Source organism: Elaeis guineensis, chromosome 2, assembly GCF_000442705.2.
Source record: "Elaeis guineensis isolate ETL-2024a chromosome 2, EG11, whole genome shotgun sequence".
NCBI lineage: Eukaryota > Viridiplantae > Streptophyta > Magnoliopsida > Arecales > Arecaceae > Elaeis > Elaeis guineensis.
Window position 1 is genome coordinate 103,268,129 of NC_025994.2, and position 72,089 is coordinate 103,340,217.

Here is a 72,089-nt window from a genome sequence, read left to right on the forward strand (position 1 = left end):
GACGTCGCGTCCACCAGCTGGTCAATCTTTGGAAGTGAAAAGCTATCCTTTGGGCAGGCTCAGTTTAGGTCGGTATAGTCGATACAAATCCTCCACTTCCCGTTGGCTTTTTTGACCATGACAACATTGGCGAGCCAATCGGGATACGTGGATTCTCGGATGAAGCTCGCTTCGAGTAGCTTGTCCACCTCTTCGTCGATGGCCCTCTGCCTCTCTGGAGCGAAAGACCTTTTCTTCTGCCTCACCGGCCTCATCGTCGGGTCGATGTTGAGTCAGTGGGTTATTGTTTCTGGGGGGATGCCCGACATATCTGCTGCCGACCAAGCAAATATGTCGGCATTGGCCGTCAACAGCTCCGTCAGTCGTCGTCGTTCGGGGTCGGGCAGTTGGGACCCGACCCAAACCTTCCGATCCAAATTTTCCGCTATCGGGACCGCCACGAGCTGCTCGGCCGACAAACCTCGTTCTTCCTCCTCCCACTGGTCCAGTTTGTCGATTGTCAGGGAGCCCCTCGACTCGTCGCTTTGAGCGGAGATCTGGAAGCACCGTCGGGCAAGCTGTTGATCCCTGCGCATCTCCCTGATTCTATTTTTGGTCGAGAACCGAACGAGAAGATGGTACATCGAGACGATCGCTTTGAGGGCGTTCAGTCCGGGTCGTCCAAGGATGGCGTTGTAGGCCGAAGGAACTTGGACGACCGCGAAAGTTAAGTGGACCGTGCTTTGTCGTGGTTCGGTGCCGGCCGTCATGGGCAGGATAATTTCTCCCTCTGTCGTGACGGCGTCTCTGGCAAAGCCGATCAAGGGCATGGAGACCCTCTTAAGTCGGTCGGCTGACAGTTGCATCCGGGAGAAGGTCGAGTAAAACAAAACATTTGTCGAACTTCCATTATCAACAAAAATTCATTTTACATCATAATTTGTTGTTGTTGCCGACACAACAACGGCATCATCGTGGGGAGTTTGAATGCCCCGAACGTCTTCCTCCGTAAAAATGATTGCGTCGTCCGGGCGCGGCTTTTTCGTCGGCTCCCCTCCCGCAGACGTCCCCGGGCCCAGCCGTTTGAAGATCATGTTGATGACTCCGGCCGTCGGCTGATTAGTCACCGCTTCTTCAGTCGGCTGGGGTCGTCGATTGGCAATGGGTTGGGTCGGCGGACCCTTCTGAAATTTGCCGAGATACCCCCGACGGATGAGAGCTTCGATCTCATCCTTCAGCTGGATGCACTGCTCGGTGTTGTGGCCGTGGCCTCGGTGAAATCGACAGTACTTCTGACGGTCGAGGCCCTTTGCCTTCAGAGGCGGAGGCCGTCGCAGGTATTCTTCCCCCTCGATCTCCATTAGAATCTGTGCATGAGGAGCGGAGAGAGGAGTGTAGGAGTCATACCTGGGGCGTGCCGGCCTCGGAGTCTGCTGCCGGGGTGATTTTTGGATTCATCGGGGTGGCGAGACCCGACTGTCGGTCGGGGGCCTGCTGGGTTCGGCGGGTTCCCAACCTTTCCTCCGCTTCTCCTTCGGGCCTCTGGGCTCGGCCAAGCGTCGGTCGGAGGCCCCTTCATCCGCGCGCATATACTTGTATGCGCGCTCCAGTAGCTCGGCGTATGTCCGGGGGAGGGTCTTGTCCAGAGAGTAGGTGAATCGGGACGCCCTCAGCCCCCGCTTCATGGCTGAGATAGTCATGTCTTCGTTGAGGTCCCGGACCTCAAGCGTGGCCGTGTTGAATCGCGCCACGAAGTGTCGGAGCGTCTCATTCTCCCCCTGTTTGAGGGAGAAAAGGCTGTCCGACGTTCGCGACGGCTTCCGACTGGTGCTGAAGTGGGCCACGAACGAGTGCTCGAGCTGCCCGAAGGAATGGATACTTCTCGATCGGAGACCGGAGTACCAGGCCCTGGCAGCCTTGCGGAGCGTGGCGAGGAAGCCGATGCAAAAAAGAGCGTCGGTTGCCCCCTGGATCGTCATGAGAGCTTTGTAGCTCTCGAGGTGGTCGATCGGGTCGGTGGAGCCGTCGTATGGCTGCACATGTGGCATCTTGAACCGACTGGGAATCGGTTCGTCGAGGACTAGTCGGGAGAGAGGTTGGGCGGTTTGGAAGTTGACGTCATTCGAAGACTTCTGGCCGTCCATCTGCAACTGCGCGAGCCGGCGGTCGATTTCCTCGAACCGGCGCTCGTAGTCGTCCGCTCGTCGGTGCTGGGAGACCCCAGGAGTGGAGTCTCCAGAAGATTCCGAGAGGGAGGCCGACGGCGTGCGCGGTCGCTTCTCCTTCCTTGCCCGTTCCAGCAGGGAAGGAGAGGGCTGCTTGGACCGTCGGTCATCGCGCCAAGACCGTCCCTCCTCTTCTTCGTGGGAGCGCTGCTGAGGGCGCTCGCGCGGGGGCGACGGAGATCGACGCGGTCGTCGGCGGCTGCTCCTGGAGGGCATCGGACGGGCCGTCGGTTGTTGCTGGAGGCTCTTGACTGCGTCCGTCAGTACGGTCATCTGCCGTACGAGGGCCGCAATCCGCACCTCCGTGGTCACCGCGGGGTGTGGAGAGCTGGGCTCCGCCGCCGACGGTGGCGGGGAGGCCTCTTCCCGGCGGGAAGAGCGCCTCGTCGACCGATGATCCTCGATCGTTGGGCTCTTGTCTTCGTCATCGCTCCCCTTACCTGGCGCGCCAATCTGTTGCGGCCAATCGCCTCGTCATCCGATCGTCGGAGAACGTGCACCTGCAAAACGAGAAGTCCACACTGACCGGAGGCGGCTTCGGCGGGGACCCTCCGACGGTCAAGTCAGAGAGGTGACTGGGCAACAGTGAAATGAAGACAGAGAGCTCGATCGAGAGAGGAAGGGAGAGGAGCGAGCCTGTGGTTTTGAAGTCGAGAAGTGGGGGGAGAGCGGATCCCTTGCACTGTTGCCTTCCCCGATTTATATAGTTGAGCACGGTATGGCGCCGTCATCAATGGCGCGGACAAATGAGGAATTGTCAACTCACTGTAGACTGTCAGAGTCGCCGTGAAAGTGTCATGTCGCCGTGGGGCTGTCAAATCACTAGGGTTGACAATGCCCTCGGCGGGACAATGTCCCTAGATGGCCGTGCCGCATGCGGCTGTCAGGACTGACAAGCTCTGGCGGCTGTACGACGATCGGAGGAGTCGACCGACCCTAGGTCAGTGGCCAGCTGAGTGGCGTCGGGCCCCTCCGTTGGTCGGCGAGTCTTACGTGAGTCGGCCGTCAGACCTCCGGGTTTAGTCGGTCGGGAAAGGTGCGCCCGACATATCCTCAGTCGGTCGTGAGCCGATAATTGGCTGGTGATGGTGTCAGTCGGTCGGTCGGTCCGACTGTCAGTCGGTCGGTCGGTCCCTCCGGCCGTAAGTCGGTCGGTCGGTCCCTCCGCCCGTAAGTCGGTCGGTCGGTCCCTCCGGCCATCGGTCGGTCGGTCGGTGGGTATTCCCCAACAGGATGGTTTTGACACGGTAGGATCATAGCATAAAATATCAAACTCCATGCAGCATAAAATATCAAACTCCTTGTGACATGTGGTACGAGCAATTCCATTGGGTTTTGCGGTTGGAGGTTGCCCACGAAGCGTGTTACGTGCTCCATCTTCAACAAAATGGGAGGCCATTCAATGAACCGGTGATATTTCGGGTCGGTGGCATGAATCACGGGCATTCAATTCAACCATATTAGATGCCACCAGTGTTGCCTCCCTCGTTGACATTGTGGAGAGTAGATCTGATCATGGGTCAGATTTGGATCTAAAAACTATCAAATTTTACATAGGCTCAGTCCGATGTCCGGTTAAAAATAAATAGAGTTTAGATCCCAGATTTGACCCATGATCAGCTCTATGCAGAAGGCTATAAAAGTAACCGACTTTCCACCATAAAAGGGAAGTTAATGCATTATAACTGGATTGGACCTCAGCCCTAAATTCTATTCATTTATAATTGAGCTTCAGGTTGGTTCTATATAAAATTTGACACCCAAGCCTAGCCCATGACCGGATCTACATGGGATATATGAATGTATATATGTATATACATGTGAGAAAGAAAGAAACATTCTGCATGGTATAAACTTTGAATGCTTCCATACTTGTCAGCGTTCGGTTTTCTCTTTAAACCCATTCTGACTAACAATTCTATCCTTTATGCTGACTGCATGTTATCATTGTTCAAACATGTTTTCCCCAGGACTTGCATGCCCTTAAGATACGACTTATTTTGTCATCGAAGACCAAACATGAATTGTAGCTGCTGCTAGTCGTACGGTAATGTGTTACGTTCTTTTTATCAATCTCAACCGCTTAAACTCATTGCACGATGCTCTTCTTCGCTTTGCAGTTGTTTTCCGTGAGTGGATGCACTATAGCAGCGAGGGACACATATCATCATGTGAGATAAAGCTCTCCACTACGTACACAAGCATCTCTCGAAGGATTACCATGGTAATTGACAATAATACACTTGATCCATTAGATAGAACGAAAACTTGTGTAGATAAGATGGAACTGGAAAGTGGTAATTGTAACACCCCGGCCCATTTGGACCCTGGATCAAGCCCAAAACCCAAAGCCCATACAAAAAAAAAAAAAAAGAAGAAGAAAAAGAAATAGAACGGGAAGAAGACTCCCGATGGGAGTCTTCTTCTCCGATGAATCCCAGATGGAAAGGAAGTCCTAGGACCATCGGAGCCCTAGGGACCTCTATAAATAAGTCTCTCCCTCTCTCAAGACCCTCCACCGGTGATCTTCGAGCCCGATTCCTCTTCTTTTCTCCGTAGAAGCCGTGGCAGCCTCTTCCTATGCTCATCGAAAATTAGAGCCGGTGACGCTGCTGAAGCATGAGGTAAACCCGTCTTCTCTTTCCCCTCTTCTTTTCCCTCCCTTCCACGGTGCGGTGCACCCTCGCCAGCCGTCGAACTCGTCGAAAAATCCATGAAAAACGGAACCTCTGTTTTGCTCTGTTTTGGTCGGATTCTTTCCTTCCCTTTTTCGATCACCGGCACCACCAGTTGCGGCACCTCACCACTAGGATGGGACCCTCACCTCCCAGCCTTCCTTCCCTATGAGTCTTGGCCACCGGCAACGGGCCAATGACCGAAAAACAAAAAGAAAAGGGTGGGGTCCCTGTTTTTCCAAATTTTTCTCCGTCGGTCGAACCTCGCCGCCGACCTTCTCTTGCCCTATCACCGTCAACCAGGTGCCACCGCCCCTCGCTAGAGCTCGAGCTACCAAGCTCCTTCCTCGGGTCCTCCCCTACTCGACCAAAGAAGAGGCAGAAAGATGAAAACAGGAGAAGGAAGAAAGAAAAGAAAAGAAAAGAAGAAGGAAAAGAAAAAAAAAAGAAAAAGAAAAAAAAGAAAAAGAGAAAGAGAAAAAGAAAAGAAAGAAAGAAAGAGAGAATTTTCTCTCTCTCTTCTCTCTCCTTTCTCTTTCTCTTTCCTCTCTCCTCTCTCTACCTTCTCTCTCCAATTTCTCTCTCTAGATTCTCTCTCTAGATCTTTTTCTCTCTCTTTATGGATTTTATCTCTCTAGTGTCTTTCTCTCTTTGATTTCATCACGGATCTTAGGATAAACTTGAGATGAAAATAAGATGATCTAAGATTGCTCCGAAATTCATACAGTAGATTATATTCCAATCTGATCTTTATTCGAAATTGATAACATCAATCATGGTTAATCCATATTGAGTCATCCGGATATGATCTTTGATGATCTCGATCATGATTGCCTCCTCTGAAGGATACAAAAATTTTCTCTCTCTAAAATTTTCTCTCTTCATGGATTTTCTCTCTCTAAAAGTCTTATGGATCAGTGGAGGATCCAGATACTTAGACAAATCTTAATTTTGGTTAATCCTGAGAGAGGTCCTAGATTTGTGTTATTAGAATCGATTATCGGTAATTTTTTTCATATATAATTTTTTATATTTGATTAGGGTTATGAAGAGATGATTGTCTGCATATGATATCGAATGGAATATTTTGTTAAAGACATTCATAAATCAAAGAAGAACATTGATTTCTGCGCTTGGATCAGTCATCGGTAAAGGTAAGAATCCTTGTACATGATCATCATTATATATGCTATTTTACTGTTGATTTTTTCTCATTGATTTTGCATCGTTGGATTTGAGATCGATGAATTTGTTATATCTGAGACACTGTTATTTATTTATGTGATTTTGAGCATGAGTATGTTATATCAATACATATGTATTAGCGATTGATGGTATGATTATATGGGTATGACATATTTATTACACTACAAAATTTGAATTGATTAATGAAGTCAAATATTATAATTTCATGAAAATGAAAAGAAAGAGAAATTTAGTTTAGACTGGTCTTGTCATGTGGAATAGCCTGTCAGGAGCTTATGCTTGGGACAGCCCCCACAGACTTATGTGTGGAAGAATTTGATCCGAGAAAGATCATGAAGAATCTGATCCGAGAAAGATCATGAATGATTTGATCCGAGAAAGATCATGGCCACTTTGATCCGAGAAAGATCATGAATATTTCGATCCGAGGAAGATCACAGAAATCGATCTGAATAAAAGATCGTCGCATGATCCTGGTAGTCCAAAGTCAAAACCAAAAAGAAAAAGATTAAAGATGATGTGATAATAGAAGAAAATAGAAAGATAAGACATGAAACAATCGTTGAATAAAATTGTTTCACTTATTAACATATGATAATGCATCTCTTTTGATAAAACAAATAATCTATAAATATTTGCAGTATTCTGGACGGTGAACATCGACTTTTATGTGTTATTGCTTATCTTTATTTTCAGATTATATTATTATATTGGTGTGATATGGGAATTCTTACTGGGCTGTAAAGCTCACACCCCTTCATCTTTCTTTTCTTCTCAGAGTTACAGGATGCTTATGATTGGCTATGGTTTGGATTTACGGGTGAGCAGAAGGATAAATAGAGTGTCATAGTATCTGATCAGAAAATTGAAGAAATTTAAATTGTAATTATGTAAGGTTTTATGAATTATTATTGAAATTAAATATTATGGTTGATAAGGTTGTAATGATTTAATTTGGCCTTGCATATTCTTTAGGGCTTGCTCTAAGGAGTGTGCGGTCATCACGTATCCGACCTGGGTGTTGGGTTCGGGATGTGATAGTAATTATATGGATGATAGCAGTAACTTAGATTTATAGAGGTATGATCCACTTCTAACGACCCACAAGCTCCTCGTTGTGCTACATTACAGTGGAGTACAGCGAAGAAACTTGAGGGATTAATTTCTGAAGACAGCCAGACACCAAGGCTACCCCCTTTTTTTTGTGAAAAGAAAAGCCACATATTTTCATTGGAAGCAGAAGCACAACAACATGGCATCCCTTCTGCAGCTTGCCAACAAAATAATTGTAGTTAACCAATGAAGTCAGCTCGGACGAAGGCCATGTAAGTTGTTACAGAGATTCGAAACCTGGGTTTGGAAAACAAGTATCATCAAAGTCGGGGATATACTTTTCATCATAAAAGAAAAAAAAGGTCGGGGATATACTGGCTGGGTCACCGCCAATCACATAGCGGCCGTTGCCAGGAAACAGTACGGTGCCTTTGTGATCGAGGCCTTCGGTCTGCCTTTTGCCAGCGAGAGCTGGAACATGGCGTCCGGTGATGATGACTTGGGTGAACGATAGCAGAACCAAGAACCGGAGGACAAGGGAGTAGCAGGACTTTGTGGAGAATGGTATTGGTAGTGGACAATGGTATCATTTTCTGGTGGAATGGTTGGATTTTGGGTTCCTTATAGAAGGGATTGAGCGTTGCATTGCCTTACCCCCCAAAAAAAAAAAAAGCGTTGCATAGGAAGCTGGTAGCGCATTTACAAGTTACTGTTGCACCGAGAAAATAAAAAAACCACTGCGTTAGTGGGTTGGTGACTTTTGCGTATAGCTGAAAGCCTTTTGTGCATCACGTGCAATATAATAAAATGGATACGGAAGGCATCATTTAATTATATTAAAATATATAAAATATTTAATAATAAAATAGATATTTAATATTATTAATTTTTTTTTATTTTTAATGATAAAAATATTTTTTTTGTAGAATAAAAAAAATAATATTATTATTTTTTAATATCTTGTATTCTTGTGAATATATATGACATCTGAAACAGTATATATGATTTTCTGTATCTTTATGACATTCTGAATAATATATTTGACTTCTTGATGTCTTGTATATTTTCTTGTGAATATATATGACATCCCGAATAATATATTTTATTTTTTATGAATATACATAATATCATGAATAATATATATGACTTCCTAATGCCTTATATAACTTTCTGTGAATGTATATAACATTCTGAACAGTATATATGACTTTCTGTGAATATATATGACATCCTAAAGAATATATATAGATTTTTAATATTTTGTATAATTTTTTATGAATATATATGATATTATAAACAATATATATAGCTTTTTGATGCCTTATATGACTTTCTATCAATATATATGACATCCTGAATAATATATATGACTTTCTATTGATTATAAATCATATAAAATATCAAAAAATTATATATATTATTTAAAAAATTATATATATTATTTAGGATGTCATATATATTGATAAAAAGTCATATAAAATATTAGAAAGTCATATATATTATTTATGATGTCATATATATTCACAGAAAGTCATATATATTATTTAAGATGTTATATATTTTTATATAAAATTATATAAGGCATTAAGAAGCCATATATATTATTTAGAATATCATATATATTTATAGAAAGTAATATATATTATTCAAGATATCATATATATTTACAGAAAGTCATACAAGGTATCACAAAGTCATATATATTGTTCAGGATATTACAAAGATATAAAAAATCATATATATTATTCAGGATGCTATATATATTCACAGAAAGTTATATAAGGCATCAAGAAGTAATAATACTGTTCATTCTTTGTTCAATAGAGAAAAAAAGTATTTTTGTTATGAAAAATTTGACAGAAAAATAGCTAAGCGGTATTTAATGTCTGTCTCATTATTAATTATGCTACATTATTTCATATGACTGGATGGTGCATTCCACGTCAATTTTACTACACCGCATACGGTGCACAAAAAATTACTCACTCCATACATAGCTTTTTCTTAATATGACTATGAAGAGCTTGGCTTCCTCCATTTTTATTTTATGTGTATATATTGTCATTGAGAACCACCCAAACTAAGGTGCTGAGCTTACATGGTTGCCAGAGATCTTAGCTCATCTGCCATCTAGATTCAAAAGATTGGATGAAGATTAATACACACCTCTACGGTGATGATTTGGTGGCTATGAGCTCAATTGGCAATGGTTGCTACACCAAGTGACTCCGAGTTGGCATTGGATGGCAAAGGTGCTATTTTCATCAGTGCTTCGACGTTTGTTTTGATCTGAAACAGCAAAGATAAGAAAGTCTATTTGTCGGAGTGTGTCTGACAGGATTCTCCAATGCCTAAGCCAAACACAACCAGGGACGGTTGAAGGGCAAGGCCACCGAAGCCCTTGCCTTAGACCCCCGCCCCCAGGAGGCTCCCCGCTCGCTCGCATCCGGCATCGCAGTCCAGCCTCCGCCTCCCACCTCCGGCGTCTCGGTCCAGGCGTCCAGCCTCCGCCTCTAGCATCTCGGTCCCGCCTCCAGGCCCTCCACGCTCCATCAGTGACCGCATCCCGACGTCCCGATCCCATCTCCGACGTTTCGGTCCCGCCTCCAAGTCTAGTCTTGGTCCAGCCTCCACCTCCACGCCTCCACCTCCGACCGTCCGGTGTCCCACCGTCTCGGTCCCGCCTCCACGCTCCATCAGTGATCGCATCGGTCGATTGGTGCATCCCAGCATCCCGATCCCGCCTCCGCATCCATGTCTCCGCCTCCGGCGTCCCAGTCCCACCCCGCCTCCAAGTCCATGCTCCATGGCTCCACCAGTCCCGATCTCTCCGGCCCGACAAGGCCTCCCCGGCCAGCAAGGCGGCAAGGCAAGACCACCAGGAGCCAGGAGGTGAGGAGGTCCAGCCGTCTAGGACCACCACGGCTCGTTGGTTCCACTCCACAGTCCACACGGACCACACCATCGCTGAGCAGAGCAGTCCACCCCCCTTGGCCTCCACCGGCGGTAAGTTTCTTCATTTTTTTTTATTTTTCGGCACTCCCCCTCCACCCCGCTTGGTGCACTGGGCCAGCGGGCCGCCGGTCTGCCTTCGTTTCTCAAAAGCCGGAGCCTGGAAGAAGGCCCCTCCCTGGCCCCTGCCGGACCCTGCGGCCTGCGCAACCCCCAAGTCCCCCCTTCCCGCTTAGTCCGAGGGTGAGAAGTCGCCTGTCGCAGCTCGCCGACGGCCGATCGACCGGTGACCAGTCACAGCCACAGAGCAGTGGAATGGAAGACGAAAGGGCTGTGCCGTTGTGGCATCGGTTTTTTTTTTTTTCAAAAATCAAAACACGTGGCTGATGGGCAAGTAGCGTGGGATGGTGGGAGAGCATGGAAAAAAGAAAAAAAAAAAAAAAAGGGCGGCAGGCGGCTTGCAGATTAACAGCGGTAATTAATCTGATTCAACCACTTCAACGAAAAAATTTCAACGGTCATTTTTTTTCTTTTATAAAACTAACCTGAATTGCTTCTTTTTTTTTATATTGTTATATTTAGACAATTGATAAAAATATTATGGAATAGTGTTGCAGTGGATGCTCCATATTTTACACAGCATTCAACAATCGGGTGCTATTATTCTCATTTGCAATCAGCATTGAACAATCGGGTACTATTATTCTAATCTTTATCTATTTTTTATTTAATTTAAAATTTATATTATATTATTATATATTATTTTTATTTTATTTAATATTTGATTCATTGAATTAAAAATTTTGATTGTTGATCTTGTATTGGCTATTTAAGAAATATAAAATAATTATAATAGTTATATCTTTTTGATAATTCATAATAAGAATTTAAATATGTCAACTCAAAAATATGAATCTGGTTATTCAAAGCTTCAAAAAAAAAAAATTGAAAGTTTAATACAATCTCAAAAAGGAGCTCTCGATAAATTCTTTACAAGTAATAAAAATAATAAATTAGAAAATATTGATGAATGTTCTTTAAATGAATAAGTTAATAATTTTTTAGAATTAAATGATAATAAAATATTAGAACAAGAAAAAGTCAACGAAGAGATTCAAGATAATCTTCAAAGTCATAGTGAAGAAAATCAATCGGTTAATTTAAATGATTGCATTCCTAAAAATATTTATGATTCAAGTTAATGGATAAATATTGATACAAATTTGAGAGATTTATTAGTAGAAAAAGGTCCAATTAGAATTGATGATATAGATTTTCCTAAAGATAAATTTTTAAGATATTTTTCTACTACATACTATATTCAAAAGTTGACAAACGGAGAGAAGCATGAAAGAAGATGGCTAGTTTATTCAAAAGACTTAGACAGAGTATTTTATTTTTGTTGCAAATTATTTTATTCTGCTTCTAGTATAAGTAAATTAGCTAATGTTGGTAGTAGAGATTGGAGAAATCTTAGTGCTAATCTTAAGAGTCATGAGATGAGTAATGAGCATGTTATTAATATGTATTCATAGATTGATTTAGAAATGAGACTATTGAAAAATAAAATAATTGATAAAAGTATTCAAGAATAAATAAATAAAGATGAAGAATATTGGAAAAAAGTCTTATTAAGAATTTTTGCTGTAGTAAAAATTCTTGGTAAAAATAATTTAGCTTTTCGTGAAAAAAATGAAAAGATCTATCAAACAAATAATGAAAATTTTTTAAGTCTAATTGAAATGATTGCAGAATTTGATCCGGTAATACAAGAACATATTCGACGTATTAAAGATGATAAAATTCATACCCATTATCTTGGACATAATGTACAAAATGAATTGATAAATTTGTTAGCAAATAAAATTAAAAATAAAATTATTAAAAAAAATTTAGAAGTAAAATATTTTTCAATAATACTTGATTGCACTCCAGATACAAGTCATCAAGAGCAAATGTCTTTTATATTACGATGTATAGATATTTCATCAAGTCCAATCAAAATTATGGAATATTTTTTTGAATTCTTAAAAGTAGATGATACAACTGGAAAAGATCTTTTTGATGTCATTATGGATGAAATAAAATATATTGGACTTAATATTAATAATTTAAGAGGACAAGGATATGATAATAGATCTAATATGAAGGGCAAACAGCAAGAAGTACAAAAAAGACTTTTAGATATAAATCCTAGATCCTTTTATACACCATGTGGTTGTCATAGTTTAAATTTAGTACTTTGTGATATGGCTAGTTCTTGTACTAAAGCTATATCATTTTTTGGAGTGGTACAATGTATCTATTCATTATTTTCTTCTTCTACTAAATGATAGAAAATTTTGCAAGATAATATTTCTGGCCTAACTCTTAAATCATTATCACAAACACGTTGGGAAAGTCGTATTGAAAGTATTAAAGCAATAAGATTTCAAGCTCCACAAATAAGAGATGCTTTATTGGAATTAGCAGAAGTTAGTGAAGATCCTAAAACTAAAAGCGAAGCTAATTGCTTAGCAACATATGAGCTTGAAAATTTTAAGTTTTTATTGGGCATAACTATTTGGTATGATATATTATTTGCTGTTAATTCAGTTAGCAAAAGTTTACAATCAACAGATATGCATATTGATGTTGCTATAGAACAATTAAAAGGTCTTCTTTCTTTTTTTGAAAAATATAGAGAAGATGGATTTGCATCCGCTATGATTTCTTCTAAAGAAATTGCATCTGAAATGAAAATAGAACCTAAATTTCATGATAAGCGTATCATTCGCAGAAAGAAATAATTTGATGAGAATGTTGATAATGAAATAACAAAATCTCTTGAAGAATTATTTAGAATTGATTATTTCTTATATATAGTAGATCAAGCAATTTTTTCACTCCAAAATAGATTTGAACTATTTAAGATATATGAAAATATTTTTGATTTTCTATTTAGTGGTAAAAAATTGAAGTCATTAGATAATGATAGTTTGAAAGAATATTGTCTTAATTTTGAGTATTCTTTAAAATATAATAACTACTCTGATATTGATGGTTTAGATTTATTTTCAGAGCTAAAAATTTTAAAAGAAATTATACAAGTGGAAGATAACAGTTCAATGGATATACTCAATCATATAAGACGACTCGACTCTTTTCCAAATGCATATATTGCTTTTAGAATAATGTTAACAATTTCAGTAAGTGTTGCTTCGGCAGAAAGAAGTTTTTCAAAATTAAAATTAATAAAATCTTACTTAAGATCAATAATGTCTCAAGAAAGATTAAATGGATTGGCTATATTATCAATTGAAAAAGAAATATTAGGAGAATTTGATTATAAAAATTTAATTAAAAATTTTGCATCTCAAAAAGTTAAAAAAATAAAATTTTAATAAAAAATTTATATAAATTTTAATTAAATAATTATATTTTAATTTTTAGCTTTAGGCCTTCAAATATGTTGAGCCGCTCTGAACACAACTCATAAAAAATTGGAGGAGGTCCAAGAAGGGCAGAGAGGCAACACAAAAGAGTCAAAAAGAATTTATGTAAAACGCTGCCAGGAACGCAATATACAGACAACAGCTAGAGCCGTTATCGGATGGTTTGGGATTCCATGCTGGTCGATATGGTAACAACCAACGTATCTCGCCAGCAAATCATGCCCCCGCTTCTTGGCCATGGGGATCTGCTCAAATATTGTTTTTGTTAGAAAATAGATTGAGATCATGCCTGAATCCTTACCAACTAAGAGAAGAGTTGGAAATACAAAGGATTCCCCGCAAATATTTTGGATCCTTCATGTAGCAAACTTTGAATGATCAACAAAAGGCTAGGTGCCGAGCTTTCATTGATTTGCCGGTAGATTCCGAGTGTATCGTATCTCATGTTCTAAGGTGTATCGCTGCATGCGCCCATCATAATTCATTACCGTCAATTGACAATCAAGTACTTTCTGTCCCCCGTAAGTAGCCCAGATTTCATTAAAGAACTAGATGTGATGCTTTCACATGCTGTGAATTGGGAACTAAATAGCCTCCATTTTTTTTTTTTTTTTTGGATAGAAAGCCTCCAAATCTTTCAACCCAAATACCTTCCTGATGGAGGCACTCGGCCCGTTTTTGGTCAACGGAAGCTGGAACTTGAAGTCCAGCAACAGTCTCCTGGGTGAAATATAGCATAATAAGAAAGATGAGGGGGAGAGTGGAAAGAAGAGCGCGCCATAGGAAGAATGGAGTGGGGAATAGGATGTTCTGTTGATAAATGTAATGAGGAACATAAGTTTCTCACATGCGAATATTTTTTTCAAAAATTGGGTGAAAAACTGGGTTAATTACGAGATTTTTGAGTCGAGGATCAACTTCTCTTCATATTTTATTAAGTTTGTGTTGGATCACTTTTGGTGGACTCTTTAGAGAGCTAGTTTCCTTACTCCTTGAAGAACAGGCATGAGCTTTCAAATTTACTGGCCTCCATTTCTCTGAGTTCAATTTATTACCCGATGTTCGCCGATTACTATGATCACTCGGTAAGTTCGATACCGGTGAGCCCCGTGTTGCTCACATGAAGCATCCTTGTTAGTTATGTCAAAAAGAAAAATAAAAAGAAAATGCTGATACGTGATAGCCCTGGAGGCTCCAACATATATCACAATGAATTCACATCTTGGTTGATGAAGAAAATCTTGCATTGGCATAAGAACAAGTTCGTGATATGTGACATAATACATACATGACGGTCAAAAAGGATATCATGATATTGATTCAAGTTCACATCAATAATAGAATTCTCAGGATGTATGTTGTGTACTAGATCTTTCTTAGTTTTTTCCAATAAAATTAATTGGTTCCATGCCATGGTTTTCATTGCGCATTGCCTCTTTCTGTCATGCTGAAAGATTGGAAAATGACACGAGGAACTCTCATGACAGCTGAAAGGAACATTACATCGTAAGTTTGGGGGACATTGCACGTAAGTGCGAAACATAAAGCCATGAGCAAGCTGGATTTTCCATTTCAAGAGATAGGTTCAACTCCCAAACACTTTGGTGCCGGCAAATCAAGGCCTCATCTTCATGGTTTCTTGTTTTGTTAATCCTGACAATCACAGAGACCAATTTCTTCACTAATTTTGATTGAAATCCAATGATTTTTACGATCATGTTCATCAAAAAAAAAAAGTGCATTTTGATCAATACATTGAATTCTAATTGGCTTAAAACTGACCTTTGTGTTGGAATTTCCGTCTCTGCAGATCAGCATTTATGTTATTGTGTCATTCGAGTACTAGAATATTCATGAATCTATCTTCCTCCACACTGGTTCCTCCGGAAAATAAACTATGTTGTTATACGAAGCGACTAAAATTAAGCTCTTGCCAGAATGAATCTATCATAAGAAGTGACCAATTTGATGTCTTAATGCAATGTTAGCAAGAATTCTGAAATTAGCAATATAAGCTAATCTTTAATTTGTGTTCAGCTTTATGATTATGTCGACATATCTAATTTCACAGCTATCACCATATGGCTGATTCAGGGGACCCAAAGTGCATCGCTGAGTTATTAAAATTAAGGCCTTTTAATGAAATCGGATCTCTGTTGGTGTTTCAAGTGAAGCGCTTGTGCAAAGACAGCGCTTATGTCTTGAGCCCACCATGCACCACAAAAGCTTCACTGCACGTTTTTAAATCTGGGCTCCATCCAACGGCATTAATGTTTCACTATACTTCTTAGGTTCCGCCAACCCAATCCAGCCTGCGCAAGGACTTCTGTGGACGACACTGTGGCCCGTGGGGAGCAAACAGTAGACTGAGACTAGCATTCCAACCGGCAATTCTGCACCCTATATAAGTTAGGGATGGCAATCAGATAGGATCAAAAATTAAATAGAGACATGATTGAATATAGATTAGATAAAAAAAATTAGATAATTTAAACCCAATCTCTTTATCAAACTAATCAAAAATTTAGATCTAAGTCTAATCTATTTATTAAATAGATAATCTAATCCAATCCATATAACTTGTTTTTTAGATAAGTTAAGTCATATTAAATATATTAAGTAGATTTTTAATGGATAATTTTAAATAGATTAAATAGATTAAGTGGATTAGTTAAACATAATAGAAATATATTAAGTATATTTTTTTAATAATTAAATATATCTTAAATGGGTCAAATAGGTCAAGTTACTATCCGATTCAATTATTAAATGGATCAAAATGGGTTAAACAAGAATTAAAGATTTAAATATGAATCCAATCTATACATCTGTAACATCCTGACTTTCTGAGAGAAATTCGGTGTGGTGTTTATGTGAATTCTGGAGCTGGATTGAGATGAAGAGGTGAATTACAGGGAGGAGAATGTTCAGATTAGAGAGAGAGTTCAGATCTGACGAGGGTTTCAGATCGGAGAAGGAGAAGTTTTGTTTGGAGGGAGTCTGGATACTTTCATTTTATTTCCTATTTTGAATTTATATTACAGCCCTTTTTATATGAAGTTACAGGTAATGTAAAAGAAATACTTTTCGAATGAAAATGAAATTCTAATCAAATATAGATGATATATTTTAGGAATGAAATTCAGATGCGAAATAAAATACAAATGCTTCTAAATGAAATGTAAAATGAAATTCAAGGAGATATTTTTGAGGCTTGTCGGAGCAGGTTGTTGGGTTTGTTGGTTGGATGCAATACCCGAACCTGACTGAATAAAAGGGTTTCGAACCCTCTGGATCCTATCGTTTTACCTATTTCTTTCTATCTTCCTCTCAGAAATCCTAGCCGACTCTTCTCTCTTCTGAAACCCTAGCGCTACCGAGAAGAAGAAGGGTGAGACCACCACGGATCGGGGTTTTTCAAATACAGATCACTTTTTTCTGGTTCTCCGGCTTCTCTTCCAACCATCCTGATGAGGAGGAGTATTTCTAACCCATTCATTCATCATTTTTTTTTACTAATCTTTTCGTCCTCTTTTTTACAGATGTTACATTCCCCTCTTCTTCCGAAGATCCTTGTCCTCAAGAATCAAAATGAGGAAACTGGTTCTTGAGTGACCAGTAATCTTCCCATGTAGCTTCTTCTTCACCGAGGTTACTCCATTTGATCAGCACTTTGGTAACTGCTTTGTTCCCCTTGCGAACCATTTTTCTGTCTAAAATTTTTTTCTGATTGGGTTAACAGTTGTCCTTCTTCTTTTGTGAGGGATACTATTGGTGTTGCTTGCTCGAATTTTTGAATCCCTTTTTTTAGTAAAGATACATGAAATACGGGATGTATTTTAGATCCCTCAGGCAGATTAAGCTCATAAGCCATAGGTCCAATTCTTTTTAGTATCTTGAATGGTCCATAATACTGTGAAGTAAGTTTTGAATTTCTGTGCATGGCTACTGTAGTTTGTCGGTAGGGTTGGAGTTTAAGACATACCATTTCTCCTACTTGATATTCTTTATCTATTCTTCTCTTATCTGCATTTTGTTTCATGCGGTTTTATGCTTCCTTAAGTCTGTCTCTTAAAATCCGTATCATCTTTGTTCTTTCTCTGTTTTAATCTGCCACTGTACTTTGCGGTTGCGTATCCATGTTGACTATCGGGTACATATAAGGTGGATGTCGATACAGGGCTTGGTAAGGTGTCATTCCTAGGGATGAGTGATAGTTGGTATTATACCACCACTCAGCCAGGGATAGCCATTTAAGCCATCTGTGCATATTGTGAAAGTATAAGCATCTTAAATATGTTTCTAAGCATTGGTTTACTCTCTCTGTTTGTCCATCTGTCTGTGGGTGATAAGTAGTACTCAGGTGTAATTTGACCCCCATTAATTTGAATAGATCTTGCCATACCTGACTGGTGAAGATCTTATCTCTGTCTGATATAATACTTTGTGGCATTCCATGTAATTTGTATACTGTATCCAAGAATGATCTTGCTACATGCTATACCGTATAGGGATGAGTCAAGGGAATAAAATATGAATATTTAGTTAAATCAATCCACCACTACTAATATAGTGTCTTTACCTTCTGATTTTAGTAATGACTCAATGAAATCCATACTGATTTCTTGCCAGACTTGTGTGGAAATTTACAGAGATTGTAGTAGACCTACATATGGAGTTTCCTCAATTTTATTTTTAATACAAATTTCACATTCTTTCACTAGTTTCTCCACTTGTTGTTTCATTCCTGGCCAATAAAATAATTGCTTAATTCTCTTATAAGTATGGTTCATTCTTGAGTGCCCTCTTAAAGCTGAAATGTGCATAAGTTCTAGGAGCTTCTGTCTCAACTCCCCTATTTTTTCAATGTAAATTCTTCCTTTATACTTAAGCACTCCTTGTTTATAAGTGCATTCAGTATGGAATTCTGGCTCTATGAGTACTTCTGCTATAAGTTGTTGAGTCTGTTGGTCCCCTTCATAACTGTTAGCTATTTTCACACTCCATATAGGTACCACTACTGTAATTGCTTGCACCCTTTCTTCTTCAATTCTCCATCTGGATAAGGCATCTACAGCCAAATTTTTTTTCTCCTTCTTATAATGTATCATATAATCCAACCCCATAAGTTTCATCATACCTTTTTGCTGTGATGCAGTAGTTACTTTTTATTCTAATAAGCATTTTAAACTTTGATGATCTGTTTTAATGATGAAAGTTTGGGCACTCATGTAGTGCTTCCATTTTTCTACAGCCATCAAAATAGCTAGGAATTCTTTTTCATAAGTAGAAAGTGCTTGGTTCCTTTTACTTAAACCTTTACTGAGGTAAGCTATAGGTCTTCCTTGTTGTGTGAGGACTGCTCCAATTCTATATCTACTAGCATCTACTTCCAAAGTGAAGGGTAAGGAATAATTCGGCATAGCTAAAACTAGTGCTATAGACATTAGTTCATTTAACTTCTCAAATGCCTTTTGTGTGGTTTCATCCCAATGAAAATTATCTATTTTAAGTAGCTCTATTAGAGGTTTGCTAATTGATCTATAGCCTTTTATAAACCTTCTATAGTATCCTATGAGCCCCAAAAATCTCCTCAATTCCTTTAATATAGTTGGTTTATGCCACTTTTGCATGGCTATCATCTTCTCAGGGTCAGTTGCCATACCTTCTTTAGAAATTATATGTCCCAGATATTCCACTTGTTGCTGCCCAAAGAAATATTTAGATCTTTTTGCATACAACTGATTTCTTCTTAATATAGTCAATACTTCAGTGAGATGTTCCACATGCTCCTCTAAGGTTTTGCTGTATACCAAAATATCATCAAAATATACTAGCACAAACTTTCTGAGATAAGGAGAGAACACCTCATTCATGGTAGCTTGAAATATGGCTGGTGCATTAGTTAATCCGAAGGACATCACTAAGAATTCATATTGACCTATGTGAGTTCTAAAAGCTGTCTTATACATCTTCTAGATTCATTTTGATTTAATGGTAACCTGATCTCAAATCTATTTTAGAGAAATATTAAGATCCTTCAAGTTCATCCAAAAGATCATCAATTAAGGGTATAGGATATTTATCTTTCACTGTTGCTTTATTGAGCTGCCTATAGTCCACACAAAATCTCCAACTGTTATCTTTTTTTTTTACCAATAATATAGGTGAAGCGTAAAGACCAGTGCTGGGTTGAATAATGGCAGTTTTAAGCATCTCCTATATTTGTCATTCAATCTTATTTTTTTTATATATATATCTGTATGGTCTGATATTAACTGGATTAGTGCCTGATAATAATAATATTCTATGATCTTGTGGTCTAATAGGTGGCAATCCTTTAGGCTCTTGGAACACATCAATGTACTGTTTTAATATCGTATTGACTGAATCAGGTATCTCTGCTTCTATTTTTTTTCCATCAAAATTTTTCAGTTACCTAACTGCACAACAATCTCCCTTAAGTCCAGACCTATACCACTCTGTAGCAGTGATCATTTGAAGTTTGGCCTTAGTAGTCTTTAATTTGGATCCTTCTGTAATACCTTTCAATGTCATCTATTTTTCTTCCTTCATAAAAGTAACAATATTATCTAAATAATCAAAGGTTACTTTACTATAGATTCTTAACCAATCAATTCTCAAAATTATGCTGGATCCATCTAATCTAATCACTCTTAAATCTGTCTGATATTGTTCTCCCTGCATAGACCATATAAAATTGACACATTTGAGCTTACTCAACACTTTGTGTCCATTGGCCACTGTTACCACTAATGAGTTTGCTGCAGTAATTGTAGCCTTCACTCTTTAGCAACTTGGTAATCAATAAAGCTGTGAGTACTTTCTGTGTCAATTAGAATGACCAGAGTTTTATTACCAGCTTCTCCTAAATCTTAATAGTTTCATTTTGGTTTTGTCCCATTAAGGCATGTACTGCTGTTTCTATGTCTGTATCTTTTTCTTCTTCTGTTATGATCTCTTCCTCTATCTCTTCTTCCTCTTCCTGTAATAGCTATTCATCAAATACTTCATCGGCTTCTATTGTAGTATTTATAGATTGATTCTTCTTTATTGAATACTGATGCCCAGGATGATATTTTTCTCCACATTTGAAATACAGACCAGCTATTCTTCTTTGTTCCCACTGCTATTTATTATCTTTCTGAAATAACTTTTGATTTTTGAAGGTTTGATATTTTTTGTTTTTCTTTTGTACTACTGGTTTATTGTGAAGATATTTTGCTATTTTAATTGTGGGTATTTTGTAAACCATTTTGTTCCTCTTCCACTTCATTAACAAAGCCTGTTCATATAACTTAGCTTGTTCGTACACCTCTTCTAAAGTGGTAGGATGAGATAAATCAATATAGGGTATCAATTCTTCCTTCAACCCACTGATATAGCTTTCTATAAAATACCTTTCGGTTAATGCTGAATTATATTGTATCGTCCTAGCTCTCATATCTTCAAATTTTTTTTGATACTTCTCCACAGTACTTATCTACATCAATTTATTAAATTTTCTGATCAACTATTTCATATTTTCACTGTCAAATCTTTTGTTCACTGCTTCCACTAATTTTTTTCAACTCAAATTTGGTTTATCAATTAGGTACCCTTCCTTCCATCTGTGTGCCTTTCCCATGAAATGCATAGTAGCAATTTTCACCCACTGAACCACTGAAATCTGATATATTTTAAAATATTGTTCACTCTTACTGATCCATTCTTTGGGTTCTTCACCATTAAAGGTAGAAAATTCCAACTTTGGATAAGGCAGGTGAAGTGGGGTCTTGTTTTGAATATCATCTATCTTATCCAAGTTGATAAGGTGTGAGTAATATTCCTTTACCTCTAATTTCAGCTGCTACTGATGATGAACTACAGTCAGGTGGCTCTGAACTGTTTTTTCTTCCATTTCTTGGGGCTGACGGATTATTGTTTGCAGTGAATGAAGGAGTGGATTGAAAAACTGATGGCTGCGGCGTAATTAGCTTCAGCAACTGCTCATGCCTGCGATTTTGTTCCTGCATCATGATTTCATACCTTCTTGCAGCTTCAATTTGTAAAACTTCATATCTCTATCTTTCGTCAATCTGTATTTCATCTAACTGTCTTGCAAACACACCCAACTTCGTATTGTATTCCTCAGATACTTGCTGTAATCGGTTTTCTATATGACTGTGGCAGTTTGTGGTAAATGTTTGCATTCTTTCTTCCAGTACTCGTAGGTTTTCACAGCTATCCTTTAATCTGGTTCCTTCTGTCATTTTTTTTTTACTACACTCCAACAAATTTTTATAAAATCTATTTTAAAACTATTTAACAGATATTAAAAATTTTTACTCCTGGCTACAGCAATCAATTCAGGGTGGCCAATGATGATTTCATGAGGCCAGGTTGCTGTTCCTTGGAACAGTAATCACCCTTGTGGACCCTGATACATTCATTACAATCTATTCTGAAAATAGATCTAAGCAGTTTTGAGGGTGTAACCTATTGTTGAGTGCCTTACTTGATTGACTGTAAATTCTACTGCCGATCTCTAACCTGAACTGTGCAGCACCACAGATGGCCGATTACAGTATCATGTAAGCTTCACTATTGTTTTCTGGTCGTCTTGCCGCAGGTCCAAAGTTCAGATCTGAACTCTGATACCAAATTTTTTGTAATATCCCGACTTCCCGAAAGGAATTCGGTGTGGTGTTTATGTGAATTCTGGAGCTGAATTGGGATGAAGAGGTGAATTACAGGGAGGAGAGTGTTCAAATTAGAGAGGGAGTTCAGATCTGAGGAGGATTTCCGATCGGAGAAGAAGGAGAAGGAGAAGTCTCGTTTGGAGGGAGTCTGAATACTTTCATTTCATTTCCTATTTTGAATTTCTGTTACAATCCTTTTTATATGAAGTTACAGATAATGTAAATGAAATACTTTTCGAATGAAAATGAAATTCTAATCAAATGCAGATGACATTTTTTAGAAATGCAATTCAGATGCAAAATGAAATGCAAATGCTCCTTAATGAAATTCAAGGAGATATTTTTGAGGCCTGTAGGAGCGGGCTGTTGGGTTTGTTGGCTGGATTCAATACCCGAATCCGACTGAATAAAAGGGTTCTGAATCCTCTGGATCCTATCGTTTCATCTGTTTCTTTCTGTCTTCCTCTCAGAAATCCTAGCCGACTCTTCTCTCTTCTGAAACCCCAGCGCTCCCGAGAAGAAGAAGGATGAGGCCGGCGTGGATCGGGGTTTTTCAGATACAGATCACTCTTTTCTGATTCTCCGACTTCTGTTCCAACCATCTCGATGAGGAGTAGTATTTCTAACCCATTCATTCATCATCATTTTCTTTCTTTCTTTCTTTCTTTCTTTTAATTATTATTACAGATGTTACAGCATCATCCGCCAGCAGCCGACTTTGACCGCTGTGGTATTCAAAACTTACTAATTGGAAGGGAAGCAGGACAGCGTATGCATGCAGCATTTAGCTTGCCGGCCGATTTTACTGACTAGACCTATGTCGCCATTCTTTCGTGGAGGAGGACCAATGTGTCGACTTGACTTGGCTCTTAATGTCGCTTTGGTCTCTTGAATATCTCAATCTCATATCGCCTAACTTGACCGTGGCTCTTTTTTGATTTGTCGGGCTGGATTGGGTCGAAATGTGACTCCAGTTTCCACTTATGGCTAGGCAAAGGATTATCCCCGTTCTTAAATTCAATTAACTACGATGTGAACGGATAAGCATGGATAAGTATCGTACCTAACTTGACAGATCTTGCTAATGATGATAGTTTTGTGGGGCCAAAATTTAGATTTGACATTTTACCCGAACGATAATGTTTGGGAGCATTCTTTGTCCTGCTACTTTGTGATCTTTTAAATATGATGTTGTTATTTTTTTTTGGTAATACAAATATGATGTTATTTGCTGTGCAAGACCAAGGAAAAAAATATATTAAATATGTTGGTTTCTATTCCGTTTATTACATCAGGGATCAATCGCGACCACGTAGAACTGTAAATTTTAGCGGTGCAAATCACCGAAATAAAGAATAAACAGATAAATATATGATGAATTATGATATTCTTATGTTCCGTTGGTCAGCATGGATGAAAATTACTTATCAACCCGGACGTCAATATATAGTTCGCCGCCTGGCTGTTTCGGTTTGGTGGGTCCAGTAGGCAGGACCCTTCGTATATGGGTGCATTTGTGGAAATAGACCAACCCAGAATAGTCAAATCAAAAAATTGAACCTAATCTCCATCCGTATTAGACCCATAGAAGGGAGAAAGGTCTACTGCCCTATTAAATTTCGGAAAAAAAACTTAGAAAAGTCGTCGAAATATTGAGCATGCGATGCTATGAATTTTAAATTAACTAAATTATTTTTCTTTGATCTCATCATGGGGAAAAAAAATCTTTGTTAGAATTTTACAAAAATAAAATTTTTCTAATATATCTTCTTTGGTTAGAATTCAACCGATCTAAAGCTCTTCTAATTAGAACGAAGCTTGCTATAGTCGAAAAAAATTCATAGATTGACAACATAAATTAATATATATTATTTTAAAATAAAAATTTCTTTTTAATGAAAGTTTATTATTGTATCATCCTAATTTAAATGTATGAGGTTGGACCTGGCGGTGCAAATCCTTGCGCCAGATGAATCTATTCAGAAGCTTTAAAACTTGGTCCCCATGTTTTTAGGGCATTGCTCTAATCAACCTTAAAGCAATTAAACTTGGCCAACTTATGGGACCTGATTAGCTCTTTTATCCATCCAAAACCTTGTTTAAAAGCATCATCTTAATATGGACGTCGGTACTGCTCCAATCTACATGGGAAGATCCTTATTCGACAGTTTGTGGGACACATATTTTGGTCATTTTGCCTGTAATAGATAATAACTTTTATGTTAAAAACAAAACAAAAAAAAAAAAACGTTTCTTCCGGCTTGTCGATTTGTGCAAGATATATGATGACTCGCATCCGTCTTTTACAAGACTCTTTCGAAAACATTAGAAATGTTCCATTGAAGCTCATCATACCACTTGCATCCGACGCTTCTTATCTTATATCGGTGAAAAATCCTTACAGTTTGAAGAGCGGTTACTGGTCCAGAATTTACCCGCATTTGATGTCATTTGTCGCCCGGCAGGCAGACTTTTTGTGGGGGTTGATAATGGTTTGCCTTTCTAAAAATTCAACAGCAGCTGCACCGTACGGCATGAGGATGAGGTCGAGTTGCAAGAGATATGGTCGGCCATCAAAACTGGTGGTTGGCCCAGCGATGGTGACACACACAATCGATCCAGGTGCGCTGAAGGCCACTCGATAAAGTAGGTGGTTTTGGAGACCATTCGTACCCTGTGACCAGTTTCCTTGACTGGTTCATCTAGTGGTAAGAATCACACGAACGGCAACAAAAGTTTGGGCAGCCTAAACAGGTTTAATGTTTTCCAATGAACTAAGGTGGACAGAGACGTTCAAACAAAACCGCTGAACTGCTAGGTGATTGTACAAAATGTACAACTCACTCCACTTGAGGAACAAACATTGCATGGCAATGGATCAAACAGAACTATGAGATTCTTAACAAGCATCACAGAGTCACCTTCTCATCGGAAAATCTTGGAAGCTGAACGAGCGAGTTGACTCGTGTCACTCCTTCCAGGCCTGACCAACTCTGGTCCTCCACCATGTTATCTGCCCTGTTTTCATCGACCACCGCAGATATTCTTGTGTTTCCAGCTGATCTTACCGTGAAATTTCGATCCAAGGTGGGTTCTTGGTCGTGCGTTTCGCATGCTTCGTTTGTGCACTCTTCATAGCTGCAGTAGGCCACGCTACATGTGCTATTCTCCGCAGATTCGGGGTCAGGATCCATTTTTCCATCCAAGTATAGGCAAACCACCGCACAGTCATCCATCTTCGAAGTAGGGTATTTAAGCTTCCATTCACGAGCAGCAGCTTCAACCAGGAACTTTGCAGCTGATGATCGAGTTGGAGATGAGGATACAATATCCACGACTTCTTGGTTGCTAAGCACATCCCAAACCTGCAATGTCCCACACTTAGAACTGGTCTAGTGGATGATTGTATCTGGGATTTAACAATGCATATTATTGTATCGTACCCTTCATGAGGTTAAAAAAGGAAAATTAACTTGAGCTTGAAAAAAAAATGTATTCATTGATCGAAGTGCTTGAACAACAGTGAAGAACTAATTTTATCACCTGCATGACTATCTTACAGAAATTACATCACACAAGAGGCTTATCTCTTTCACAATCAGGGTTATTATAACTTGTGAACACATCCTAAAAAGTGGAGCAAAGAGCAGTTAAGGCAAAAGCAACAGAGACGTCAATTCATCTGGCTTCCTAATCTTTTCATATCCAAGCCTATATAGATATTACTTCTTTTTAACTGAGATAAATTCAACCATGTCGAACAGAACACTTATTAGATAGAATAGTAGCTGGATATACCACTAAATAATAATAAAAGACTCCATAATGTAGTACATTTCCACTCATCGTGATCGAATCACTAACTCATCTGTCTTAAATTCATATTTAGCTAACAGGGGAGTGATCTACATTTTTCTTCAGTTATTCATCATGGAATAATATAAGATTAATGCATATTCTTTGCTTAAAGAAACTATGACATGAGCCAAATGCCTGTCCAAGAATTTTCTTTGAAAAAAAAGAAAACAAGTATTAGCAGTGCTAAAAGCAATTATGACACTAGAAATTTGCAGATTTGAGTATGTATCGTTTGACATGATCATCACTACAAAAAGTTCTCTCTCAATGATAGGGGGAGAACAAAGTCACTGCTATCTATATACATATTGCATAGGATTCAAGCCAGATTAATCACTCTACTGCAGGTCTTCTCCACTGTCACAGTTCTAAGATGTCATGTCAGCCACTCTGCTTTTTTGATCAGGCAAAAACAATATCCATTCTTTAAATATCCAAATTATAATGGAAAATTACATAGAAAGACAAACAAAAAGGAAACAAGGCGTGATTATTAGAAAACAATGCACAAAGGAGTGGCAGTCAGTGTTAACCAGACAGTCATGCCCAGCTCCAAAGATCCATGTTGGATGTCTGTTCTAGAGACACGTTTGAAACAATACATATGAAGTTTTTCATAGCCACTTCCGAAAATTAGAAGAAAGCTGAACTATCCAACAATGAGTTTGTTCCTCTTATTTGATATTAGAAGTAGTTTTTCTGATATTATGAGTAGTTGTTCTTTTTCAAGATTTGTTGAGGATGCAGGTATTGAAACAACTTTGCAAAATATGGTTTTGTTAATATCCTCAAATTAATTGGAAAGTTTGGACAAGAAGCATGTATATTGAAAGATCTTGACAAACATTATCTTTTAATATTTTCTTTTTAATATTTAAATACATAATTCTTAAAGACATAAATATATAATTTAGTTAAATTTATATATTGCCCTATGTATTCCAGTATCTATCGTTTTCCTTTTACCGAGTCAAACACCTAAATGTTTCCAAATCCGGTTCTCATATCTGTGTCCATGAAACACCATGGAAATATTGTCATGACAAAGGCATAAGACAGTAACAAGGAGAGAGCCATTGGTCCTCTAGAAAACACCTGTTGACTTAGCATCACATTCATGGAAAACCTCAGAAACATGCGTATTATCAACTGGTTCTGTTAACTTGCAGAGCAATAAAATTGGAGTCTAAAATTTCTACATTATATTTTATTTTCTCTTCTGTTAACAGATCTTATTAAAAAAAAAAAAAAAACGGATGTAATTAATTTTTTGGCATATGGTTAACGGAGTTCTTCCAGTTTAGCACTTACATTGTTCTTCAGTAAACGTATCAGAGACTCAGTTTCTTCTCATTTTACTAGCGGAGAACAAAACTACTATATGAGTCTACAGATGACCTCCTCCCACCCTCCCTCTTTTGTCTCTACTTTGTTCTTCAAAATGTACATCTCTGGTCAAGACCCAGCGGATAATCAAGCATCTTTATTCTTGCATAATTTCGGACTCTGACTCACTGTTAGTGCATTTTCTCCAAATACACATTTTCAAGAATGTAAATTTTAGGTCTGGTGAGAGTAAAATAAGCACACCTAGCAATCTCCTGATAATTTTTGCTGTACATAAATAGATACATGAACTAATCCCAAATTGTTAGACTATATCTTTATAACCCCTGACTGCAATAAGCAGCAAATTTAGTTAAAAAAGGTGACTGTAGAAAAAAGGTTCCTTGATGGATTGGAGTACATTGGAATGATGGATAACACAACAAATATTTTAGTATCAGCGATGAAAGTCGCATATTTGCCAATACTTAAAAACTATCATGGCTATTTCTGAAACTAGTAGTTGCACAGAATGTGTATCCTGCAGCCTAGTAAACCCTGTTCTAGACTTCTAGCGCATCCACCAAATAGCAATGCTAATTCTTGCAGTGCATCAAATGATGCAAAGATTAGCTAAGATAGATTAATAGGTACGTTTCTTAGATCCTAGCCACAAGAAAAGCAAACTGGTTAGTTAAACCTTTACATTCGTTCAGAAAATTTAAAATCAATGATCATGTCAGAACAAGAATCCTTTCACTGCTAAACAACATTGAGACAATTTTGCCGAGCTTCCCATTAATGCAATTTGGTGGATAATATTAACAAGTACGCAGAGAGACCTGTGTACATCATTGAACAAAGCAAGGATTTGATTGGTCACAAGACTTTTGACATAACAAGAGAAAAATAGTCCACTGATGTAGGCAAGATTATGGGATCCTTTATGTCATTGATAATTAGATAATAAGAGGGTTGAATGCTTCTTAAATATAAGGCTTCAGCAAAGAGTCTAAACTATTTAGATAAAATCATAAAAGTAAAGCAACTAGAAAAACAGGGAAAAACAACAATGACAACACTGAATGCAGCAATAGCAGAATAATGCTTCTAGCTTTTGATAAATATGAAGTTTTGCATAGGGCTGCTATACCACTATGTTAAAATGATCTAATGAGGCCACCAACTAAGATTTAATGATGTTAAGTGATCAAACCTATGAAACTACCCTATAAACTAGTCTATCAATCAACTATTCACTCAGAACCATGGTTAAGATTGGGGAAGTTCATGTGAGCACCTCCTATTCTCCCTATGTAAGGGCCTCTTCTGCAGATTCTAAGCTTATATTCTAACATAAACAAAAAAAAAAGGAAAGGGAAAGAGAGGGGACAAGACGAAAGTTGATTGCATGCTTGCAGTGGTTGTCCGCTCCCTTGGCCCCTTCGTCCACATGATTTCCTTGATAGTGAACCTACATGACCCCTAACTAGAAAGAGAAAGAGATGGGCTTTCTTTGCTTGGAGTTGGATGTAGTACAGTGTGTTACAAAGGGACTAGTTCATAAGCTGAGAACTATGGCTGGCAGAAGGGTTAGGGTTAAGCATGGCAGTACAGCATTCCTTGAATCAAGTAACCCACCGTCTTTCAACTTTTACATATGGGCATTTTTCTCTCAATTCAATGTCCTGCAAATGAGGATACATTGGCGATAACTTCTTACTGTCACTAGATGCATCCAAAGGAGCACAATCCTTGTTGGGCATCAGTTCAGAAGGTATGTGATATCAAAGCACAATGACAAGGCCCACACATCAACGTCAAAATAGTTTCCATTTCTTATGATATATTGAAATTTAAGCCAATCTCTGAAGAAGTTTCATGAAAAAGAGGGCTCTATGAAATTTATAGAGGCATCTAGCTCCTATTTTTAGATCCTGCCGATTTATTTGAACCAAACAACTAGATTATGTTTATATCTAACACATATACCATAGAACTGGCTATTGCCCTGCCAGGGTCATCCATTCTTCTGTCCCACCAAGTTTCTTTCATAAAACTATTCTTTGAAAGGAAAAATAAGAATGACAAGAAGATGAGGAATATGCAGCTGCATCATCTCGACATGGCTCTAGTCATATCCTATTTGGCGATTGGTTTCAACATAATGCTTCTACATCTAATCAACTGTCAAGAGCAGACCACAGCCAATAATCTTTATATCTCAATGATTTCAATGCACTACTAACCATGGATTGGTTCCATCAGTGGCTGAATGCATTCCATCATGAAATTTCATGCTCAAGTTAGTTAATACATGGTGTGCATGCATGCCAGCAAACTGAACACTGAGAACAATATCTAATGCTATTATTTTTTAGGCACACAAACATGTGAATGACAATTAAGCAATCAAGTTGAAACACAAGGGAATGGCCAAACATTTGTTTCAGGCTATATGTTTCTCCTGCTTGAACTTTAAGTGCTGACAAGATCTTGGCATTCGTAAGCTTGAAGTTTTCAGGAATACTAAATTTACTAGAAGGAAAGTTTCAGAAAGATATGCAAATCAAAGAGAATAATGCTGTGTTACCATCAACAAGCAATGCAATTCTGAGGCTTTTTATGTAGAGTTAGAGCATGTATGCCAGAGCATATGTCAATAATTGAATGATTCCGAACATGAAAGACCGATGCTACAATAAAAGGTTTATATTTTTTTGCAAGAATCAATAGTTTGTCCATGATGTTAGCATTCAATTAAGATGAAACAAGAATGCCAGGATGTGAATGCTGATCTGCAAAGGAGACAGAGGCAACTCACGCCATCAGATGCAAGAACAACGAACTGGTCCCTTTCTGTAAGCATCCAGTGGAAGAACTCTGGCACCGAGATCACTCCATAATCCTTCAAACAGAAGTCCCCAAAAGCTCTAGCCATCGCCAGCCCAGGAGCATCATCAAAGGGCAGCCACACTCTCGGCACCTCGGGCTCATCCTGCAGCGCAAACACCCTGCCCCTGCACCTTTTGATCCGCTCCGCTTCTCCTGCAGCAGAGAGAACAGCAGCAAAAGTTGGCACACAATAGAGTCCAACAAGCTTCAATTCAATCAAGCAGAAGAACTGGATGGAAGAAATGGATATCGTACTTGGAAGATCAGGCTTGAGGTCGACAGTCAATTGAAGGGCGATCATGGAACCGCTAATGTCATCCTTGGACCCCAAGACTGCACGGGAATCGCCAATGTTGCCCATATAAAGCTTCGATCCCTAAACATACAAATCCAAGAACTCGGTGGATCAGAAAAGAGAGAGGGGAGGTGGGTTTGAAGAAGGCTATGATGGGAGGAGGGTAAAGCAGAGCGCACCAGCTTGAATAGGGTTACGGCGGTGCTACCGCTGCAGAAGCAATCAAGGGAGGGGTGGGAAAGGAGCTCCTTGTCCATGGCCTTGTACGACTTCACGAACGCCTCCCTCCAGGCCGAGAGCAACGCCTCCTCCTCGTCTTCCACGTTTTCCTTCCCCTCCTCGGCCTCGCTAGCAGGAGCTAGAGGGGCGTGCCGCCTGCCGAGGCATCCAAGGCCGATGCGGCGGGCGGCGCCGCCAGGAAAGGGAAGAGAGGCGAGGAGCTTAAGAGGGAGAGCATCCCTGACTTTGCGCGCCACGACGTGGCCATGCGGGCCGTGGCCGTCGAACACCCCGCAGAGGACGCCGCCTTCCACGCCGAAATCCTTGATTGGTGAATCAATCAATCGATGTTACTTCAAAAAAAAAAAAAAAACAAAGAAAGCCAAAGATAGGAGGGGGAAAGAAGGGAAGGAGTAATGGAGGGGCTTGGCTCGTTGTTTCTTACTTCCCAGAGGATCATGGCATCCTGGTTGATGCCCTTGCGGCCCTGCTGGGTGTAGATGGAGGAGGTGATGCTCCTGCCCTCGTTCGAGAAGATCCGCCCCGGAACCAGATGCAGATACTCCTCCCGCGGCAACTTCGACCTATTGCTCTTCCCTCCTCTTTGAGTTCCGCCGCCGTTCCCCCTCCTCTTCCTGGCGGCGGCGGCGGCGGTACCGGTGGTTTGGCAGTTTCCCATCAGAAGCCCCAACGCTACCACATACAACAGCAGCCCGCAGGCCAGCCGAAGAAAAAATAGGAAAGAGAAAGACCTTTCTTCCCCTCTCCTCTCGCTAATAAATAAGGAAAGAAAAAGAAAGAGAGGAGAGAAAAGGGAATGAGGTTTGTATTTTAAAAAAAAAAAAAAAAATGAATGCGGGAAAGAGAAGGGAAGCAGCAGCGATTATCTTCTTTTTTTTCCAGGGTGGGGTGGGATGCGTTGAAGGGTTATCTCAGTGGAGATGAGAGGGGGCTGGGAGCCGTACAGGACAAGAGACGACTCTGGGGACAGAGCAATGGAAACAAACAGAGGAAAATGGAAAAAATAACATCAACATATTGGACAGCAACAATACCAACAACAACAACACGTCAAAACCAAAGGAGCGTGAAGGCGAGGGAGAGAATCATCTGACGAGACGACTTCACACTAAGGGAGCAGGAAGGGTGGATGCTGTGACTCTTTACCACTATATTTATCAAAGGAAAAAAAAATAAAAAATAAAAGAGCAACATCCAGCCGGATCCCACTCGAGAGGGAAGAAGAAACATTAATAAAAATAATTAAAAAAAAAAAAAAAAAAAAAAAAAAGGAAACGAGAGCGAGAGGTGTGGTTGGCCCGAGGGAAGACGGCAAACTGCCTCTCACGAAAAGTATTGGCGTGAACGCGTAGACCACAGCGCTGTCCTGTTTCTTTCTTTCCTTTATTTTAATCTCTCTCTTTTTTTCTGTCCTCCTTCCTCTTGTGACCGGTCGGACTAGCCATCCATCTGGGGATCTAATCGACCAATGATCCTTGTTAGCACTTGAATCTCTGCTACAACTACCGCAGCCTTAAAAAGTAGTCCAGAAAAGCATAATGCATAACTTTCTAAAAGCAGGGTTGGACCATCTTTCCAACCGGGAAAAGATGGGATCAGAACGAACCAACGGAACGCCACGGGAAGGAAGAAGGAGAACAGAAGAGGCAGAAGGGAAAGAACATGGCGGAACGTGGACCATGACTTGGGCCATCTGTGACGGCTCGAATGGTAAACCCTACTTCCTTCCGCTCGGCAAAAGGAGCAATCGAATGAAGAGGAGACGTGGAATTTTATTTCTTTAGTCATAGGTCAATGGCCATGATCAGAACGGAATTTTTTTAAAGTAATAAAAAAATTTATATCCACCGTGTTGTCGACGTGACTCCAGTCCGTTTTACGCTCCTCCAAGTGGGCTCCGGGAGCAAGCATCTGATCTCTGAGCCTGAGGTTTTGCCAAGCATTCCTGGGCCCATGGACGCCCTAGCAAGACCATCTTCCCATCCTGACCGACCAAAAAAAAAAAACAGAGAAGCATGACATGTTCTCGTAAAAGCAACAAAATGTTCTGAATCCAGGTTTCACCCTTAACACAATGAGAACCCAGGGTTGGTCCCCATTGAGAATGGAAAATGTTAAAGCGCTGAGGATGACAGAGGATTGCACGGGAACATGATGTCATGTCCCTATTTTGGTGCACATGGAGTCGTGCAGAAAGTTTAACTTCTGGAATTGCTTGAACAAGGCAAGGCAGGCATTCAACTTGCCTGATAACATCAATATTTCTGTCAGATGGATGTGGCTTCAGATACAAAAGGAGAAGATACTGGCCTGCCTTCTTTTGCTGCACTCCTTTGGGATCTCCTACTTTGTCTTCCATGAATGGCAAGGAGCTAAATCGAATCTTGTTTTGAAGAGTTTCCTCTGGTAATGTTTCAATTGCCTTCCTTTAGTCACCAGGATTTATCTTGCACCTCGACCTAGGGCAGGGGAGCCAACCAGTGGAACAGCTATTGGTGATTGACTACCATTTATATTTAGTCCCTCATCGGCTAAAAATTTTATATTTGTCTTTTTATCTGGAATGCTATTTTATGTTCAGTCTTTGGTCTATACGTTAGTGTGTAAACAAAACAACCGTGTGTGGTAGCAAGTCCAACTATATGTAGAACGTGGGTTAATTATATACACAAACATAAATTATGTAAATTACTGATAATCAAATGACAATCAAACAAAGGACCGAGTGTTTAGTTCCCTTATGTTAAAAATACCCTAAACAATAAAGATATTTAACCATGTGATTGAGCATAGCTTGAGTAACTCAATTATAATTTGAACTAATTCCCGAGTTTAATCTTCATTTCTTCTTTTTTGTGAATTAAGGTTGGAGGAAATCTGGCCAAAAATTAAAAGAAGGCTGGACTTTCAAGCTTTTGCAGCTTGATTATACTTTAGCCCAAGTCCGGCCATTAATTAATCTCAATTTTGAGCCGTACTTTAGTTACTCATGAATGATTTGTTAAATTAAGTAGCTAGATGCTTTGGAGTTATACGTATATACCTTCAATTGAACTAAACTGTTCATTAGAGAGAGAGATGTCGGGATCATTAGATCTCAACCTCATTGCTCAGCATTTATTGGATGCAAACTCTTTAGCAACTAGATTATTATTAATCATCATCAATAAATTCAAATAATAATATTTTGCAAGTAGATAATGACTAATTCAGAGAATTGAATACTAGGTTAATCAAACTTACCACAGACCATCTACTATTTCTTAAGCTCAACTCATTTACCTATGAAGCCTTTACCAAACAAGAAAGAAAAAAATATCAAGCCAAATATGCAACAAAATACAAGTTGCTCCCAAATGGCTTGCCCTATTAACAATACCATAGGCATATTTATTCTTGCAAGATTGGCTATCTTACTTGGCAAATAAGGAGAATCTACTGTAAGTGGCTTAAAACAATTACTTCATGAGAATAACTGTGGAAACCTAGTCCTCTGCAGCTCAAGTTGGGATCCTCTCTGGTGGAGTTCATTACCAAAGTAATTTTTAAAAAAAAATATTTATCAAAATAATATATTTTTTAACTTATTTACAAAAATAATACAAATTTATAAAACGCCATTTGAAATGACGTTTTATAATATCCACATCAACACCCTCTCCGCTCCATATGGACGATCCAAAAAAAATAAATAAATAAAGTCGTCATTTCAAACGGCGTTTTTGAAAACGCCATTTCGAATGGTGTTTTTGAGAACACCATTCGAAATGGCGTTTTCAAAAATGTCATTTCAAATGACGACTTTAATTTTTTACTTCTAAAAAAAAAAAGCAAAAATAAAAAAAAAATAAAAAAAATAAAAATTATAATTTTAAATTTAAATTTATAAAAAAATAAAAATTTTAATTTTGATTCAAATAAAAATTATCATTTCAAATTAGTATCCCCATTTCAAATTATTTTTTAAAAAAAATCTCAAAAAAAAAATGGGTATAAAAAAATAAAAATAAATAAAAAATACCATAAAAAAAGGAAAAAGAATGTGAAAAAAAGAAAAATTATAATTCTAAATTTTAAGAAAATAATAATTTTAATTAAAATTAAAATAAAAATCATCATTTCCAATTACAATCCCTATTTCAAATTAATTTTTTTAAAAAAAATATTCCAAAAAAAGAAAAAAAATAGCTCAAAAAAAACCATAAAAAAGGAAAAATGGGAAAAAATGGGAAAAAAATAAAAATTATAAATCTAATTTTTTAAAAAAAAAGAAAAAAATTAATTTTAATTCAAATAAAAATCATCATTTCAAATTAGTATCTCTATTTTAAATTAATTTTTTTAAAAAAATATCCCAAAAAAATACCTAAAAAAATAAAAAATACCATAAAAAAATTGAAAAAAAATAAAAATTATAATTCTAAATTTAAAAAAAAAATAAAAATTCTAATTCTAATTCAAATAAAAAACACCATTTCAAATTACTTTCCCTATTTCAAATTAATTTTTTTAAAAAATATTCTAAAAAATACCTAAAAAAATGAAATAAAAATAGAGAAAAAATGAAGAAAAATTAAAATTTTAATTTTAATTTATTAAAAAAAATATAATTTGAATTCAAAAAAATCATCGTTTCAAATTACTTTCTCCATTTCAAATTAATTTTTATAATAAAATACCTCAAAAAAAAAGTATCCCAAAAAAATAAATAAATAATATCATAAAAAATAGAAAAAATGAGAAAAAATAGGAAAAAATTAAAATTAAAATTTTAAATTTTAAAAAAATAAAAATTTTAATTTTAATTTAAGAAAAATCACCATTTCAAATTACTTCCCCATTTCACATTAATTTTTTTAATAAAATATCTCAAACAAGAAAAAAAACTTCAAAAATAATAAAAAAATAAAAAATATCATAAAAAAATAGAAAAAAGAAAAAAAATAAAAATTATAATTTTAACTTTTTAAAAAATAAAAATTTTAACTTTAATTAAAATAAAAATTATTGTTGGTGCAAAAATCCACCGGCGTCGGAGAAGCTGGAGTCGAGGGAGTCGCGGTCGCCGCCGGGACCTGCAAAGAAAGTCTAAATCGGAGTTGGGGGTGCTCCGGCAAGACCCTCCGACGCTCAAGTCAGTTCTCTGTCTCAATAAGAATGGAGTGCTCGAACGAAAATTTTAGCAGAGTTTTGAGACAGAAATTAGAACTTAGAGAGTAACGTATCTAGGGTCCCCCTTTTTATAGACGGAGGGTGCAACAGACTGATAGCGACGTTTGTAACCACCTGGTAGTGGGCCATTCAGGGCCATAAGGAGTTTGTTGCGGAGAGTAGTGGCGACAGGGGCTGTTCAGAGCCACGTGGAGATTGTCGCAGGGAGTAGAGTAGTATCTGTTGTCGCGACTTGCCAGAGAGTGGTGGAGCCGCGCGGAATCCGTCACAGGAAGTGAAGCAGAGTCGTGGCCATTACCGTGGCCTGCCAGGGAGTCCAGGCCTGTCGGTCGAAGCTCGGTTGAGGTGTTTGGCGGAGAGAGGTGGCTCTCCATCTGAGAGAAACTCGGATGTTGCTGGCGAGCCTTCTACCATTGGGTGACTTGGGCGCTAGTACTGCAGGCGAAGGTCATTTACTGTAGGAGCTCGGTCCGAGGCTGTCCGTAGATGAAGTTCGGTTTCACGCAGAATTCGACAGAAGGTCGACCGGCAGCGGATGTCGGATGGTGCTGGAGAGGTTCATCCGCTGGAGGGGTCCGGCTGCTAGAGTCCGTGTGTCGTAGGAGTTCGTCTGGAATCTGTTCGCTACAGAAGTTCGGTCGGAGTCTGGTCTTCGTAGAAGTTCGGATGGAGATCATTTGTCGAGGAAGCTCGGCCGAAGCCTGCCTGCAATAGAAGTTCGGAAGGAATTCGTTCACAATAGAAGCTCAGGTGGAGGCTTACAGTAGAAATCCGACGTGGACCGCTCGTAGTAGAAATTCGGAGCAGACCGCTTGTAGTGGTAGCTCGGAGCAGACCGCTTGTAGTAGAAATTCGGAGTAGATCGTTTGTGGTGGGGGCCCGGAGTCTGGCCCTTGTCAGAATTCGGATGAGGCCTACCTACAGTCAGAGTTCGGAGAAGAAGTCCGACTCCCATAGGAGCTCAGACGAAGTCTACCTGCAGTCGGAGTTCGGGGCAGATGAGGTCTAGAAGGTGGTCGACCACCGTAGAAACTTGGATGGAGTCCGTCCGTCGCGGTGAATCCGATCGACACTGGTGGGAGTTTATCCGTCAGCAGAACTTGGGAACGTGGCGGAGGCTCGACCATCGGAGAGGTTCGGAGAGATATCACCAAAGGTCGGACGTCGGTAGAATCCCGGGAGGGTCACTCCTGACACGAACTTCGACTGAGGGGTATTTTATATCCAACACCAGTCCCCCTACTTCCGAGTTCGAGTTTCGAATGAAGAAAGCACAGAGAAATTTTCACAGCCAAAGTTGCTCCCTTGAATCCTGTGCACGACCGCCCTCGAAAATCCTGACATTTAATGTGTGCGTGCCGGAGTCTTTTTCTAATTGGGGCGATCCGAAGAGTCCTTTCAAAATTTTCACTGGAGCGTAGTCCCAAGTGCCACACCATAATGGTTCCGCCAGCAGTCAGCCCTACGCAACGGTAAGTGGGATACGTGGCGGGCATTGGTTGGCCTAGGGATATCCGCCGCCATGACTGTGCCAGGCCCCGTCGCTTATTTAAACCCCCTCCTTTCCTCCAGGGACTTCACTTCGCCTGAGAGTCCAGACGACGCTCTTCTTCTACCTAAGAGCCCAGCCATCCATCGACGCCCTTTTCGACCCTAAACATTCTTCGCGCCAATCTTCGCCATCTCCGCCGGCTCCTCGCCTGCGTCGGGCCAACCTGGGTTGGTCCTGAAACCTCTCTTGCCATCATGGTTGTTCCTTCCTCTTTTTGCTTTGTTTGTTCAGCTTCCCAGGGTTTATTCGCAATCTCTCCTGATCTTTCGGGATTTCCTTCTCTTCTTCTTTTTTTTTTTTTTTTTGCTGCAGGCACGGACGTAGGAGTTGCCCGGGTGGCCCTCGCCGTCGACGTCCCTTACGACGCTGAGCCTTCAGTCCTCCGAGCTCTTTCAAGGAGTTCTCCCACCGGGGCTTCTGCCCCGGAGGTCAATCTCGAGAGGATGCTACAGATTGAGAGGAGTAGGAGGGGGAAAACAGTGGCCTGCAAGTTCAGCGGCTGCCGGACTGCCACTGAAGGCTCCCACAGCTTCGAAGGGGACTCGAGGGAGAATTCCTTCAACAACAGGGATTTAATAACGGAACTAGCTGGGGAGTGCATCCTGCCCGAGAATTTTGAAGTAGTTGAACGGGGTGACACCGGTCGAGGGGGTAGAGCTGTCGTCATAAGCTGTGGTGGACTTCTTAATGTCGTCGGGGTCGAGGGACCAGAGGCGGTCGGTGCTGACGGCGGAATAGTAGAACTTGTTGCGGGGGCGGTGGAAGTAGCGCATGCCGACCTCGCCGAAGTATCTAAGATGATGGTTGTCGGGGAGCACACGGTGGTGGTGCATGCCTCTGGCGTTATCGTGGCCTCCGGGGTACTTCCGGTTCTTCCTGATGTAGGTCGTCGTTGCCGCTGCCCCTTGAGTTCTATTCCCTCATTTTCCCCCTAGGGTTAGGGTTTCGACAATGAATCGAAACGAGGCGGGGGGCGAGAGCAGATGGGTTCATCCCACGTTCTGGAAAATACTGCTAAGAAGGATGGAACTTGAAGGAGAAGTCGAAAGCTTAAAGCGGTCTCTAATGTATTCTTTTCAAGTCTTGTAGTAACGTTCTTCTTTCCTCGGTCCTCAGGGCCTTATAACGTATACCTTGTTAATTGAGAATGAAAAGGAGATTTTTGTTACCTTGTCCACACTTTGCGTCAAATTATCGCCCGCCGAACTTCTTTTATTCGCCATTGTTACTATTACATTCCCCCTCTTTTTTTTTTCCTCATTCGATACCGATGTTGTCTCTTTAAATCACGTGTTGAGTTATTGTTTGCCGAGCTTCTTTCGGCCTTTGCCTTGCTTGATATCGATGTCGTTCGAAGGTGCTCGATCGCCATCGCGTTGACCCATCCTTTTGTTTATGGCCACAGATTTGTCCGGGGCCACTCGAGTTTGACGCCTCCTTTCGGAGTTCGGGCTCAGAGGTCTGAACTTCTCGTTGCCCTGAGGAAGCCATCTTATCCTTGACCTGCATTGAGAGCTCTCTTGGAGACCGGAGATTTTGATAAGAACCCCAATCCTCGCTGAGACAAGGTTCCCTGTATCTTTGATGTAATTTATTTTTCATTTGTCGTTGATGCAGTTCGTCGCTTTCTTTTTAACCTCCTCCCTTTTTCTTTTGCTTTTCTCGAGTGAGGGTTTTTCCTCTGCTCTTAGTGGGGTCGCGGGAGCGCAGAGGGGCCGCCGAGAAGATTTTCTTTTTCTTATCTGGTCTTGAATGACCAGACTTTAGTTGGTGTCAGGACGAGATTTTTTTCCTATTTCTGATGTAATCGGTTTCAACTCAAGTTAGGACGAGGTTCTCCTTCTGTTCCTAACAAAGCTGCGGGGGCACATATGGGTGCTGCAGGACTTCTCCCCCCATCCAGTCTAAGGGTAACCAGGCCTTCGTCTTTGCTCATGTTAGGGCGAGGTTCTCCTCCTGTCCCTAACATAGGTGTGGGGGCACATACGGATGTTGCAGGGCCTCTCCCTCCATCCGGTCTAAGGGTAACCGGGCCTTCGACTTTGCTCATGTTAGGGCGAGGTTCTCCTCCTGTCCCTAACAGGGCTGTGGGGGCACGTATGGGAGTTGCAGGGCCTCTCCCCCCATCCGATCTAAGGGTAACCGGGCCTTCGACTTTGCTCATGTTAGGGCGAGGTTCTCCTCCTGTCCCTAACAGGGCTGTGGGGGCACATACGGACGTTGCAGGGCCTCTCCCCCCATCCGGTCTAAGGGTAACCGGGCCTTCGACTTTGCTCATGTTAGGACGAGGTTTTCCTCCTGTCCCTAACAGGGCTGTGGGGCACGTATGGGCGTTGCAGGGCCTCTCCCCCATCCGGTCTAAGGGTAACCGGGCCTTCGACTTCGCTCATGTTAGGGCGAGGTTCTCCTCCTGTCCCTAACAGGACCGTGGGGGCACATGTGGACGTTGCAGGGCCTCTCCCCCATCTGGTCTAAGGAGGACCGGACCTTCGATTGTGCCGAGACGAGGTTCTCCTCCAGTTCCCGACACGATTTGTTCCGATTGTCCTGTTGATATAGGCTCGTGCCAAGAGAGAAGACATATGGATATAAAATTTTTATTTAAAATAAAGTTATCGGTAATACATTCGTAAATTTTTCGAGCTCCATGGTCGCGGGAGGTCTGCTCCTCCAAGCTCCTTAAGGTAGTAAGTTCCGGGCCGAACTACCTCCTTGACTTCGTATGGGCCTTCCCAATTCGGGGCAAGCTTCCCTCGATCCTGAGGTTGCGAGACAGCGGCTTGTCAAAGCACTAGGTCTCCTGCTCTAAAGACTTTATTTTTGACCCGGAAGTTGTAATAGCGGACGACTTTCTGTCTGTAGGCTGCCATCCGAACTTGAGCTACCTTCCGCTTTTCTTCTAACAAGTCGAGATTGGCTTTGAGACCCTGCGAATTGTGATGCTCATTGAACGCCGCGACTCGTGCTGACGGGAGTTTGAGCTCAATTGGGATGACAGCCTCCGTTCCAAAGGCTAGAGCGAAGGGGGTCTCCCCCGTGGGCAATCTTTGGGTAGTTCGGTATGCCCACAACACATGATAAAGTTCGTCTGCCCAAGTTTCCTTCGCTCTTTCGAGCCTTGTCTTGATTCCTTGCAGCAGAGTTCTGTTGGTCACTTCGGCTTCGCCGTTGGCCTGAGGATGGGCTACCGATGTGAAGTTATGGAAGATGTTTAAGTCTTCACAAAATTCGACGAATCTCGCTCCCACAAATTGTCGCCCATTATCAGTAATTAGGATTCTCGACAGGCCGAACCTGCAAATGATTGACTTCCAGACGAAGTCTTACACTTTAGCTTCTGTGATTTTCGTCAGTGGTTCAGCTTCAACCCACTTAGTGAAATAGTCAATTGCTACCAGGAGGAACTTCCTCTGCCTCGATGCCATGGGAAAGGGTCCAAGGATATCCATTCTCCATTGCGCAAACGGCCATGGGGCGCTCAAGGGTGTAAGCTCGAAGGCGGGCTGTCTCTGGATGTTGGCATATCTCTGACATCGGTCACACTTTCTGACGTATTCAATGGAGTCATGATACATTATCGGCCAATAATACCCTTGGCGGAGCAACTTGTGGGATAAGGATCTAGCCCCCAGATGGCTTCCGCAGATTCCTTCGTGCACCTCCCACAAGGCGTAGTCAGCTTCCGAAGGCCGGAGATATTTTAAAAGGGGCAAAAAGTATGACCTCTTGTACAACTTGTCCTCATAAAGGATGTATCGGGAGGCTTGATTTCTGAGCTTTCGAGCTTCTTTTGCATCATGAGGGAGAACTCTGTCCCTGAGATACGCCACCAGTGGGTCGATCCAACTGGGTTCATGGCCAATTTCCATCACGGGCCACGATTCTTCTGTACTTGAGCACTTCAGAACTTCAAAAAGAACTTCCTTGGGCAATTCAACAGGAGCCAGCATAGCCAACTTAGAGAGGAGATCGGCCCTGGTATTTTTCGATCTTGAAATCTGCCTGATGTTGAAGCTACTAAAGGCGGGGACGAGCTCCTTTACCTTTTCAAGATATTTAGCCATGTTGTCCTCCCATGCTTCGTAGTTTTCGCTGACTTGTCCCACAACCAATTGGGAGTCGCTGTAAACTTGGAGCCGATCTACTCTTAATTCTTTGGCGATCCTCAATCCTACGATCAGAGCTTCGTATTCCACTCCATTGTTCGTTGCGGAAAACTCGAAGTGCAGCGCGTACTCCGCGACGATCCCCCCCGGGCTGATCAAGATCAGGCCCGTGCCCGCGCCCGACATGTTGGAGGATCCATCCACATAGAGGGCCCAAAAGCAATCAGGGGGGTATGTTTCTTCTTCAGAGGAGTTCAGTCGGGACTTCAGGCCGTCAATTTCACCTTGTTCAGGTTCGACCTCCTCCGAGATAGTGCATTCTACTATAAAATCTGCCAATATCTGGACTTTTACTGTCGACCTAGGTTGATAGTTGATGTCGAATTCTGTGAGCTCGATCACCCATTTCGCTATCCTCCAGGAAGCATCCGTCCGGTGCAGAACCGCCTTAATCGGCTGGTCGGTGAGCAACGTTACGGTGTGCCCTTGAAAGTAAGGTCGGAGCCTCCGGGCTACAATCAATAGGGCGTAAGTTAGTTTCTATAATTTAGTATACCTGGTTTCGGCGTCTCTCAACGTACGACTGATGTAGTAGATCGGCCGTTGAATTTTTGCTTCTTCCTTGACAAGAACTGCTGCGACAGCCATAGGGGAGACTGCTAGGTACAAGAACAACTCCTCCCCGAGCTCGGGCTTCACTAATAGCGGAGGTGAGCCGAGGTAGTTCCTTAGTTCTTCGAACGCCTGTTGACACTCAGTGATCCAACAGAAGTTCTTCGGCCGCTTGAAGGTTTGGAAGAAGGGTAAGCACCATTCGGCCGACCTCGCAACGAAGCGATTCAGGGCTGCCACCCTCCCTGTAAGGCGCTGAACCTCTTTTATCGACTTCGAGAGGGTCATCTCCTGGATGGCACGAATTTTCTCTGGATTGGCTTCAATCCCGCATCCCGATACCATGAAGCCCAGGAACTTTCCCGAAGTCACTCCGAAAGCACACTTAGTCGGGTTCAGCTTCATCTTATATTTTCGGAGGGCGCTGAAGGTCTCCTCGAAGTCGGTGACGTGGTTCGTTGAAGATTTGCTTTTCACGAGCATGTCATTCACGTAGACCTCCATGTTGCGGCCGATCTGCTCCTTGAAGATTTTGTTCACCAGCCGCTGATAGGTCGCACATGCATTTTTGAGGCCGAAAGGTATGACCCTGTAACAGTAAAGACCATGGTTAGTAATGAAAGCGGTCTTTTCTTCATCTTCTGGTGCCATTCTGATTTGATTATAGCCGAAGAATGCGTCCATAAAGGTGAGAAGCTCATGGCCCAAGGTTGCATCTACCAGTTGATCAATTCTGGGCAGAGGGTAGCTGTCCTTTGGATAGGCTTTATTCAACTTTTTGAAGTCTATACACATCCTCCACTTGCCGTTTGCCTTTTTGACTAGGACAACGTTGGAAATCCAGTCAGGATAATTGACTTCTCTAATGAATCCGGCCTTCAGGAGTTTATCCACTTCCTCGGCTATCGCTTTTTGCCTTTCCGGTGCATGACCTCGGATCTTTTCTTTCATCGGTCGATGCTTTGGATCAACGGCCAGACGATGTTCCATGACCTCTGCGTCAATCCCCGGCATGTCTGCTGGAACCCAAGCGAAAACATCCGCATTCTTTTATAGGAAATCAATGAGCTGCGTCCGCACCTCTTCCCCCAGGTTGGAGCCGATCTTCACCACATGCTCTGTACTCCCATCATTCAAGGGGATCGAAACCAGATCTTCAATTGGCCCGCCCCTTTTCTCAGCGAGGTCATCGCGGGCATCCAATCCATCAACCGGACAGAGGTCAGATTGGTCACTTCTTTGCAAGGCTATGTTGTAGCAGTGTCTAGCCAGGGCTTGATCTCCCTTGACTTCTCCGACTCCCTGGTTAGTAGGGAATTTCAATTTCAGATGGTAGGTCGACACCACGGCCCGGAGGGCGTTGAGGCCAGGTTGGTCGAAGATTACGTTGTAGGCTGACGGTGCCTTCACCACCAGAAAATCCACCAGAGCCCTGGATTGTCTTGGATGTCGACCCGCAACTATAGTCAAAGTTATTACCCCCTCCACCGGGATAGCATCGCCGGTAAACCCTACTAGAGGGAAGCTAATCGGCCCCAAACGACCGTCAAGGATGGACATTTTTGAGAAGGCGTCGTAGAATAAAATGTCGGTCGAACTTCTGTTGTCGATAAGAATACGACGCACATCGTAATTGGCTATATTTAAAGAAACTACAACTGCATCGTTATGAGGGAATTGAACTCCCAGAGCATCTTCCTCAGTAAAGGTTATGGATTCCTCAATCCTTTGCCGCTTGGGAGGTCCGGCCAATACACCGGTTGTTCCCTGCCGAGATTCTTCTGAGATGGTGTTGGTGAAACTGATCGGAGGTCGATTATCGGGCTGCTCCATGCCGAGTGCTGTCGCCGGAGGAAGAGGGGCCTGGGAAATCGGAGATGAGGCCGGGGCTTGCGGAGCTCGCTGAGATCTGGCCGTGGAGGCCGTTGATCGCCTGATGGATGCCCTTCGGGGAGGCACCAGGTGGAGATCAGGCAGGAAATCGAAGGAGAAGATGTCGGAGAAGATGATCGGAGGTGGTCCCGTTGAGCGCTCCTTTAAGAATAAGGGTACTGCGAAGACACACAGTCCTTCCTCTAGCGCCAATCTTGTTGGTGCAAAAATCCGCCGGCATCGGAGAAGCTGGAGTCGAGGGAGTCGCGGTCGCCGCCGGGACCTGCAAAGAAAGTCTAAACCGGAGTTGGGGGTGCTCTGGTAAGATCCTCCGACGCTCAAATCAGTTCTCTGCCTCAACAAGAATGGAGTGCTCGAACGAAAATTTTAGCAGAGTTTTGAGATAGAAATTAGAGCTTAGAGAGTAACATATCTGGGGTTCCCCCTTTTATAGGTGGAGGGTGCAACAGACTGATAGCGATGTTTGTAACCGCTTGGTAGTGGGCCGTTCAGGGCCATAAGGAGTTTGTTGCAGAGAGTAGTGGCGATAGGGGCTGTTCAGAGCCACATGAAGCTTGTCGCGGGGAGTAGAGTAGTGTCTGTTGTCGCGACTTGCCAGAGAGTGGTGGAGCCGCACGGAATCCATCACAGGAAGTGGAGCAGAGTCGTGGCCATTATCGTGGCCTGCCAGGGAGTCCAGGCCTGTCGGCCGAAGCTCGGTTGAGGTGTCTGGCGGAGAGAGGTGGCTCTCCATCCGAGAGGAACTCGGATGTTGCTGGCGAGCCTTCTACCGTTGGGTGACTTGGGCGCTAGTACTGCAGGCGAAGGTCATTTGCTGTAGGAGCTCGGTCCGAGGCTGTCCGTAGATGAAGTTCGATTTCACACAGAATTCGACAGAAGATCGACCGGCAGTGGATGTCGGATGGCGCTGGAGAGGTTCATCTGCTGGAGGGGTCCGGCTGCTAGAGTCCGTGTGTCGTAGAAGTTCGTCCAGAATCTGTCCGCTACAGAAGTTCGATCGGAGTCTGGTCTCCGTAGAAGTCCGGATGGGGATCATTTGTCGAGGAAGCTCGGCCGAAGCCTGCCTGCAATAGAAGTTCGGAAGAAATTCATTCACATTAGAAGCTCAGGTGGAGGCTTACAATAGAAATCTGACGTGGACCGCTCGTAGTAGAAATTCGGAGCAGACCGCTTGTAGTAGTAGCTCGGAGCAAACCGCTTGTAGTAGAAATTCGCAGTAGATCGTTTGTGGTGGAGGCCCGGAGTCTGGCCCTTGTCAGAATTCGGATGAGGCCTACCTGCAGTCAGAGTTCGGAGAAGAAGAAGTCCGACTCCCGTAGGAGCTCGAACGAAGTCTACCTGCAGTCGGAGTTCGGGGCGGACGAGGTCTAGAAGGTGGTCGACCACCATAGAAACTTGGATGGAGTCCGTCCGTCGTGGTGAATCCGGTCGACACTGGTGGGAGTTTATCCGTCAGCAGAACTTGGGAACGTTGCGGAGGCTCGACCGCCGGAGAGATGTCGCCAAAGGTCGGACGTCGGTAGAATCCCGAGAGGATCACTCCTCATACGAACTTCGACTGGGGGATATTTTATACCCAACAATTATCATTTCAAATTACTATCCCCATTTCAAATTTATTTTCTTAAAATATCCCAAAGAAAGAAAAAATATCTAAAAAATTTAAAAAATTAAAAAATATCATAAAAAAAGGAAAAGATAGAAAAAAATGAAAAAAAATAAAAATTATAATTTAAAATTTTAAAAGAAATAAAAATTTTAATTTTAATTCAAATAAAAATCATCATTTCAAATTACTATCTCCATTTTAAATTAATTTTTTAAAAATAAATCTCAAAAAAAACCTCAAAAAAATAAAAAAATTTAAAAAAATATCATAAAAATGATAAAAAATGGGAAAAAAATAAAAATTATAATTTAAAATTTAAAAAAAATAATTTTTATTTAAATAAAAATCATCTTTTCTATTTTTTTAGGTATTTTTTTCCTTTTTTGGGATATTTTTTAAAAAAATTAATTTGAAATGGGAAAAGTAATTAGAAATGGTATTTTTTTATTTGAATTAAAATTAATTTTTTTTAAAATTTAGAATTATAATTTTTATTTTTTTCGGTTTTTTTCTTTTTTTAATGGTGTTTTTTATTTTTTTTTATTTTTTGGAGGTATTTTTTTTCTTTTTTTGGGATTTTATTTTAAAAAATTAATTTGAAATGGAGATACTAATTTAAAATGATGATTTTTATTTGAATTAAAATTATTTTTTTAATTTAGAATTATAATTTTTTTTTTCATTTTTTCCAATATTTTTCCTTTTTTATGGCATTTTTTATTTTTTTTATTTTTTTGAGGTATTTTTTCTTTTTTTGGGATATTTTTTAAAAAAATTAATTTGATATAAGGATTGTATTTGAAAATGATGATTTTTATTTGAATTAAAATTAAATTTTTTATTTTCTTAAAATTTAGAATTATAATTTTTATTTTTTTCCCATTCTTTTCCCTTTTTTTCTTTTTTATGATATTTTTATTTTTTATTTTTTTAGACTCATTTTTTTTGTGATATTTTTAAAAAAAATAATTTGAAATGGGGATACTAATTTGAAATGATGATTTTTATTTGAATCAAAATTAAAATTTTTATTTTTTTAGAAATTTAAAATTATAATTTTTATTTTTTTCTACTTTTTCTCATTTTTTTTTTGAAAGTAAATAATTAAAGTCACCATTTGAAATGGTATTTTCAAAAACATCATTTGAAATGGTATTTTCAAAAATATCATTTGAAATGGTGATTTTATTTTTTTTTTGGGTCATCCACATGGAGCAAAGAGGGTGGTGACGTGGACACTATAAAATGCCATTTCAATTGATGTTTTATAGATTTGCATTACTTTTATAAATAAGTTAAAAACTATATTATGTTGATAAATAATTTTTTTTAAAAATTACTTAGATAATGAACTCCTCTATAATGGATATTTTTGCACTACAAAGAGTTGTGCATGTTCAGATAGCTGCCATATTACTCATCTTGGAAATGATGAGCCCTCACACAACTTGGAAATAGGAAGATTTGCTTTAGGGTGCCAAATACATAGGGTTAAGAGATTGTGCAAGAGCCCTCCATTTTTGAGACGAGTAATATGGAAGCTATCCCAGCATGGTAGTTCTCTATGGTGCAAACTACAAAGCATGCATTGTACATGATCTAGGATCCCTCACCCCTAAATAAAAATGGCAAGCATGTTTTTAACAGAAAAATACATATATATTATATACATTTCTATGAATGGATGGATATATAGAAAAATACAGTATTCATGGTGCTAACTAAAGCAAAAGCCAACTCTATTTTAGTGATCACGATGTCAAGTTATGTTGTTAGATATATATCCTAAAAGTCAATATGACTGACACATTGTAATAAATTTAGGATATAATTTTGTATTTAATACATTGATATGATCAATAAAAAGATATTTTTTTTCATTGAAGTGTGATGTATCTTTGAATCGTTTATGGAATTAGCTTCGATACATATTTTCAAAGTGTTGAGAATAAGAGACATGTATTTAATTCCTAAATGCTCCCAGTCATAGGATCATCATGAGAACGATGATGGATCCAGACAGACTGATACACAAATCACTTCCTTCAAAAAAGATGGATCTCTAGTCTACTATGTAGAGACACAGGATGACATGTGCGGGTGATTGTTAGAGAACAACTAGCACTTAGCGTGATCATACAAGAGATCACTTGAATTTCTATTCGATCGTTAGTGATTATCTCGATGCTGTAATTGTATGACTAATCTTTTGACTTGAGATGGTACTGCTACTCACAGTGAGGCTCCTGAAGTTTGATTGACACATAAACATATATCTCAATGAGCCCTTGTAGTGGATGTTGATGATAGTTAGTTCACTATAAGAATGAGGTGCGCATCAAGATAGAATCTATCAATCTTGATAGAGAGAAATAGTCCTATGAGATTTAAGAGACTAAGTCCAAGAGTCTGTGGCCACAGCAGTGTGATGATGGAAAAGAGTTTTCATAGAAGTCACAACTGAACTTGAGCTAATCAATCTATCATATAACTGATGTTGAGGTTTGATGATTTATCCATAACTTGTCATCTTGTCGGAACTCACGATAGAGGGACTAAATCATACATTAACTACACCTAAAGATTTATTTCAGTTCTACTGGATTGCTACTATATACTGCTAGGTGTTACTGATGGATTATGAAAGCCCACTAAGATTGTTCTGGATCGACAATTCTTGTTGAATTAGAGTGAAATTATTTCGATCCATTGAAAAGAATTTCAATAATACGATGATAGAAATTATTGTATATCTCACTATCAGATAGAATTGAATTTATGAGGTCATACAACAAAGAAATTAAGTCTGAAATAAGTAATTGAACTTATGAAGTATCAATTGGGTTTAGAAAAATTCATTGGATTTATGGTAATCTTGCTAGCACATGGTTGGACCCAATTTTTCTTTCTGTTGGGATTACTTATTTGATAAGTTAATTCTAACTTAATTACCTGCTAATAACCTACATGAATAAGATTCATGAGACTCTAATTGTTGAGTATCTAAGGTTATGGATCATATAAATTAAGAGTGCAAGTCTCTTATGAATCTCCTTGATAGTTATTATGGGGGTCCACTTTGATTTGATCAATTTGGGCGTATCCATTAATTAGAGGGTCTTTGATTTTCATATGGAGTGTCTCTTGGATGCAAAAGAGAGTGTCTAATTATGGATGCAAGGGCTCCAATAATTGTGCCTAATGAGCTTCCTAATATAAGTTGGATAACTTAAGTTAATAGGAATCCTAATGCAAGTAGGACTTATATTATATGATTGAATATAATTCAATCCTTATACCTATTTAAAGGGATCTCCTCTAAGGTCCCTAGAGCATCAAAACCAGCAGCCCCTCACACCCAAAGGCTCTCTCCACGCCCTCTCTTCCTCACCCTTTCTCTTCTCTTGGGTGTTCTATACACTCTTTCCTTGGGATGCGCGTCCTAAAGAGTTTCATACTCAAAAAAGTTTGGGTGCCTCTTTCTTGCTGGTTTCTAGCATCTAGTAGCAGCACATAGCAAGAAGAAACTCTAGATGAGAAGAGAAAAAGAAGATCAAAAAGAAAGATCAAGTGTTGATCATGATCCAGGCTTCGTTCAGATTCAGCAAGCTGAATTTTGGAGAATTAAAATTTAGATTATAGAGAACTGTTCCAGATTGATCCCGAGGGGATACTCGTAGAGATCAGATACTTATGCGGCTAACAGAGAGTCTCGTCTCTTCCAAATCCAGTTTTGAAGAAAGAGATTACGAAACAGGTATGTGATTTGATCACAATCTGAATTTCAGTATATATCAATTTCAGCATATGAAATAGATCCATGTGATTTTATATTTTTATATATGCAAAATTTAGACTAAAATTATTTTAATCTTATTCTCCACTATGGTGTTCAGAAAATTAAGTTTTGAAACACACATGCATGCACTAAACCCCAAATTCCAACATATACTACAATTGAGAAAGCATTATATCACAAAAGAAAGTTATTATTTTCTTCTTTTCCAAAGGAAAATAGACAAAGCGTATCAAAATTTATTGAAATCATAACTTTTCATGAAGATAGCACTTGATCCCAAGTCATGATCCCTAGTAGCTTTACAAATTGAATTAATTGACACGAATGATACATGATATGCCTTAGAACCATCCAACATTAATGTGGCAGACCAATCAACGAGAGCTCACCATGAAGCCTTTGACCAGTAAGTCAAAACTTGCTACACGACTAACCCCAAGGACATGCAAAGAGCATTCTCTCTACAACTAGCGTTAGCTTAGTCATGATCATGAATGGTTTCCATAACCATGCAATGAACGAGCAAGATGCGAATCAAGATGTGCAGATGAAACACCTATCTGTCATCTTCGGGATGCACAATAAGTTAATAAAAATGACAGATCCATGTGCCTGATTTTTTTAGCAACAGATGCCAACCCTGACCTATATAAACAACTCTCAAGAATCCTCCAAGTAAGGATGCTCGAGCTCTTTTATTTTCTTGCATTGCTACTTTGCCACTCTTATAATATCTCTATTATTTTTTGAGAGTTTGTTAGGCTTCAAACGGTCTTCTATCGAATGCTTTTTGGTAAGAGGACTTTCCTATCTTTGCTGTTTCAGCTCAGATTTAATGTTGGAGCAAATATTCGATTAAGATCTTCACCATTCAATACCATCTTGAGCACGATCAACATTGAAGCCATCACCATCTGAAGGCAGTAGCCACCAAACCATCATCTCAGAGATAGGCCGTGGTCTTTAACCAATCTTCATGGTTTGAAGAGCCAACCGTCCAAGCACTCTAGCAATCCAACCAGCTCGATGCCTTGATCAAACTGATTCTCAGTAGTAATAATAGACATTATAAATTATGTTCTAACACCCATCCCTCAAAAAATGATGAAAACCAAGAATGCAAAGTGTACCTTGATAGCTTCTAGCTTATAATGCAAGACATGAGCACATGCATGTATAGGGAAAAAAAGCACCTTTCTTGATATTCACAGAAGTGCATATGTTTCAATTGTTGAAGGAATATTGCCTGAATAATGAGAAACATTTGAAAAGGACAATGTATATTTGACAAAAATGAGATGCCATTTTACAAAATTCTTACCATAATTTCTATGGTTTAAGTTCCTTTAATTCGAAAAACATGTAAAACTTATGGACATGTTTATTGGAGTTAATGACCATTTGCTTGTCGTACAATAGTGATTTAATTATATTTTTCTTCTCAAATATACATAAAATCAGAGTCTCGGAATTGATTTAGATATATTCGGTTAGACGACTAACCGGTAAGTATTTTAAGTGAAAAATATTTCTGGATTTTTATGATGTGATATGATGAAGGAGAAAAAAATGTGACCTAAAGATGCTCCAAATTGAAAGAGACAATAACAAGGTGTGCCTACCTTTTTTTCTTTCTTTCTTTCTTCTTTCTTTTCTTTTCTTCTTTTTTTTTTTTTTTTTTTTTTGAGATATCCACGAAGCTAATCTCCATTTTTTCTACCCTATACCCATCCTCTGGGTTGTATCCAACTAAAATCAAACTTCTGTCTCCTTGTCCAAGCGGAAAAGGGTGATATAGCCAGACAAGTGCTCAGGGTTGCGCCTACAAATAGTATGTTATCTATTTTCTAAAAAAGAGAACAATCTTCTTTGAGATTCCTCGAGTAGAAAATTATAAAGGGCGGAGATAATAAAGAAGCATCGCAAAGTATTTTTGAACTTCATAAATATTTTGACTGTTTATATTTGAGGATAGGTTTTGTTTATTTATAAATTTTAAGTACATATAATAAATTATCATTCCTATGTCCATTTTTGTTGTTCTTTCCCTTTCAGTTACTTTTACTTGCGTCTGCTCGATTGTGTATATTAACACAATCTCAAGTAAGATACATATGAGTTGCCGTGTGCATTACAAATTAATCAGACTTGTAGCTCATTTCATTGCTCAAATTAATTTGTCAATTATACACTCCCTCAACATGAAATTGAAAATCTGAATTTCATGTGCAATAAGAAATCAAATGCCATGTCCTTGTTAACTTTAAAGCTGCCACCAGATTATGATTAATGAACTTGCACCGTATTCAAATAATATTCAAGAGATCTTCCAGATTCTTGATCAAGAAGATACTGATTTACTCGAACATAAAGGAAAATGTGCTTTAATTATCAATATCTGTTTGACTTTTGCGAAGGCTTTGTTTGAAGTTACGTGCGTATGGAATCTTATGTTTATAAGTTCTGATGGATTAAAAGGTACTGTTCTATTTTGATGGATTAAAAGTTAGTCTTATTGGTGGGATATATTTTTTACATTTCAACTTGAACCAGAGATGGTAGCTATTTCCTGGTTATCAAATGATACATAGCTCAATATAATCAGAGCATGTATTACATATAATATAGTCATTAAGAAAAGAATATATATCCTGTATACAGGGGAAACCGCAATAAGAGCATTATTTACTGGTTATAACTGAAAGATATGTATGAAGATTTATGGCCACAATTTGGTACTTCTATTCACTAAACAAATAAGAAAAGCCTCAAAAACAAACCCACAGAAGAATGATATGCTGTCTATCAAGTTAAAATCACCATGCTTGAAACTTGAAAGGAAGAAATGAAGGGCAGCAAAAATTCTGATTTATAAAATATGTCATTAAAAAAATAATAAGGTCATCATTCTTTTTTTCATGCGGGCACATGCATCTACCTACTCATACTAATGGAATGAAACAAGATGCAAAAGCCTGCTTTAGAGATTGGCAAAAGGTACAATGTCACAGAAGATTAGCCTGATGTGATAATTGTTCAAAAGGTGAAGCCGTGGACGATGTATACTTATTAGTAGCTAAGCAAACCTTGGGAGCATTGCAAATTTAGTCCAATTAACCCATTATGAACCAAAAGAAACCAAAAGAAACCCACCAGCGTACGTATACCGGTTGCATTATGAACTTGTTTGTTTTTCCAATTGGGCTGCCCATTCCCTCTTGCTAGTGGTGTTTGGTTAAAAAAATAATAAAAAATAAAATTATAACCAGATTACCATCAAAATCCAATCCGATCTAGTTGTGCTATACGATTAGTGCTTCTTGATCGGTAAGGTTATAGGTCGAATCCAAAAGATTGGATTGAGCCTGAAAAGGTAAGATGAACCTACAAAAAAAAAATGTATAAGATGAGCATAGAAGGTTGCCCGATTTTGTTCAATGAAACATTCTTCAATGCCTAAGTAAATTAAATCTCGAGAGAAATGGTAGATAATTGAAAGAGTTGTGAAAAGAAAAGTAACACAGTATAAGTGTATCTAAAGGTCTCATTGGTATGGCTTATGTAAAATGAGAGTCGATGTCAACTTTTGGGAAAGATGAACATATACTTGAATTGCTCGGTAAGCAATAACTATCTACATATTATGCACATCGCGGGGCTTAACTAAATGGGACATATGTTCATGGGTTGATTAGTAGTAGCTATCCATTTGGTGAATTTTAGTTGCCTTTATGATGCATTTAGTGGAGGTCACATGGAGAGCTTCCATTAATCGGTCTGCTTATACTAACAATGGTTAGATCCAAGGCTTATCACTTATGCCTCACTTTCAAGATTTGGAGAAGTCGGTCTAGACAACTTGACTTAAAAAGTTTTGTAGGTCAAGCTCTCTAAGCCGAGCTACTTAATTAGGCTAAGCTACTATCAAGACTAAACTATCCAGACCAAGCCATCCACATTGAACTATCAAGTCCGACCTATTCAACAGGCCGAGCTATCGACTGGTTCAACGGGTCGAGATATCAAAGCCAAATCACATACCAACAAATTATTCTACAAAAAGGAGTTCATGACACCAAGTATGATAATCCTATTATTCTATGATGCTCTAATTTTTTTTTATTATTATTATATAAATTTTTTTCTGATTTAAATATTAGAGGGCCAACTAAAACTGACCCAAGCCGTGGGTGCAAGTTCAGCTATGCTTGTTGGGCCCTCCCGGACGGGATTTAGGCATCAGCAGGCCGCACCGTGAGCCAGTCTCCTGCACATTAGTCCCAATTGTATTATGATTTTTTTTTTTCCTTCCTATCAAAAAAAAAAAAAAAAATGAACAGCAAAATAACTGAGCTGCTGCCTGCTGGTCATTATTTTGCTTTTGCAAAATAACAGCAAAAATGAACAGCAAAGTGCGGCCCCACCATCCGTCAGCAGTTGTATTTTTCTGACAACTGGGACCCACACCACCTTATCCTCTCACAGGATCTTACCGCGACTCTATTCCATACCAGCAAAATTTGCATCAACACTAGAACAAACTATAATATTTTCGTTTTCTTCCGGTTTTAAAGAAGAAATGACCGATACGGTGCCCACAAGATTACCACCCAACTAAGGAACGTCCTGGAATCCGGATTGTTCTCGGAGGTGAGGTGAGGTGATTGCTTCCTCCCACTGAGGGCGATGGGGATAGCCTCCTCTATCCTCCCCTTTCGGATAGCTATACTAGATATGGAAATTACGCCTCGACCTTAGTGCAGTAAAGCTGGCTCGACCTCTTCCCAGAACTGGAAAGTGGTCAGTGGTGATGGGTGGACTAGCCCCCAGAGGAGTGCTGGGATTCCTTGTGATGTGAGAGGGCCCCGTCACTAGTGTGCATGAGACACCACCCGGCTTGTCAACTTGTGTGAAATGTGAGCCCTTGGGATATAAATACGTGTGCCATGTCCCATCACCTCATTACCACCCTCCCCACCCCCATCCCGGAGAGACTCCAGGGAGAGCGACCTCCACAAATATCTGGGCCTGGAGGAAGATACCAAGGTGGTTGGAAGTGGAGATAAGGGACGGAGGGCATGATTTAATGCGAAAGCCCATAGGATTTGTCTCCCTGCAACCGTGGTCTCATCCACATCAGCCGCGGGCCAACTACCCAAAAGGGGTAGCGGGAAAAGACAACACCAAAAGGCCTCTGCAGGGCATCAATTCTGTGGTTTGTTCAGGTCTATTCCCATTTCAACCCAATAGAAGCTCAAGCCTACCTTCTTTTCCAATCCGGCCTACCTTTCTTCCATCTATAGCATCCACTTCATAAATCTTTCGCGTATATTCCCTATCCTCTCCATCTCTCCCCACCGCCTTTCATGGGAATCGATGGACATTGCGAGAGATCGATACATGGGCAAGAGAAGATTTAATTAGCTGCCGTAAAAGGGGAAAGAAAAATAAAAGGCAGGCTTTATCAAAATGATATTACTGAGGCAACGAATGGGGCTCAATGTAATTTAACAGTCAGTTTCCAGACACAGCAAGTGGGTCTGTCTGAGCCTCTGAGCACCGAAACGACTTAGACCTTGGGGATTATTATAGCACCGTATATATGGTTGAAATGAGATGTTACCATGTTGATATGTGGTAAAACGAACATTGTAATTTCCTCCCAAGAAAGAGATTAATAAAGCTCAACCATTTCGTACTCATGACCCGGAAAGGCGCAATACTTGTTACGTCGTTACCTTGGTGTAGAAGGAAGACGGGAAAAAGAAAAGCAAAAATGATTTGTATCATCTATAATTTCCTAGTTTGTAGTTATTATAGGCTTCAAGAGGGTTCAAATGCATTGCCCAAATCTCAGACATGCTACTCAGAACCTTTGCTATGAAATCCCCCATGCACTCGTCCAGGCTAAAGGGATGTCCGAAGGGTTTTTGGATTCTCATGCTTTCAGAATGCGATGACAAAAGAAAACACTCAGTTGCATGCGATAAAAATAAGTGCGTTCTCCAGCACTATATTCAGACCATATAGACAAATCATCACTTCTATATATCATCGAAATACATGGTAGCGGAGGCAAGAAGAAGCAGCAGCAGCAATAATTCTTGATATAGATTTTTCACAGAAAGATAGAGCCCTGAAAATAAATCTAAGCATGCTTATGTTCTTCTTTCATTTCTAGTGTTTATTCAGACAAGTAACTTGAATACCATAAGGATTTCGTTCCCCGTCCTTCAACTAAGCATTCATATACGGACGTTCTGGCATTGGAAATAGGCATAGGTGATGGGTTTCCCCACTTATGTAAAGAAGAAACACATGTAGCACCAACATACAGTGATGCGTAAATGTACGTAAATTTATATCAAAGCAAGGTTTATATAATTATAGTATACAATCTACAATATATACTAAGAGCAAATCTCACCTGAAACTCACTGAAACAGCTCCACTCACAGAACCTTGTCTGATTTTACTGCAGAATCGAGACTATATACCATACCTTTGTGTTTATAAACAACTAAGTGCCTTTCGAAAGATCACACCCGAATCTCTGGTTGCACAATCCGATGGCAATCACTAAGCCAGGGAGCCATCGTGGACCCTAGAGTTGGCACGTGGCCTATCCAGATATGGGGTTCTAGCATCAGCAGCTATACCGCTATATCCACCCTGTGTGCATGCATCGATCTTTTATGGACATAATAATAGTTTAAGCAGAAATCAATACACACCATGGGAATTTTTCCTATTAGGAACTCCAGTTCATGCCGGAGAGTTGGTATGGCTGCCGGAAGATGGCACTGCCGTCCCCAAGCGAACTTAGGATCGTTTGGGGTTGGTAAGCCGTGCCCTGGGGGATCTGATTGAGGAGAGCAGTGATCGTGTGGCCGCCATGGTTGTTGTTGCTGTTGTTATTGTTGTTGGTGGTGGCGCTGCTGTTGCTGCCGCTGCTGGTGTTGTTGTTGGTGGTGGTGCTGTTGCCGCTGCTTCCGTGGTTGCAGCCTTGGAATCTCTTGGTTGGCGGTGGTGTGCCCATCCCTCCATCGCTCCAGTATGGGGAAGTGAGAGGACGTTTCGGGGCGAGTGTGCCGCTGTTGGTCTGAACGGTGGAGAGGTCCAGCTTGGCTCTCGGGGCACCGGCAAACTGGGTCATGGGATTGGCAGCCAGTCCATCCTCGGTGGTGAGCAGCCCCTCAAAGAAGGTCTCGTCGTTGCCGAGCAGTGCGGTGTAGTTGTTGGGAGCTCTCTGAGGTTGAGGCCTTGGGTTGGTCTGCGTGCCGATGGCTCGATGTGGTGTCAGTGCTGGAGGAGCCAGCATGCCATCCATGGAGTCCTCCTTGTCACGGTCCGTCAGCCTGCCGTTATTGTTGCTGCTGCTGTTCTTCTTGTAGATCCGGCATAAGACCCAGTCATCTAACTGAAAAATAATAATAATAATAATAATAATAATCACGAGGAGAAACCTAATAGAATAAGTGAAAGTTCTGTGCTGTCCTCTTTTATCATGGGCTGATGCATGCTGTGCGTGCAAGGGTGGTGTCATGCCATGTAACCTGGGACTGTTTTAGTTTGGGTTGATAGGACGTATAAATCTTGAAATTTGTGTCAGAAGGTGTCAAGACTGCAAGCGGTAGAACTGTGCTGCCAGGCGGCTATCGAAATTTTACCCGGAGAGAGCCCTTCTTGCTACCGACGTCGCCACCGGGCGGCCTGGCGCTGCTGCTGGGACTGCTGTCAGCCAGCCGGTATTCATGCATGATCCAGTTGGTCTTGATCCCTTTGGGGGGCTTGCCGCCGTAGAAAACGAGGGCTTTCTTCACCCCGACCTTTTGGGTCCCCCCGGAGGTCAGGATGGGCTTGTCCGTCCCCGTCGCCTTCCAGTACCCGGACGTCGCAGCTCGGTTAGGACGCGCTCCGTTGGGGTACTTACGGTCCCTGGGGCTGAAGAAGTACCATTCCTGTTCTCCAAAGTTGGCCTTGCCTGACCGCGTGAACAATAAATTCCAGCGAGAAGAGAAGCGGTGGATTATTTGCCCATAAGAACCATTAATTAATAGAATTAATAAGACTCGAAATTAAAGGTACTAATTGGTAGAGGAGGGGAGGTGTTAGGGGATTAATTAGTAGGAGAGAGAGAGATGTAGATACCTGGGAGTTCCCAAGGGTCGAACTTGTACAGATCGACCTCGGCGATGATGGTGACGGGGAGGGGGACGGAGGCGGCTTTCTTCTTGAGGTAGTGGACCACCAGCTCCTCGTCTGTGGGGTGGAACCGGAAGCCCGGCGGGAGCTGCGGCTGCTGCTGCTGCGAGCCTGACGAGTCGGTGCTCTCCATCCTGATGACGGAGATGATGTCGAGAAGGGTGTTCGGGCGGATGGATGGTCTACCTTTTCAACTTCGTGGGTACGGCGGATGTAACGATATCCCCTGGTCCCGACGGCCTATCTTATTATCTATCGTGCAAAGAACTGGAAAGGAGACAGAGAAGAGAGAGAGGGATGGGACGAGATGGGATGATGGGGAGGTGGGAATTAAGTGATATTCTTCCATCCGATGTTCCGAAGGGAGTTTAAGGGGAAGAGGGTAGGATGTGTTGAGGGGGGGGGGGTGGGGGGGGGGTGGTGGGGGCGTGGGTTTGGGTGGGGGGGGGGGGGGAGGGGAATACTGAAGGTGTTGGGCCGAGGATTCCGCTGGTTTACCGAACGGTCGCCGGTCATCGCGCGACGCGTGTTACTCTCCACCTCCGAGGTTTGGAGGACACGTGTTGAAATTAGGACGTGGGATGATTACCAAGTTCGGTACGGGAGTTTTCCAGCTAGATGGTCTCACAAAATTGCAAATCTCTTTTTACTTTTTTTTTTCTTTTTCTGTTCTCCTTTTCTTTACCTGATTAAAAATATTTTTTAGAAAAAAAGATAGAAAAAACTTTCCCTTCTTTTCCGCCGTCGCATACTAAATTTTTTTTCCACCGATGCATCAACCTGGGCTTTCAGTCAACAAGAAATCAAGAATGCCCGCACGATGGCTGCGCCGGTATTCTGTTCAATCACAAGCTGGTGCAGCGCGCGGTATTAACGGAGAAAACAAGCGAGCTGCCTCAGCGCCTTTTTTCTGAGGTCACGACTTTCTTGCGGCTGTGGCTGCGACGCTACGCGGTTGGGGGCATGGCCGTGATGATAATGATGATGATAAGGGATATTGACATCGTGTTACTTGTCAATCTGATCCTGGTATAATCCAAAATACCTGACATGGGGCATAGAACCGAGCAAACGAAGAATGCCTTCAATTTAATTAAGTCCGTTGATGTCCATTAAGAATGTGATTGTTGCTGTAAATTCCTGATCCAGATTGACTCGATTGGAGTTAGGCGATGACAGCAAGACGACGATGGTCGAACCTACAAAAAATATCTCTAGTTAAAATAGTTCCGACATCGTTTAAGACAGGAACTCTGAGCAGATAGAAAAGAGTATGAGAGAGAAATTACATATCTTAGGGTCTCTTATGAGCTGGTATTTATGGATAGATGTTGGTAGCTACAATGAGATGGGAACATAGGGAGTCATCTTCATCGTATTGGGTGCAATGCTCCGATATCTTTGATCAGATTGTCTATGATCCAGAGGTTGTCTTTTGCCTTATCTGCTCATCGTTAACTATTTTCGATGACCGCGGGATTTGAAAGATTGTGCAGAGTCGAGGGTCAATCTTTCCTATTGTACTAACCCAGAATGATTTCTGAGTACTCTAAGTGTGCTATGGGTTGGCTTCAATATGGATTGGTAGGATTGAAGTTTTCCTCACTTCGATGTCATTGAAAGTAAGCCCTCAGATCAACCAAGGCAAAAATCTTCATCTGTATCAATGGTCATGATTTTATCGATGGTTATGATCCATTATGATTGGTTGATCGTTACTGCACTATCAAAGTTGTAATTCTTAGCCATGTGCATGACCTGGCAACCATCAATGAGAAGTTAAGGCATGTCTCTCCAAGCTTGATGACCATCCTTCTTTGTATAAGGGGATAAACAAGGGATCCTTAAGGTCCGTTTTTTTATGGATAAAAAATTTATTTATCAATATATATTTTTTATATAAATATTTTGTAAACAATATTTTGATAAAAAAATAATTTATTTATATTTTTTTATATTTTAAAAGTGGCTTCAAAATTTGTTATGATGTACTTTTGTATTATTACTTTCGTAGGTAAGTTGCTAAAATTTTTTTATATTTCTCATGATATTCTTTATGCTTTTAGGTCTAGAAGAAATGGATGACTGAGTTATTAAATGTCGAATGATGGAGGCACTAGAAATAAGGATTGATGGGATACTTTAGGAATAAAATTAAATACTAATTTTATTGGTTGATGAAAAAATGATTTAGCCACCTTCTAGATAGATAAGATTTTCTTTCTATTTTATGAGTAAATACTATCTATAGAAAGTAACTTATCTATCTTAAAAAGTATGAGAATATAGATAAGTTAGTCAGTGGATATAAGTATGATTCTATCTTTTTTCTCTCTCCAAAAATTCTATCTCTTTCTCAAATCTTTTAGTTTTCTGGAATCCAATCGAAGAGCTCCTCGTCAGGCAAACTCTAGTATATAACTTCCTTTTCAAATTTTAGATTGACCAAGAGTCATCAAGTGAATCTCAACCCAAGCTCAAGTAGAATCATCATCAGCACTCTATTCTTTTTTTTGACTGAAATCGAAGGTAGCAAGATGCTCCTTTTTTATTGCTAGTAAAAAAAAATCAAAGTGTCATCAGCACTCTATTCACCACCCTAACTTCATAGCTTAAAGCTTAATCGATCTCACTATGATTGTTTACTAACCTCAACTCTTCAGTTGATATTCTAATGGTAACATGTAGGGGGAGCATGATCGGATTTGGACCGGTTTCATACTCAAATCTAAACCGAACCACTCCTAAACGGTTTGGTATTTTTAAAAATCAAATCGGACAAATAAAAAATTGAAACCAAACCAAACCAACATGATTTAAACGGTCTGATCTGGTTTGATTTATCAGTTTATATTATTATTATTATTATTATTATTATTATTATTATTATTTTATGATTCATGAAGATTTATTTTTTTTTACTTAAGAGTACCACCAAGAGAATTTACCAAGTAAAATGATTTAAATTAACATAAGATATTATCACTCAACAAAATAAAATTTTTAAACAAACACCATCATTAAAGATTAAAATAAAGATCTCTAACATATTATAAAAAAATAAATAATCTAGTAAGTAAATCACATAGGGTTTAAGGTTAATCAACATAAAATCAAATTAATAAATAATACCATAAATCTAAAATTATTTTCTAATGCATTAATACTCCAACATAAATAACACCCTAATCAAAATGATGTCGTTTTATTAAAGCTGGTCCGGCTCGGTTTGAGATGATTTTATTTACTCACAAATCTGAACCAATATAAATCTATTTTTTATATATTAAAAACCAATCAAACCAAATTGAATAAAATTTTAAACCAAATCAAACATGCTATTTGGTTCGGTTTCACCAATTTGATTGGTTCAGGTTCAATTTTTGCTCACCCCTAGTAGCAGGTATACATGTAAGTGCAACCCCTTTGTGCATGTGCACATTACTCTTATTCTCCCTGCCTCTCATGTGCATGTGGGTTCAATATTTTTATATCTTATCTTGATGAGTGGTTAATATCAAGATCGATTGAAAATTCAATTTATCTCAATTAATATAATAAATAAAAAATTTTAAATAAAGACTTCCTGACATCTTGATATTTTCTAGATAACATGTTGAAATCTTTACTAATACAGTAAATTTAATATTAAGAACTATATTCTAATATTAGTTTTATGATTTATTAATTAAAAATTTATTATTCTAATGTAAATATAAAAATATTAATTAATATAATAAATAAGTTGGACTAATTTATATTTCAGATTTTATTAATTTATATCAATTAGGATATAATTGGAACAATTTACATATATATACACATATATACATACGCACACACAAGTATACAAATATACATACATACGTACGTATGTACATATACACATGCATATGGATCCATACTATACTCTCCTATCCTCCTTTCTATCTCATCATTTTGGCTATTCTAATGCTGGTAGCATATCTCCCATATACTTGCCTTGTCATTTTACTTGTGCTAACAAATTTTCTGGCATACTCGTCTCCTTGGACAATGCAAGAAAAATTTTGCACAAAATAGATGACAATTTACTCTACTTTAATATAGATAAAGTTTTAACCCAACCCAAATGAGTAAGTTTTATCCGGCCCATTTAGAGTCGATAATAGAAATGGGTAGTAGCAATACCCGCCTCTAACCCGACTTAATTATACATAAGTCTTGACCAAGTGGACCCTCGGCACCATTCACTTCAAACCCAGATTATAACCTATATATTATTAGCTCATGGAGTTTATTTTGCTTCATATTTTTAGGTTCATCTATACTACTATAAGATTGCAAAATTCAAACTATCCTTGATAATTACAATCAATCATAAAAAGATTGATCAAATGAAAAGTTATAAGATACGTATTTAGTTGTTTTTCTTTTTTGCTTGATTGTTTTTCTTAGTTTAAGAGGCATTTAATTTTTCAAGGAATAATATTTTTATTTATTATTTTTATTATTTTTAAAATTTTGATTTACTATACTTTATCTCCAACTCTAGTATTTTGTTTAACATTATGTGAAATATGGAGATTTGTTTTCATATTTTATTTTTATTTGAATTGTATACAAAAGTAATGACTTTTGCAGGTTTAGCTGTCCCTGTATATCCATCCCATCCCACCCAGCCTCATCCAATCTGCACACCCTATCTTGCCCCGAGTTTGGTACAGAGTGGGTATGCGTAATGATCAACCCGACCCATACCCATGCCTTACCATCCATAAAATGCGAACTTCAGATGGATGGGTGATAAGTCCAAAGACATAACGTGAAAGTTGATACCAGCCCTCATTTTGATTGGCATGGGAGCTACAGAGGCTGTTTGTATCCCTCGACATCAACCAACACAGCATGTGGCGTCTGTCATGTCTCACAATACGCATGATGTATGGGATGTGTACAGTGCAATATAATTAGTTTTGCAATTATGATGGAAAATCGGATGGTCTAAATATTAACATGCACAACCCCCTATTCACTGAACTGAAGGCCTGCACTGGAGGATAAACATTATAATTGATGTGTTAATCACATGGCGCACACGAGTATTTCCAATCACTGGTGCTAATAGTTTTGGTATCTTTTCAGCGTTCGAAAATATTAAATATTACGGTTAATTATAGAAGTGGTGGATATACACCAAAATAGAGTTGAAAATTTTAATTTTTTACTTGTACGCAAAAGAGTCAGATAATCATTTCTAAATAAAAGAGAAGCGACATTCTAGTGGCCAACCACATACCCACGAATCCAACACTTTAATCTGTGTAAGTTTGTCGGTCCAATGAGGGGGAAAATCTATCACCTGGTCAAATATACATCTAGGCAATTAGCTAATAAAGCATCCTGCTAATGAAACTGCTCTTTGAGACACTGGAAAATTTTTTGGATCGGAAGTGATCATATTTTAGAGGATAATTAACTTCGAGAAGGTGTTTGATTGGAGGGAATGGAGGTCTGAAATGAGAATCAGAATAGGTGACTCCCATTTCAATTGCTTGATTGAGGGGAGTCCCATTTCGATTTCGATTTCAGAATGGAATGGAAATGGTCCCATCTATCTAAAACTCAATCCCTACTCTCCTCAATGGATCGAAATTTTTATTTCGATTTCCATTCTGATTTCGATTTCGATCATGAATCAAACGTATTGGAGGATTTGGCCATTTCGATTCCGATTCTAATCCATTTCATTCTCATTCCGATTCTGATTTCGATCGCGAACCAAGCACCCCTCTAGTTTATGTCTTACCCAATACAGAAACTTGAATCAGCTTGCCATGGACTAAGCTATTTGCTTGTAGAGCATGACACATTGATATGATAAATTGGTTATTTCTTAAACTGAGACTACCAATCCATTTTGTAGATCTATCCTTGGAGGGTTTCAAACTCCGGTTGGGACTATAGAATACGTGCAGTAATCGACCATTTAAAATGATATAATGGTGGCCACCCATTTACCTGAGGTGAAGTGAGAGAGGCCCCTGAATTAACATAGCAATTTCGTGTTTTCCCGACGGGGGTTGGTATTGGTTGAGCCAATGAATTCCTGAAACATCCTAACGGGCACTTAAACACTGCGCGCGTGTATAGCTGTTTAAGCCAATCGATGATTGCTCATCCGTAAGCAAGTCCCAAATTTTCTGCCGCCTCCAAAAACATGGGATCTCTCTTTTTTCCTCCAAATCAAGCAAATCTCACTTGTCACTCTAAGAAGTCTTTTATTGTTCCTCTAGAACAGTGTGAATTTCTGTGCAGGAGAAGGTTTTGGGCCTGGAGATTACCTTAAATATGGTGTAAGAAGATAATCGAAACACAGCAATTTAAGGTGACAGATAAATATTATATTACATGTTAATGTAGATTTGATGCATCAACTCATAAAGATGTAACTTGTTTCCAACTAGATGAGAGTGCCTAGCTTTATGCCATGTAAGCTATTTATATATTCTCAGTGGCTGCACTCAAAGTTTAACTTAGATCAATTATGATGCATCGTCCAAGATATTGGGAACAGGTTATGGATGACCACATGGAAGAGTCGTTATTGGTCACTTGCTGCTTAATTATATAAGAGGTTATACGTGGGTGGTTTATCACTGGAATTAACTTTACAAAAGAAGTGATCAAGATATAATTGGAAAGTTGTTTGCATAAATAAGCATCCAAAAGGAGGTTGGTTATGTAATGAAACTACTGGTAACCACTATTTAATAAAAGTTACTTCCGGAAATAAGTTTCAAACTACAAGTTACAGGAGGAAAGAAAATTCATTAAGTTGCTCCCCTTCCATGCGTTTAACACCACATAACTCTACGAGCAGGTGTGGGTCGCCTTCTACTTTTGATTACAAGCCGATGAAAAACTTGGTCTGATATGACCCCTCCTATGATTCCAAACATCCAAAGCCTTTCTTGATAAATGAATGTTTTTCTAATGATCAATGGATACAACTCAAATTTTTTCTGTTGAGCAAAATTTCAACCTATTCTCGTATAGATGTCAAGTGGTCCAAAAAGCGTATTTATGTCATCATGGTTGTTGACAAATTCATATATTGTAGGTTCAACATGTTTAAACAAGTGAAGGGATCTTTGGAATGGAAGGTCAACTTGTTCATGCATGGAGAATAAGTTGTAAAGTCAATGGACACCTTTTTATATACCACGAAGAAAGCAGCTTGAGTCTATCGCCTACAAACAAAGTAGTCAACCTGCTCATCCTTTCATGGGATTCAAATAATAGAACTATAGAGCAGCAAAGATGAGTTATCTATCCTTCTGCTATTTTTATTAATTTCTTATTATATTTTATCACAATTATAATTGTTGCTGTTGAAATTGATTGAGGTCAGAAGATGGACACCTAGTCTTCATCCAAAGATACTGGCGCTGAAGTGAGCGGCAAGACAAGTTCCAAATCAGAGGTTGTAGCTCCGGCGAAGATCTTCCGACGCTCAAATCAGAAAAACAGAGAACAAAAAAACAGCAACAGATTCTCTGAAAGAGATTTGATTGGACTTACTTGGATCCTCAGAGCACTGGTTGTTTATATAGAAGGATGCCAAACAGCTAGATTATTAGTTGTGAGATCGCACGATCCCAAAATTATCGGACGTTGGATACGCCAAACTAAGTGAGATAATTTAGCTCTAATCGCTCCCCCAAGATTAGGAGAGACGGTTACGCCAAATCCTATCTATTCGGGATAGACAGCTGTAGCGCACATTGAAGAAATAAGTCGGCTGAGCAGCTCATATACAGGTTAGACCTCAGGGATGCCTCAGCTCAGCATGGAGATGGACTCCTCAAATCATACGGCGGTCAGCGATCGTGTTGATGATCCGAGAACTTGAAATGTCTTGTAATATAGCGCTGATTCGAGGTGCTCACGATAATCACCGTAACACTACCTCCTACTCTTGAGTCTGAGAATCAGACGAAAGAAGTACTCTAAAAATACCTCGGATTCAATGCCACACGCTTCTGCCTTCATGCCTATCTTCTGCATTTAAAGCATGTGACATCAGCCTAATGCGATTGATACGGATAGGCATAACTGATGAGATCACTCAGATAATGGTCCCTTCGAGGTTTTAATTACTTTGCAGCAGCTTTTCATTTTCTTCCTTCTTTAAATTTGCACTTTAAACTTGCTTCAAGAAATCGTGATAAATAATTAGCATAAAAAGGATCTGTGGCTACCTCTGCAGATCTGTGGCTATCTATATCTTTAAAGGAGGAAAAAAATAAAAAACCGCCGCAAAGTAATTAAAACCTAGAAGGAATCGTCGTCTGAGTGGTCCCATCAGTTATATCCGTCCATATCAATTGCATTAGGCTGATGTCATATGCTTTAAATGCAAAGGCAGGCATGAAGGCAGAAGCGTGTGGCATTAAATCCAAGGTACTTTTGAAGTATTCCTTTCACCTGATTCTTAGACTTAGGAGTAGGGGGATTGTGTTACGGTGATTACCGTGAGCGCATCGGATTAGCGCTATATATTTCAAATTTTCGGATAATCAACATGACCGCTGACCATCGTATGAGCTGAGAAGTCCATCTCCATGCTGAGCTGAGGCGTTCCCGATGTCTAACCTATGTATGAGCTGCTCAGCCGACTTATCTCTTCAACGTGCACGATAGTTGTCTATTCCGAATAGATAGGATTTGACGTAGCCATCTCCTCTAATATTATGGGAGCGATTAAGGATTGAATTATCTTGTCTAGTTTGGCATATCCAATAGTCCGACAATCTCGGGATCGTGCGATCTCACAACTAACAATCCAGCTGTCCGGCATCCTTCTATATAAACAATCAGAACCCTGAAGATCCAGGTAAGTCCAATCAAATCCCGCTCAAAGAACCTATTGCTGCTCTTTTGTTCTCTGCTTTTCTAATTTGAGCGTCGGAAAATCCTCGCCGGAGCCACAACCTTCGAATTGAGATTTGTTTTGCAGGTCACTTCAGTGCCAGCATCTCTAGATGAGGATCAGATATCTATTTTTTGATTTCGATTGATTTTCAATAGTAATAATTATTATTCAAATTCATCTGTTCTTTCTCCCTCACTATTTTTTTATTTCTTTATTCAATTGCACAGCAAATACTAGCTTTCGGTAAGGTGTATAAAAATATTCATTAAAGAGTATAAAAATATTCATTAAAGAAAATATAAGGATTTTTTGTTTTTGTAGAAAAACAAAAGAAACAATAAAAATTATGAAAGTAGTCATCTTGAAATTGTTGTGATGCTTAGGAACAATCAGAATACTAATGGACCATGTGATGCACAGAAAGCTACCAGCTAAAGTCTAGTTTATCCCAACTTAAGATCTCACCTAAAATATCTGGTCATATGATATTGTTTGAATTTCTTGCTTATATATAACTATTCAAAATCGAACTAATACATAATTAATTTGAGAGTAAATACATATCTGTATAAATTTTTACATATTCTTCATGTTTAAACTATAACATCTTTAACAAATTAAAAATTTAAATTTATTCAAATTTAATCATAAATATCATAATTATTTGTAATCAGCTTCAATCCATATAGGTCATGGATCGGATCGACTCTGATATTATTTTTCACAACTTAAGATCTTATTCAAAAAAATTAGTTAAAAAATATTATTTAATTTTTTGATCTTATATAAATATCTAAGATTTATCATATAATATGCCATAAATTTTATAATATGCCATATATCAAATATGCTTGTGGAGAAGGGGAAGCTGGATCCCATAGGCAGTCTAAGCGTGGGGACAGCGGGTAAATGTTATGGCGCAGTCGGGTCTCTCACCTATGGTCGCCTGTCGCTTTTTGTCTCCTCTTCTGGCCTCGTCTCCCGTTCTTTCGCTTTCATTTTGTGTTTATATATATATATATATATATATATATATATATATATATATATTTTTTTTTTTTTTTTTTTTTTCTTTTTCTTTCCACTGCCATGCAGAGCCACCATTGCTCAGCCTTCCTGATCCCCTTTCCCCATCCACTCGAGAACTGTAGAACAACCAGGATATTTTGGCTATGGTGGCCAATGAGGGGCATCGCCAGTCCCAAGACGGTCCCAGAGGTAGCTTTATCTTTTTCGTTTTATTAGTTTTATCTCAATATTTTTTTTGGTCAACAGTTTTATCTCAATATTCGTTAGCTGTTCATCCGGTTAATTATGGGCATCAGCCATGTTCTCAATCTCAGCAAAGACAAGAAACCACTAATTGATTGAAGCAGGCACTTCCGATCACCCCTTTGGATGTGCAACATTGCCCCTTGGGATGCCTCCAAGTCCAAACCATGATCACAACCTTTCAAGACTTGGATGCTCCACATCTTAGAGGGTGCAAAGTGTTTGTTTGGTGTGACTTGTACATTAAAGATTAATCTGAAAAATACCAATATCCATCTTGCAAAGCTGACTTACCATGAAATGAATTACTAATCAAATACTTTATAAGTTTACCAAAAAAAAAAATCAAATACTTTATAATATATTTTAACTCCCTAGTACATCAAAAAATTAAATATCCATTTTATGTCCAAATGGTGCTTAGAGACTACAAAATATGGTATTTAAAATTTTGGGCATATATTTTAGTAGTATAAACTATAACCAATAGTGTGAATTTCCAATTTAAATACCCGTGTTGTTTTTAGTAGTATAATCCATCCGTGCTTAGCATGCTTTTGTATCATGCATTAAAAGAGCTTGGTTTTGCCTATTTACTACATTAACTCTTATGTTGGCATAACCCAGTTATTTCAGAGACTAAGATCTCCTAGTTTAAATAGGTTTTTGTTGTCCGCTAAATTAGCTACTGAACTTCTTGTTGTACATCATATATGCCTTGACTGACCCTTATTCTGTAATCACTTCATCTCTTTGAGATAAATTGATGGCCGGGTGCTTCCCATAGTTTTTCTCAAGAAATAAAAGATATAGCATAACCCATCACTATTGGCTGGAAACTTTAACACACAAAAAAAATTATCGTAGAGTTAGAACACGCACAGGGTGAAATATAGAAGATTATAGATTCATTTCTTTAAAATATCTATTCAATAATATATATATATATATATATATATATATATATATATATATATATATATATATATATATATATATATATATATCATATTTTAGAGGTATTTTGTTTAATATATTTTCGTTTTATAATTTTAGTAACACATTGCGATATTTTGATTCAAGGTGGCTTGAGATATGCAGAACATGTGATTTTTTTAGTATTTGATAATGTAGATCATATTTACCAATCATTTCATTTCACATCTACCATATTTGAATTTGGTACACTATCTATAAAGTCCGCTCTTGCCTGCACATCTTTGAAACTGGGCCGAATAGGTATAGCAAAGACTCTTCTTCATCTTCCGAGATGCTTCAATATGGAAGGAAAGAAATTCAAGATCCCTGTGATTACTTGTGACAATTTTTGCTAAAATTGTCCGTCCAAATGTATTCTTTCCTGCCAAATTATGTCCGTAAGGGTAGGATTGCTGCCAAGCAAGTGATGCTTTCATTGGTAATAGCACAAAATTGGATTCGTACCCCATGACTCCAAATCTATCTTGTTCCAGCCAACAAAGTCCCCATCCCTCTGTTGCCTCAGCCTCCGTAAGTTGCAATATATTATCCTAAAGGACATGGTCGATCATTCTTTTGCAGCTAGAAAACTCTAATACATCAAAAGCGCAGAGGAATTGAACTCAAAACTTATTTAGCAGGAGCGAAGATTTTGACCGCTAAGGCAAAGCCAGGATTGGTCTAATATCTCTGCGTTTGCCACGCAGTGCTCCACCCGAGACCATCCATGCTATTGTTAACGTCCAAAAAGAGGTGAATTCTTGTATTCCTCCAGAATGAAACTAGCCAGCGTCCGTGCGTGCGGTCAAACCCAAGTCTCAGACTGATTTGGATTGGACAAGCGAACGTGGCATGTCGATCCCCAAGCGATTCATTCAGGTGCATTTGAATGCGAGAAAGGTGATGGGAATCGATGGCCATTGGCTTCGGGCCATTCCTTGAAACCTTGGAATGACGGCGGCCAATGAGCACATGTGGGTTTAGATTTCCGACGTGGAATGGAAGAAACTTTTGTTTGGTACATGAATGGAAGACACTTTGACCCGACTCAATCCGACGCTTCCGGTATGTTTCCTGTTTCTTGTGTGGGTTATGCTCACTATTATAAACGAAAAAAAGTAAATAAAAGAAGGTTTGTGCGCGTTCCACCATATACACTTTCCATTTTTTTTCCATGAAAGTTCCATTTGCCTTTTAGTGTTCGTTTGATTTGGTAATTTAACGATTCCTAAAAGGTATTTATCTAAATAGATAAATATAGAAAAATAAAATTTTCTTGTTTAGTCGGTAGAACAATTGTTTTGAGAAATGGAATCAAAAAAAGATTATTATATTTTAGAGATAGTCTTTTACGAAAATATTGCTAAATTTTAACAACATGCTTGAATAAATAATTTGAGTGATCACATTTTTTTTTCTTGATCCATTTATTTATCATTTATTATCCATTTATATAAACTCTATACTATTTCGAATATTGGAACATATTTATATGAGTTAATAAATTTTTTTAAATTAATTTTCTTATTATAAATCGATTTTACTATATTGTGGCATATAAATAAATTTATTAATTGTTAATAAATCCTATATTAAATTTATCAATAACAAATAAATATCTGTTAATTATTTATTAATAATTAATAATTATAGACAAATATAGTAACTTACTAAATATATTATTATTTATAAACATTATTAATCAATATATTAATGTATTTTATAATATATTAATATAGTATTAATATAATATGGTTAATATAATATTAAGGGTATTTTCATCCAAAATTGATATTTTTAGATTGTCTAGCTCGACTCAATAATCCAACATAGAAAAATAAAATATCATCTCCCATGGTATTTATTTTACACATATCTCATAAAAATAGATATGAAATTTATCGTTTATTTTACTATTTCTGTCATTTATAATTTTTATATTAAATAAAGTAATCCGATATATTTTTTCATACCAGCTTATCTTCGAGTAAATATTCATTGCAACGGTGATGATACTACATCAAATTTGTACCAAGCTAACGAGAACGCTTTCATTTCATTGATTGCCATGCATTTTATTGATTCCCGTGATGATACCCCACAATGCCCTATCAATTTTTAATTTTTGATTAGATTGTTACAAGTTTGACATGGTATCACCATTACAATCAATATTTACTCCAATCAAACTAAGGGGCCTCAAAAAAAAAAAAAAAATAATGGGGGAGGGTGGGGGGCCCTCAAGATAAGGATTAAAAAGGAAATTCCTCCTGGGTTTAGACCATTAAGGTCCCTCCTCGTGTCGGTGGCGTGTTCGATCGCGCTCATGCGCGTGGGAAGAATTGATAATTTTCCTTGCCCAAAGACTACATACATGACGCTTTTATATCATAGCTGGGTGTGAAAATATAAATTACGCCGGTCGGACTTGAAGCTAAAGCAGGAGAGCCAGAAAGGCAGCATCGGGGAAAAAGAGCGGCCCACCCACGGCGCCACCAATTTCACCGGTTTCCACGGCCTATCGCATAAGGTGTGACCCCGTCCGTTGAACGTTGTTTTCCATAACAAACACGCAAAAAAAACTGCTTGCCCGTTTGCTCCCATTTCGTCACACCTTCATCTTTTCCAGCCGCGCCTAGGATTGGCCTTTTCCAGCCATCATAGACAAGTAGGCTCGACCCCAACTACCTTATCATCCACTTGAGCTCAAGCAAAAGCTTTGACAAGGATTTAAATCAACTTCGAGAGCCTATTCCCGTGTCCAATTTGTACTACAGCCATTGCCCCACTCTAGTGAGTTAGGCTTGCCACAGCTCCACGGATCAGCTCGAAAAAGACTACTATTTATGAGGAAGTCCTGGCGTCGCGGGTGGTTACTGGGGAGCACGTGTGGCGTGTCAACTTGGTTCTTGCTACCCTCCCTACTGTTTGGCGCAACCGTCGCCAGATTGGTGGTGTTTTCAGACCGCTTTGGTTTGCTTTCAGGAGAACCATCGGATGGCGACCAAAAATGGCGACGGCTAAATGCCTTTAAAATTCTCCAGGGCTCTCCTGGTGATGGTTATGCTGGTCTGTTACATTTGGAAATATGTCTATATGTATGTAAGAGAAGTATAATTCTGATGATTTTATTT

The 72,089-nt window shown here is 39.5% G+C and overlaps 2 protein-coding genes and 1 long non-coding RNA gene across 8 annotated transcripts; 1 reads left to right on the plus strand and 2 right to left on the minus strand.

Moving 5' to 3' along the window:
• Positions 1–16,779: 16,779 nt before the first annotated feature.
• LOC105044756 (uncharacterized) lies at positions 16,780–23,360 on the plus strand. Of its 5 annotated transcripts, none has more exons than XR_012138960.1 (3): positions 16,780–19,919; positions 21,279–21,358; positions 21,476–23,360. It is a non-coding gene; the product is annotated as an uncharacterized lncRNA (long non-coding RNA). The 5 variants fall into 5 exon arrangements; XR_012138962.1 differs by having other exon boundaries at positions 16,784–17,200; XR_012138959.1 differs by having other exon boundaries at positions 16,780–21,358.
• A 1,602-nt stretch (positions 23,361–24,962) lies between these two features.
• LOC105044776 (probable protein phosphatase 2C 64) lies at positions 24,963–32,749 on the minus strand. 2 transcript variants are annotated; one of them, XM_029266599.2, is made up of 5 exons: positions 31,265–32,749; positions 30,780–31,142; positions 30,561–30,681; positions 30,235–30,458; positions 24,963–25,591 (listed from the first exon to the last, which is right to left on the minus strand). In XM_029266599.2, exons 1-5 carry the CDS (start codon positions 31,496–31,498, stop codon positions 25,136–25,138), a joined length of 1,398 nt encoding a protein of 465 aa, XP_029122432.1. In that variant the 5' UTR covers positions 31,499–32,749; the 3' UTR covers positions 24,963–25,135. The 2 variants fall into 2 exon arrangements, with proteins under 2 accessions (XP_029122432.1, XP_029122429.1); XM_029266596.2 differs by having other exon boundaries at positions 30,235–30,681; positions 31,265–31,723.
• Positions 32,750–55,920: 23,171 nt separating this feature from the next.
• On the minus strand, positions 55,921–58,172 carry LOC105044790 (NAC transcription factor 25). Its single transcript, XM_010922803.3, has 3 exons — positions 57,735–58,172; positions 57,254–57,567; positions 55,921–57,003 (listed from the first exon to the last, which is right to left on the minus strand). Exons 1-3 carry the CDS (start codon positions 57,919–57,921, stop codon positions 56,335–56,337), a joined length of 1,170 nt encoding a protein of 389 aa, XP_010921105.1. The 5' UTR covers positions 57,922–58,172; the 3' UTR covers positions 55,921–56,334.
• Positions 58,173–72,089: the final 13,917 nt, after the last annotated feature.

Excerpts from the sequence above, each read along its gene's own strand:
- LOC105044776 (XM_029266596.2), bottom strand. The coding sequence starts at position 31,498 with ATGGGAAACTGCCAAACCACCGGTACCGCCGCCGCCGCCGCCAGGAAG. Across the intron at positions 31,143-31,264 it reads ATGCCATGATCCTCTGGGAA|GATTTCGGCGTGGAAGGCGG; the intron begins GTAAGAAACAAC and ends TCACCAATCAAG. Across the intron at positions 30,682-30,779 it reads CCGTAACCCTATTCAAGCTG|GGATCGAAGCTTTATATGGG; the intron begins GTGCGCTCTGCT and ends TTGTATGTTTAG.
- LOC105044790 (XM_010922803.3), bottom strand. The coding sequence starts at position 57,921 with ATGGAGAGCACCGACTCGTCAGGCTCGCAGCAGCAGCAGCCGCAGCTC. Across the intron at positions 57,568-57,734 it reads CGACCCTTGGGAACTCCCAG|GCAAGGCCAACTTTGGAGAA; the intron begins GTATCTACATCT and ends TCACGCGGTCAG. Across the intron at positions 57,004-57,253 it reads GCAAGAAGGGCTCTCTCCGG|TTAGATGACTGGGTCTTATG; the intron begins GTAAAATTTCGA and ends ATTATTTTTCAG.